We start from the raw sequence: 71,626 nt of genomic DNA, 5'->3' as shown, positions 1-71,626 counted from the left end.
GAAAGAAAATTAGAAAGATAATGTTGACTTTTATTAATTGGGTTAACGGACGTTACGGGATTTTAACGTCAGGGACTAATATGACTATTTTTTGCCACATCTGGGGACCGCGAGCCTAATAAAATTCATCCAGGGACGATTCTGAAGTCGGTGCGAACATCCAGGGACCAATGTGACTATTTACCCCTTTTTGATGTCATACTTTGTTTTCATACTTAGGGAGCCTTTCATTCAAACGATTCAACAAATGACTGAGTAGTGACTTGTTGGCAGGCGTTCTCTAGAAATTTTACTGGTTTAGAGCTTGAAGATGGTGGAGGACGTGGCACCTCAGGTTTGTCATTCGTTATCTTTTTCTTATCAAAATATATATGCCTAGGTCATCCTTTTCTCTTAGAATTTTATTATCTTTAGTCATCTGTAAGGCAGCGAAATCCCTCCAAATTTTTATTTTATGAAGTGCTAAAGGAGTGTGCAAGTATCCAGCCCATATTTGTACTAAGACTGAATATGCAAAATGAAATGTTAAATTAATTTCGTCCTCTCTCCTCGTAAGATTCTAAGCAAAGGATCAGCCTTCCTCATCTCTGCTTGTTTAAAATCTTGTCCAAAACAATGGCAGCTATTTCTTCTGAGAGCCACTGAATATGCTTAATCCAAGTTTTGAAAATGGCTTGCAGGGTCTCACTGGGAAAAAAGGCTTCTGATGAATGAGATTATGACTGGTTCTGTTGATACAAGATCTGTAGTGTCAAAAATGACACTAGCTCTTTTAGAAGATAGTGGATGGTACAAAGCCAATTATAGCATGGCAGACCATCTTGATTGGGGTCGCAACCAAGGTTCGGAATTTGTTACGTCCCCTTGCAATCTCTGGAAGGGAGCCTATCACTGCAACACAACACAGTTTTCTGGCTGCACGTATAACAGGGAGGCAGAGGGATACTGCCCAATCCTAACATATAGTGGAGAACTCCCTCAGTGGGCGCGGTATTTCCCACAAACTAATAAAGGTAAGTAAAATCATGTCTTCTTTTTTAATATATAAGTCAATGCTATCCATTTATGATTAGTTCATGCCTTTTGTGTGTTAATTATCTTGGGCCATTCTTTGATATAAATTCTAGATTGTCAAGAAATTGTTAAAACTTCCAGGCTATAGCATTCCAGTTGATGTGTAGCTGCTGCTCTTATTATCCTATTACACATCGTAGTTTTTTTTCGTCACTACTTGTTGTGGCTGTTGTAAACTTTTTGGATACTGAATGATGATTTAGCTGAATTTTCAGTATTCACTGGTTATTGCAGGGGGACAATCCTCATTGGCTGATTATTGCACTTATTTTGTTGCATACTCTGATGGATCGTGCACTGACACTAACAGTGCACGAGCACCTGATAGAATGCTAGGTGAAGTCAGAGGAAGTAAATCTAGGTCAGATTTGTGACTACAAACTTATGCCCCGGTTTGCTTCACGTTTTTCTTGACAACATGGAGGTTTAGATTTTCTAACTAATTTTCCCTTTTGGATGCAGGTGTATGGCCTCATCATTAGTACGCACAGGATTCGTACGAGGTTCTATGACCCAGGGAAATGGTTGTTATCAACACAGGTGTGTCAACAACTATTTGGAGGTATGTTTTGGAGTGTCAATAACATATATTGCATCAAACCATGCTCACTATAATATAAACCATTCATGTGTCCTTTACCCAACTACTGCTTTTCTTTCAGCCTGCTTTTGAATTGTATGTTCACTCCGTTTTCTTTTATCACAAAAATGAATAAAGCTACATATGTTCCTACAGGTTGCTGTGGATGGTATCTGGAAAGTGTGTCCTCAAGCTGGTGGACCCATCCAGTTCCCTGGCTTTAATGGTTAGTATCACTTCTTTTTTGTTAGTTTGCCTAGATGGTGTTAATTTCTCTAGAAGTTAACTGATGGGCCTCGTCATGGTCATGGGCCTCCCATTGGAGTGTATCTCGAGAGAGAGAAGAGGAGTAAGGGTAGCATAGGAAATGTAGTTGTGTGTATGGGGGGGGGGGGGGGATGCTGGAATCAGTGGAGCTGGACATAAAGATGAGGGAAGGGTTGGGGTTGAGGAGGATAGGCATTCACTTGAGTAGCGTGGGTGGCTTTTTACCTGGGCCCAGAAGCTTTCCCTTCGCTGATTACTATTCTTTCACTTCTCATTATACATCGCTGCAATTTTCCATATTAGAGCTTGTTCTCCTAAATTTCCTTATCAGTTCGATTGTAAACTCAGTTCTCATCATTGACAAAGACAATTGACTCTTAAATATGTTTTCTATAGGTGAATTAGTTTGTCCTGCATATCATGAACTCTGTAACAATGACCCAGTATCCGTGTCTGGTCAATGTCCGAGTTCATGTAATTTCAACGGAGATTGTATTGATGGAAGATGCCATTGCTTTCTTGGATTTCATGGTCATGATTGCAGTAGATGTGAGCTCTCATTTCTCACTTTTATGCTATTATTTCCTATTCATTGTGCTTCTGCTGTAAGTTGCCTTCTGCTTGGCAGAAATTTGCACCATGGCTACCAAAATGCTTGCTTTCTATGTTGCAGCAATTTGTAGTTTCACTTTTACTTTTCTAAAAATGCTTTCCTTTAACTTCTACCAGGTTCCTGCCCCAGTAATTGCAGTGGAAATGGCATGTGCCTTTCCAATGGGATTTGTGAATGTAATACTGGATACACTGGCATCGACTGTTCCACAGGTATGCATGAACTTTTACGCCTAAATATTTGTTGTGCGATTATTTCTTTGTATTACACATTTTTAGTTTTCAGTCTTGATATTACTTTCCCTTGCGTGCTCATGTTTTGGCTCAGCCTTTTTTTGGGCTTAAAGGCTTCTTTAATATTAAAGCTAAGAACTAGAGTTTTTAAAATAGAACTTATTTGGTGACAACAGCCTTCACAGCAAATCCAGCTTTCTTCCCCTTTCACAATCAGGAACCATCTTCAACCCTCACCAACCTTCATGTTCAGAGCCACAATGCACCACCCACCAAGCCATACACAACATTGTGTAATCCCTATCCTCTCTGTACAGTACTGAAAACCATCCATCTCGGTAGACCTCCTTTATTAACAATCTTGTTAGAGCACTGAAATTTGGAAAATATGAAGAGAAAAAAAGATGGGAAAAGCTCTTCAGATTAGCTTTTCTAAAAGCTACTCATTTTTAATATTTCCCCTAAAAGTAAGCTCCTTTAAGAGCTTTTACAATAAAGTGTTTAGCCCAGCTATTCCTTTTAAGGATAGGAGAAGCCTATAAAAAGCTGGGGCCAAAGACTATTAAGTCACCCACAAGGGTTGTCCATGCAGTGGTGAGTGAACTGCACTTTCATTGGAGGACAAAGGTTTATGCCCTAGAGACACAACAGTTGTAGTTGTGGGAAGGGCTTGACTGTATCCATCCATGATCTATGCCTTAAGGGATTAGCCTCATGTTATGCCCAAAGGTGCACTGGCAAATCCTGGAAAGGAAAGAAAAAAATTGAGTCAATCTTGTTAAATTATGTTTAAGCAATACTGTAATTAATTATTTAGTTGTTGCAGAAACATAATTTGGTTATTGATTGTCCCTCGTACTACATGCAGCTGTGTGTGATGAGCAATGCAGCCTTCATGGAGGGGTTTGTGATAATGGAGTTTGTGAATTCCGTTGTTCTGACTATGCGGGATACACATGCCAGAACAGCTCCATGCTTCTGTCTAGTCTTTCTGTTTGCAAAAATGTGCTGGAAAAGGATGTTTCTGGACAGCTTTGTGCACCCAGCGAACCTAGCATTCTACAGCAGCTGGAAGAAGTTGTTGTCGTTCCCAACTACCATCGATTATTCCCAGGTGGTGCTCGGAAATTATTTAATATATTTGGCAGTACCTACTGTGATGAGGCTGCTAAACGGCTTGCCTGCTGGGTAAGTTGTCTTATCATACTGAAGTTATTCTGTAGGTTCCCTTGTTTTGTAATGTTATTTAGTCATGCTCAAGCTGAAACTTGGGGTTGAATTGTAATGCTTTTCTAACACTTTCTAGAGCATAGTTGGTAAGGTTACCTATTTGTCTAATGAGTTTGGCGCTTGATTTTCAGATCTCAATCCAAAAGTGTGACAAGGATGGAGACAACAGGCTTAGAGTGTGCCATTCTGCATGCCAATCTTATAATTTAGCATGTGGAGCTTCACTTGACTGCTCTGACCAAACCCTTTTCAGTAATGAGGGGGAGGGAGAGGGTCAATGCACCGGCTCTGGTGAGATGAAATTGTCATGGTTCAATCGGCTGCGTCTTAGTTTTTCTTTGAGAAATAGTTCCTTGAAAGGAATATCAGTAAGATATAGGTAACTTTAACTTCTCCCCTTGTTTTGGGGATTTTGGCTTGTAAATTTTTATTCCTTAGTTTTAGACTTTTAGGGTATTGCTTACTCATCCAAAATTGTTCAGAAAATGTTGGATGAGGTTAGAGATTTGGCTTTCGAAGAGGAGAGCCATTTGTAGATAGAATTAGGAGTCTAGGAAAGGAGATAGTAGAGAGTAAAAAGAAAAAAAAGGGGGTAAAGAGAAAGAGAAGAGTTATGATTGTTGTCAGAGCTTTGGCCGAAGGCCTTGAAAGGAAAGAGAAAAAGTTCTGTTTCATTCCTTTCTCCATATATCACCTGATCTCTTAATTTCCATGTTTTTTGCCATTTATTTTACTTTCCTGTTTCCATCTATTTATGTGCTTTTTTAATTGACACCACACCAGTAAGGTTGCCCCTTTGATTTCTTCCCCTGAACATATTCAAGTTGCTGCATAGAGCAACTCAAGAAGTAAGAGAGAGCAAATTGATCCACTTCATCAAAATGAAGTAATTTTTTTTGTTAAGCCTGAAGTGGATTATGGAGTCTATCAAAGTAAGTTTTCAGAATTGTCGGATTGGAGTTAAAAGTTAGTGGAGAATAGCTTAAAGTAATACAGATGATGCCAAGTATGGAGAATTGTTAAAAATGATCTGGATGGAGAGATTTCTGCACAAACCTATTTCAGTTGCATAGTTATTTCTCCCTCACTTGCAAAACTTTTCGTACAGCTAAGAGTTCCTAATAGTAAATTAATTTTAGTTTTCCTCCCCTCCTATTTAACCTCATAGAATAATTAAGATTTTAACTCGTGTACTCCCCTTTCCGAGTCAAACACTGTTGAAGAAATAATAATGAAGGGGTAGTGTGAATATGTGGCGATTGGATGAGTGTAGAGATCTTGAGAAGCATCTCCTTCTCGAAAGCTGATGTTGGTAATGATGTACCAAGGTTTCCTTTTCTCATATATATAAAGATAAAGACATTGTTAAGATGCACACTTACAAATCTGTTTCTTGCTATGCAAACTTATAAATATGGAGATGTTGACCATTTCATGAATTGATTATAGCAGCCTTTTTTTGGGCTACTACCTTTTAATTGGGTTATTGACCTCACGAGCTGTTTCTAGAACCATAAGATTTGAGAAAAGTCAAATAAAAACACTTCAATTTCTATTAAAAAAAATAGTTATGATATATTAAGTTTTGCGTTACCTAATACGAAAAAAACATTCCATCCAAGCAAAATATCATGGAGTCCTTTTGTCAAGTAAAGAACCTACATAATACAAATAAAAGATCATGGCATTTCAAATTTCCATATTATTTCCTACAATTTATAATTCTATTTATTTATAATGATTGATTTTGATCCTAAATGTGGGATTTATTGTACACTAGTTTTGTATAGAAAAGGTAATCATAATATCTTTTGTATAATTTGAAAGATAATGTTAACTTTTTTATGTTAAGATAATGTCGAGTTTTTCACTTAATTTTAAATTTTAAGTGAATTTTTCTTAATACTAGAAATTCATTGGTAATTTTAACTTTTGTAAAGATATTGATACCCATGCAATGCATAGATATCGGAAAGTAAAAATAATAAGCAAATTAAAAGTATTAATTTAAAATGAATAATGATTTTAGAACAACTAATATTCTACATTTAAAGTTTTCTTCTTTATTTTGTGTTACTCTGTGAGTGAGATTCAAGAGTTCTTCTCGTCTCTGATGGTGGTGTGTGGTATGGTCCGGTGGTGCTAGCATAGTGGAGCTGCGTAGTCATGACGGAGGATGTACTTGCAGAAGACGCTCTGACGCTCAAGTTGATGAGAGAGTCGGGGAGAATCTTGAGTCTTAGAAGAACTCAAAATTTAGTAAAATATGTGATGTGTTAAGTAAATGAACAACTACATGTTTTTTACACGTGTATTTATAGGCTTGGAGCTCGTCGTCATCGTCTCTGCAAGTTTATAGGAAGCCCTCTGTGAAGAGTCTTCCGAGTTTAAAGTTAACCCTAAACAGCCTCGCTTGTTCATAATTTATCAGTAGTAGTACTAGGATGAGTGACATTGTGATAACTTCATTAGTAAAATTAGCTCTAGAATAGGAACGCAAGCTAGGCTATATTTTCAAGTTGAAAGATAGGCTATATTTGGATAATCAATGGCGGTAATGTTGACGAATATTAACACTGACTTTGAAGTAAAAAGTGAACAAAAATCTTCTTATAAATTATCATGAAAATGTCATCATGTTAACTCAACTTGCATCCAAACACAAACTAGAAAATGCTAGATATTTCACTTTGGTCAATATTAATTTTTGTTTCAAATAAATTAATAAAAAAACACCGTATTTCTCCCTCTATTATATAAAACATCATCCAATAATATGTTCTATTTCCACATTAAGATACTATCTCCTTTTTTAAGAAAAAAAGGTATGAACAATAGTCCCATGTTCCAACAATGGTTGTCCCTATATTTAAGAGCATAATTAAGTTTTATAAAAAAAAAGAGCATAATTAAGTGATTATGTTAAAGAGCTAATACTGAAGCTATGAAAGTTAATTCTAGTTATGAAATATTCTTTATTAAGTGACTATATTGAAGAACTAATACAAATTCCTTTCGATTCAATGGTAGACTTTGAACCATTTCAAAGAGTTGGTTTACTATTTTATTTTGTACTATATGATTTATATATTCACATGTGAAATGAAATTATTAATTCGGATAAGTAAGTCTTAAATATAATTTTCATATGAATAAAAAAATCAAGTTACTTCTCCAAACCTATACACCTTGAACCATGTCTTAGGCTCTTCCCTAAAATGGTCATATACTCATATCATACAAGAAAGAATAGTTTCTTACCTAGGTTCCTAAAATTTGCTGTACCATTAAGTTCTTTTTGTGAAGATGACATTAAAAGTTAAAAGAACTATCATTCATTTAGATTCTTTGTTTTGTACTATACAGTTTCAATGTAGAAGTAGTCAATTAAATCTTTACAATCTCTGTATCCTTACAGAGTCACTACATTACAAAGAAGAAGGTGGACCTAATCAAAACTTAAATCAAGAAGGTATAACAAACTTTTCAAAAAAAGAAAAGGGTAGCATTCAAAAGAACCTCAAAGATCCGCGTAGGTCAATTGACATAAGGTTGTTCTAGCTTAATTAGAGATTTAAGTTTGAGTACTCGTGAATGCGCCTGGGTTAAATAGTACTCGTAGGAAGAGCTTTGCCGCCAATAGTGGTTCTAACCGGCTCGAAGAGTATAACACAGTACTATTCTATTGCCCTGACTTGGCATCTTGACTTGCAAGCTTAACCATGTCCTCCTCTGTTTTCAAAGCAGAGCAATCACTCGCAGCACCCTTGTTCCTTCTCTTCCAGTAAATTTTCACATAGGACTTCAAAATCTGCAGAAGAATGAAAACATTCAACACAGAGTTGAAAACCCAAGCTCCGATCCCATTACACCCTCCTCTCCAATGATGCAGCAAAAGCACCCCAACATGGCAAGCCAAGTTACAACCGAGCAGAACAAAATGAACGTTCACGCTGATCGGAAAAGCCTTCCTTGGCAACCCGATTTCCACCCAGAACCGGTAGCCGTACACGACGGAGCAAACGGCGGAGGAAAACAGAATCGCCAGCACCTGAAGCGACTGTGAGAATTCAAGCCAGAGGAAGGCCATGAGGAGGAGAACAGAGTTGTTGAAGAGGCGCGAGAACGAGAGCTTCCGGTGGCGGAGGACGACGAAGAGTGTCCGGAACATGTGGAGGAAGCGGGAGAGGTAGAAGATGTAGGACCAGAAGAAGACACGGCCGGAGGGTCTCATCCCAAGCGGGAAACAAAGCAACCACTCGAGAGGGGTTGCTCTGTTTCGCCGCCAGAGCCAGCGTGTGTCGATAGCCTCTGCTTTTGCGGAGAAGAACATGCCGATGAAAGTGGTGACGGAGATGAGGGCCATGGCGAGGGCGTGGACCGCCGGGAGGGGGCCGAGCGGGATGGGGCGGCTGCGGCGGAAGAGTTTGAGGATGAGGTGGAGTGTGACCGCGGTGGCGATGTAGAATGAGATGGACGAGATGAGGAACCACCACGTGGAGCCCCACGATTCGGCAGGGCTCCAGCGGAATGAAACAATGGATGGATGATCTAGTAGCCAATATTTGAGATTCTCCATTACTGAATGTGTTTGTGTCATGGTGCAAATTTCTTGCATCCTCTAATATGAATATGAGATTTTGAGAGTGAAATTGAATTGAGATTTGGAGTTTGGAATTTTGGACCACCAAAGTTGAATCCCAATTAAGATTTGTTTGTAGTGTTGTAAGGCACAAAGACTTTGATTATATACTTGTTTGGCCTTGACTAACATTATTGCTTTTGTTCGAATTTTCTTGGCAGCTTCATCATCTAGAAGGATTTAAGATAAAAATTAATGCATGACGAGATGCCACAGAGAGGTTCTGATTTTTCATTGGTCACCGTCAGATTGATGAGGAGATGGAATGAAACTCAAAGCGTAAAATACATAATATTCAAACCTAAGTCTATCGTTGACTTATTCTTCTTAGACTCCATTTGTCTAAGATGTTAAAGCATTTCCAATGCAAAGTTCTTAGTTCTTAATTTTGAGTTAAATACTAAGAATTAAAAACTTTACCACTGGAGGTCCTGACATGGAGCTCTTAGAGCATCTCCAATGCATGGTTGCTAATTGGGTTGCTTAAATGCTATTCTGGTGGGCCCAGACTGCCACATAGGATTTAAGCAACTCATAAGCAACCCATGCAAAATTCACTCCAGCACATGGTTGCTTATTTTACTTTTAGTTGGACCCCACTATATCTCATATATTTATATTTTATATTTCCACCTAAACATGATTTAAATTTAAATCTTAATTAGTATTTATAACAAATCATTTCAAGTTTAATAGTATATAAATATATTTGAATCTTAATTAATATTTATAACAACCAATTTCAAGTTTAAATTTAAATCTTAATTAACATATTCATATTTTTTTAATTTGGGCCAAACGGTCACAAGAATGACCAAAATGACCCAAACCCTACCCAAAACGACCCAACAAAAAAAACCCATTTCAAGTCAAAACCACACCCCTTTTCACTCATCCTATCACAACCCTACTCAAAATAAACAAAACACAATTACTCTCTTCTGAAACGTTGATTCACTTTTCCTCTGAAACGCTCCTCTTATACTCAGCCTATCAAAACACATTCACTCTCACCCTCCCTCTTCCCCTCCTCTGAAAACCGGCCCCTCCCTCTTCCCCTCCTCTGAAAACCGGCCCCTCCCTCTTCCCCTCCTCTGAAAACCGCCGTCGTCCTCTTCCTCTCCTCTAAAAACCGCCGCCACCCTCTTCCTCTGCTCTGAAAAACGCCGCCCTCTTCCTCTCCTCTCAAACCCAGATCGAAGTCGTGCGCCACAGACCCAGATCGTTTTCTCATCTTCGATCAGTGCATGCATGATATGGGTTTCGCACATATCGAAGTCAGAAGGCACATATCGAAGCCGATTTGAGCGAGGTTCCGCCATGGTTTCCTTCACGGATCGGAGGTTCGTCCATGGTTTCCTTCACCGATTGGAGGTTCCTTCACGGATCGGAGCTTCAGAAGCACAGATCGAAGCTGATTGAAGCCACCATGTATTTTACTGTGTATTTTTTCTATTGGATTCATGTCAAGCTTCATTTTTGTAATATATTTTGTCTTTTTTTTGGATATTTTTTCTTCTGTTTGTGTTTAATAAATTTCTCCCTTCCTCTTGTGCTGGATTCTGTTGATGACTTGTGTTTCCCTCTTCTTTTAACTGATTCTGTTGATGAATGGAGAGAGAAAAAACAAATTTTTTAAACAAGCAGGAAGTTAACTTTGAAGAATAAGCAACAACAGCTCAGCCAACTCCAATGCTTCCAAAAAATAAGCAACGTTGCTTATTTTCTCCAACCAGGTTAAGCAACCTGCGTTGGAGATGCTCTTAGTTCTTAAAAATGAGAACTCAGTTCTTAGAGCATCTTCAATGCTAGTTCTTATTTCTTAGTTCTTAGCACTATTCATGTGGGCCCGTATTGCCACATGTGTTTAAGTAACTCTCAAGCAATTTTGCTCAAACCATGAGTTCTTAGTACTTACCATTATTCATTTGGTCTCACCAACCACATTATTTATACTTTTTATTTTCATAAAGTAATAAAACAAAACTCATAAAATAATAAAGTAATTTGGATGAGAGAGAAATAATTAATATTTTAAGCTAAGAACTCAAAAAGCAAAACTCCTTATATAAGAACTGAATTCTTATTTTTAAGAACTAAGGAGTCAATGTCAGCACCTCCAATGGTATAGTTCTTAATTCTTAGCTCTTAACTCCAAAATAAAAACTAAGAACCTTGCATTAAAGATGCTCTTATATAAGAAGTTTTACTTTTTGAGTTCTTAGCTTAAAATATTAATTATTTCTCTCTCATCCAAATTACTTTATTGCTTTATGAGTTTTATTTTATTACTTTATGAAAATAAAAAATATAAATAATGTGGTTGGTGGGACCAAATGAATAGTGATAAGAACTAAGAACTCATGGTTGGAGCAAAATTGCTTGAGAGTTGCTTAAGCGCATGTGGCAATACGGGCCCACATAAATAGTGCTAAGAACTAAGAAATAAGAGCAACTCCAACCCACAATTCCTTAACTGGTTTCTTAACACACTATTCAGCACTATTCTTGTGGGTCCGTACTGCCACATCAGACTTAAGGAACTCCTAAGGAACTGAACCAGATTTTGCTCCAACCCATGGTTTCTTAAATTACTATTTGAAGGGTCCCACCCATGTTCCACCACACAACATAAATTAATAATATTTACTTTCACCCAATTTAGATTTAAAATTTAATATTAAATAAATACTTCAACTTAAAAATAATTTAATTAAAAAAAAGCCCAATTTACTTCAATTTACTCAAATTGTGAAAAAAAGGCCCAATTCAACTTCACCCAATTTACTCAAAATAACCGGTTAATTCAAAAAAAAAAAACCCAAACGGGCAGAAAATCGAGTCCAGCCGGTCAAAAGCGGTCTGGACCGGTCCATAACGGTGGGATGACCGGCTCAGCCGGTCACCCACTATATATACTTCCTTATCCCTCCCTCACTCAAACCCTAGCCGTTTCCCCTTTCTTCTTCCTCTTCTCTTCTTCCTCTCCTCTTCTCTTCTTCCAGCCCCGCCACCAAACCCAAGTCACCGCCACCAAACCCACCTCACCGCCACCAAACACCCACAACCTCAAACAAAACCCACCTCTCCGCCACCAAACACCCACAACCACAACCAAAACCACCTCACCGCCACTGACCCACCACCAAACCCACCTCACCGCCTCCTCACCGCCACCAAACACCCACCACCGCAACCAAAACTTACCCCAGCCGCCACCAAAGCTTCAATCTGGACCCAAATCGCCCCTCAAGCACTGGATCGGAGACATGCAAGCCTTCCTCAAGCGCCACCCTTCGCCACCGCCACCAGATTGGAGAAAAACAACCAGATCAAGATTTCCTTACACCCTTCAGTTTCTGTAATTTTTTTTTTCATTTTTCTTTGTAAAAATTTAATCTTCTGAAGCTTTGTAATTATTTTCTATTTTTATTGTTTGAATAAAATTGTAGGTAGTTCATGCAATCTGTTTCTACTATTTCTTCCCTCTGAAATCTGTTGGAAGTGAATGTGAGAGAAAGTATGATATTTTAATTAAGGAACTGATAAAGCAGAGTTGCTTGCAGAAGCAACTCTGCCCACTTTTCCTTAGCTAAGGAACCGTAAGGAACCCTACTCCAATGAGTAAGAAACTGGCCCTTGGTTTCTTAGCACCTCCAACCTGGTTAAGAAACCAGCGTTGGAGTTGCTCTAAGAATTAGCATTGGAGATGCTCTTATGATCTATGAGTTAATCTTGAAAGTTTGCAGCTGTGAAATAATGGTCTACCCTAAACAAGTCAAGGATGGGTGCACAACCAAAACAAGGAAAAAAGAGGTAAGATGATAGGAAAACTTTTTTTTCAAATCTTATTCGATCACACTCACACCCGAAGAAATATTAGAATAGAAAATATATTTTTTATTGTATTTGGAAGGCTAGGAACAGTTTGCTCTTTCGTAAGGATTCAACGCAGCTGAACTCTGTGCTTCAGCGACACTGCGTCGTTGTGTCCTTCTTTTGTGGTGTTGTAGTCACCTGTTTCTCCTCCTGAGCCAGCGTCCCATGAGCATTGGTGGCATCCTTGCAGAGGAGTTTTCAAACTCAACTTTGATGCGTCAGTTTCAAAAGTGAGCTTGGAAGGCTTCGGGTGTGCTGTCTGTGACTTCCATGGTGGATTGGTGATGTTTAGGCTGCTACTATTGAGGCCCTTTCCTCGGTGATTGATTACACACTTATATTTAGATGGTCCTTGTTATTGGTTTCAGAATTTGGGTTTTGCAGAGTTCTCTTTGAGACTGATTGTTTTCAACCTTTTTTAGGCTTGGAAACAACATTCTAATTGTGGTTCTTATTTTCCTATGATTGTTTATGACTACCGTTATTTAGTTTATAATTTTGATGTTTTTTGTTTTTCTTTTAATTTGTTCATAAATATAGTAACTGTGTACCATATTATTTGGCTAAGTTTTCCTTTTCTGTGTGTAATTTTATTTGACTTGAGCAAGCTCTTGATGAGGCTCTCTCGTTGCTTGAGACTGATGTATTGGCCTTTGCGTCTGTTTTTTTTCTTAATCAATATCTATTTAAAAAAATGTTGGAAAAGGAAAAAAAATGTTGAAAAGGAAGAAGTACACACCTCTCAAGGAAGCTAATACTATAAAGCTAATGTAATAATGTCAACAATAAAAGCATGTCATTAAAAAAAAAACAATAAAAGCATGTTGTCTCCATAGATTTCAAATAATGTGGAATCTTTTCAAATTTTTGATAGATACTAGTACGATAACCCGTGCGCCGCACTAAATTTTATGTTGAAATTTTGTAATAAATAAATTGGTTTTCATATATATGTAGTTTTTAAATTATAAATAAGTCGATCGTGTATAAGTTAACCGTGTAAGAATATATGAAGAAAAAAATGGAATAAATAAATGAATTGTGTTGTATACATCAAACATTACAAAAAAATTTCTTAAACACTACATTTACCGCACTGGTTTGTTGTTTGCCCGACTCATCCAGTATACAAAGTTTAAGATCTTTTTTTAGCGTACTCTAGATAGAGATACATATAACTGACCATGAGTGAAGACGGATCTCGGAAAGAAGAGCTCAACCTGAAATAGTGTTTGTCTTCGAATTCAAATATAGTGATTTTGTCAATTGTTTATTGTCCAACTACATTTGTTTTTAATCAAAACCCACTTCTAATTTTTTTTTTCGAAATTTTAGTGATGACGTTATATTAAAGTGCACATTGCAACTATATTGTTCAGATTTTGTTTTCTTTATCTCTTTTGTTAATATTTGTTTCATTTCTATTTAAGAAGTATATGATACTCAACAAAATACATAATGTATGTAGATAGTATTTATGTCACTATTCATTCATAGAAGAGAACACAATACAAATTCGCCCCATTATTCTTTCAGTTATACATAAAACCTTATGACCTTATTATTAAAACATATATTAAAGATTAAACCTTTTAAAAGAATAAAAAAGTTCACCTAGGCTTGGGTTTGATCCCCTCTAAGGTGAAAAATAATATCTTTGTGGTCACGAACATCACTACAATATCCCGAGTCAGATTAGTCACACGGAGCCCCTTTCCCCCGTAGAAACCGGTGGCCATGTGAGAGTGAAAACAATTCTAACAAACTAACAACAAAACAATTCTAACAAACTAACAACTTTCTGTTTTGCTGATTAACCACTCTAATCTCATTCAGTATACTTTTCACATATTAATACAACACTCTTGGCTGATTAACTAACAACAATCCTAACAGCCATAACTACATAATATGGAACTTGGGCTTTCTCACAATAAGCCCACAGACCAGATACACAAGGTCCAATCAGAAGCCCAAATCAATACACTAACACCCTCCCTTAAACTGAACTTGCTGACAGCAATTCAGTTTACTAAAACTATACTATACTTATTCAAATCTACATGTACTTCAGCATATCTGATTAATACTGCACATGCCCAATTCTCTTCTTAGTCTCACAAAAGTATCCACCTTGAGTGGCTTAGTCATGATATCTGATCTTTGCTCATCTGTACTGCAGTGAACCAACTCAATCGTCTCAGCTTGGACTAAATCTCTCAAGAAATGGTAGCGCACATCAATGTGCTTACTCCTACCATGCATAACAGGATTCTTTGACAATTTTATGGCTGAGCTGCTATCTCAAAAAATCCTTGAACCCTTGCTTTGAGGTAAACCAAGTCTTTCAAGGATCCTCCTTAACCAAATGCACTGACATGCACATAAGGAAGCTGCAATAAACTCAGCTTCAGTGGTAGAAAGGCTTACCACTGATTGTTTCTTCGAGGCCCAGGCAATTGAACCAGTTCCAAGGAGGAAAACATAGCCTGAGGTGCTCCTTCTGTCATCAATATCCCCTGCATAGTCACTATCAGTAAATGCAACAAGTTCCTCTAATCCTTCCTTGCTGTAAAATATGCCCCAGTCAGTGGTACCACACAGATATCTGAAGATTCTTTTCACTGCTTGAAGATAATGCTCAGTAGGCTTCTCCATAAATCTACTCACTAGACAAACAACATACATGAGGTCAGGTCTAGTGGCAGTAATATACATCAAGCTTCCTACCATCTGCTTGTACTGAGTGGCATCAACCTCAAGTCCTCCTCCTCTCTTAGTTAGTTTGCTCCCAGGTACCATTGGATTGCTAACAGGATTACTGTTCTGCATGCCAAACCTGTCCAGAATCTCCTTAGCATACTTCCCTTGACTGATAAAAATACCAGCTGAGTTCTGCACAACCTCCACACCAAGGAAGTAACTCATTTTACCAAGATCACTCATGTCAAATTCTCCTTTCATAGATTGTTTGAAAGCCTCAAACATTGTCACACTATTTCCAGTGAATATGAGATCATCAACATAAAGGCTAACGATCAGAATCATCCCATCCTTATCACATTTGACAAAGAGTGTGTGCTCAGATGGACATTTGACAAAGTTTTCCCTCTGAAAGTAAGACTCTATCTTGCTGTACCAAGCTCTAGGAGCCTGTCTTAGCCCATAAAGAGCCTTCTTGAGCTTATAAACCTTAGATTCCTCACCCTTCTTATGATATCCCAATGGTTGATCAACATAGACTGTCTCACTCAATTCACCATGAAGAAAAGCACTCTTAACATCAAGTTGATACACTTCCCATCTTCTTATAGCAGCAAGAGCTAAAATTTCTCTAATGGTATCCCACCTAGCCACAGGAGCAAAGACCTCAGTAAAATCAATCCCCTGCTGCTGAACATACCCCTTTGCCACAAGTCTAGCCTTGTGTTTCTCAATCTCCCCTTTTTCATTATACTTAGTCTTGAAGACCCACTTAACTCCAATGCTTCTAGCTTCAGCAGGTAAGGTAACAAGTTGCCAAGTATTGTTTTTCTCAATTGACTCCATTTCCTTATCCATAGCCCTTCTCCATTTTATATCTCTTACTGCTTCTTGAAAAGACATAGGATCTTGTGAGGGAGTAAACACAGAGAAATTAAAGTCCTCAGTATCTAGCTCATCACCTGTAACAAACTCCTTCATCCAGTTAGGTTGACTTAATGTTTCTTTTTCCCCTCTCATCCCTTGTCACTGAACTTTCTGACCTCTCAGTGACATTTGGTGCTCCATCTAACTCTCTATCATCAGATGCTGGAGAAGTTAAGGAGTCTGCTTGATTCTGTTGATCTTGGTGAATGACATTATCATGAGTGGAGTCTGCTTGATTCTGCTGATCCTGGTGAGTGACATTATCATGAGTGGTTCCCCTATCCTCGTCTCCAAGGTCAACCACATCTACCTCTCTCTCCTTTCCCTTATTCCAGTTCCATTTTTCTGACTCATCGAATACTACATCTCTGCTTGTAATAATCTTCTTAGTAAGAGGATCAAGGAGTCTATATGCTTTTGACTCCTCACTTACTCCAAGCAGGACACACTTGGTGCTTCTATTATCAAGCTTCTTCCTTTGATTCTCAGGAATATGGACATATCCAGTGCATCCAAACATCCTGAAGAAATGAACTGAAGGCTTTACCCCTTTCCATCCTTCCTCTGGAGTCATATCCTTTAAGGCTACTGTAGGACTTCTATTTTGTACATACACAGCCCAATTTACTGCCTCAGGCCAGAACTCTTTTGGCACTTCTTTTTCAGCTAACATACATCTAACCATGTTCATAAGAGTTCTGTTTTTCCTCTCTGCTACTCCATTCTGTTGTGGGGTGTAAGAGGCAGTTAATTGTCTTTTAATCCCATTCTGACCACAGAACTGATCAAAGTCAGTTGAGGTAAACTCCCCTCCCCTATCAGTTCTTAGACATTCAATCATTTCACCTGACTCCTTTTCTACAATAGCTTTGAATCTCTTAAATGTGTCTAATGCAGAAGATTTCTCAGACAGAAAATAAACCCATGTTTTTCTGCAAAAGTCATCAATAAAAGTGATGAAGTACCTCTTTTTGCTATTGGACTCTGGTTGAATGGGACCACATATATCAGAATGAATCAGTTGAAGTCTCCTTTGGGCCCTCCAAGTGCTCTTCTGTGGGAATGGATCCCTGTGTTGCTTTCCCTTGAGGCAATCTCCACACACATTCCCTGAAGGCTCCAGCATAGGCAGTCCCTTAACCATGGACTTCTGAGCCAAAATTCTAAGACCATTCAACCCTAAATGACCATATCTTCTATGCCATAGATCGGTTATGTCATCACTAGTTGCTTTGTAACAGGAGGGAGAAAGAACATTTACCAAAATTGCAAACATTTTGTTGGAAGACATCTTGGACTGCATGATGAGACCTTTCTCAGGATGATAAACTCTGCACCAATTTCTTTGAAACACCACTTTCAACTCTTTCTCTTGTAACTGTCCAACACTCAGCAAATTGTTCTTCAACTCTGGTATGAAGTATACTCCAGTAACAATCTGATTCAACCCACCAATCTGCAACTTTATATCCCCTTTTCCTTTTACAAGCATCTTGGAGTCATCTCCTAGTTTCACAGTTGTAGAGAACCCCTCATCTAATTCAGAGAACCATTCCCTAACACCATACATGTGATTGCTACAGCCAGAATCTAAGAACCATACCTTCTTTTCTGCAGATTCTCCCTTCAATTCTGAGTGTGCCATGAGTAATAGTTCCTCCTTATTTTCTGCAGATTCTCCCTTTAGTTCTGAGTGTGCCATGAGTAATAATTCCTCTTCATCATCATTCATCTCTGCATAATTTGCACTTTCTTCCCACTTTGGACATTCGTATTGGAAGTGACCCAACTTGTGACACTTATAGCATTCCACAGTTTCTTTGTTGAAAGAACCTCTTTCTCTGCCTCAACCACTTCTCCCAGTCCTTCCTCCTCTGCCTCGTCCTCCGAATCTGCCGGCATTGGACCCAGAACCAGAGTTTGAAACCTTCAGAGCTTGTTCATCTTCTTTGTACCCCTTCATTCTTTGTTCGTGAACCAAGAGGCTGCTCTGCAGTTGATCAACCGTGAGGGTACTCACATTGTTTGATTCCTCAATGGAACAAACAACATAGTTGAATCTTTCGGTCATAGACCTCAAGATTTTCTCCACTATCATTGTTTCTGTAACTGCCTCACCATTAATCTTCATCTTGTTAGCAATTACCATGGTTCTTGCGAAGTAGTCGTTGACTGCTTCTCCTTCCTTCATTCCAAGAACCTCGAATTCGCGCCTTAGAGTCTGAAGTTGAGCCCTTTTCACCTTGTTGGACCCAAGACACTTCAATTTCATGGATTCCCAAATATCCTTTGCTGTATCTCTGCATAAAATCGTGTCCATGATGCTCCTCTCAATGGCTTGGAATAGGTAATTCTTGGCCTTGAGATCCTTCAACTTGGATTCTTCGTGTGCCTTGACTTGTTCTGGGGTTGGATTTTGAGGAAGAGGGGTGACTCCACTTTCAATCAGATTCCAGTACTCCTTTGATCTGAGCAGGTTTTCCATAAGCATGGCCCAATGGTCGTAATACCCATCAAATTTGGGTATTGATGGTTGAAGAAAACTCGAATTTTCTCGATCTGCCATGGTCGATTCTCTCCCTTCTGACTGCAACTCCCCTTTGCTTCCTCTGGTTGCAATCACCTCTCGCTTTGTCTGCTATGAAGCAACGATCGCTCGCCTCCTCTGATGATCGTCGTCTTCTTCCCGTTCTTGATGAAACTGCTGTTTCTGGTTCAGGCCCCTTACGGAGCTCTGATACCAATTGTGAGAGTGAAAACAATTCTAACAAACTAACAACTTTCTGTTTTGCTGATTCACCACTCTAATCTCATTCAGTATACTTTTCACATATTAATACAACACTCTTGGCTGATTAACTAACAACAATCCTAACAGCCATAACTACATAATATGGAACTTGGGCTTTCTCACAATAAGCCCACAGACCAGATACACAAGGTCCAATCAGAAGCCCAAATCAATACACTAACAGGCCAAAGGACAAAAAAAAAAGAATAAAAAAGAATATATTAATTAAAACTGCTAAAATAGAATTTAAGAACTAAAAGAGATAAGTCAACTTATTGTATTAGATAATTTCAAGAAGCTCTTCTTATGAAAGAACATTTTTCCTTGTATAGCTTATGTACAAAAATCAACAAAGCTAATGGAAGAGGAAAGCAATGCGCCAAAAGTAAAAAAGAATTTTTTTTTATCTTTCTTGCAAATGCACTATAGGGAATGAAGCATAGTTTAATAAAAAAAACATAAATTGTTAGTTAATTAAACCTCATCTATCAATAATTCAACCTGGCTCAATTCGAACTGATATTGAAGTCAAACAAATCTCTATCAATAATTCAACTTGACTTTAATCGTTCTCCAATTTTATAGACTTTTTTAAGCACAAATATTGAATTGATAGACAAACAAAGCTTGGGAACACACTTTCCCAAGTTCCAACAACAATGCTAAGTACATAAACCTCAATTACAATGTATGAAAAAAAGAAACAACCCCAATGTGGTACATCATCACGTGGCAGACCCACCACCAATACAAAATAAATCACGTCCCAGTGCTATCTCAGATCAAGACACAAATGAAAAAATAAAGAGAAGGATAGAAAGGTGGAGGCTATCTGTGAGAGATAAGACCAAGAGGGAAGAGTACATGTCCCTTTATTACAGATCACTCAAAACTCTATTCAGAACCAACAAAAGCAGATACACTCCAGAATTTCTTTAGTCAATGCATAATCTTAAGAAGACACCACCCATCCAGACTATAAAGTAGAAGATAACACAAAGAAGCAAACTCATAATTATCAATGAGTATTAAAACAGGGACCAAATTTGATTTTCCTTGTTGCACCTAGACTCTCAAATTTGACTGCCCTCCCATTTTCCTTTTTCCAGACTTTCAGTAACTCTCAAATTTGATTTGTCAAAGGTCAGTTAAAAAAACCATTTTCCTTTGCCAAAAGCCCAAAACTAATGTAATAATGTTAACAATAAAAGCATGTTCTTTAAAAAAAAAAAACAATAAAAGCATGAGTTCCCATTTGCATGTTGCGTGTATGCTTATTTATTGAAATCTCCTAAAATAAACAATTATAATTAGAAGTAACTCTAACAAATCAAGGTTAGTTAAGGTATTTGATTTCAGAAGAAAAGGTTTAGGTAGGGTATTTTTTTTCCAAAGGTGTATGAAATTAAATCCCAAAAGATTTGTTAAATGACACTTACAAAATGTGAGAATAACTCTCTATGAGTGTTGTTACTACAATGCACATACACATAAGAAAATGAAAGAACAAGAATGCACACTCGAGCTGACATATCCAGCATAAAAAACATGATGCAAAACCCAAAAACAGTAGCATCCTAAAACCCAAATACCACAGAAACTAAAATGACTTCTGAGCCAAAAGATCAAATCATTTTGAACGAGGTTGTCGTATAAAGCACCTCAAATGGCTCTGCCCCTAAAGTAAACTGTGCGCCCACCAAGGAAGTCCATTACGGACAGAACAACACTTATGGGGTCAAATGAACATCTCCGGAATATGGGTAAGAGAGACTTTTGCAGATTTCATACACACCTCAGCTGCAATTAAGTAGTTACGTAGGGTATTTAATGAAACTTTTTCTCAAATTAAAATTCACTTTGGTCCGGCCCAAAACACGGCATCTGCACAATAAGGTTTTTGATTTTGTTTTTTAGTTATAGTTCTTGTCATAGACAAAAAATAAAGTTTATAGTTCTTGTCCACTAATTGCTCTTGGTTTTGGGCCTTCGTTCATTGGATGTAAAAAATAATAAAGCAATCAACAAAGATTTCTAACACTTTTTTGGTTACAAAATTCTAAAACTTGAATATGTTATATTACATAATTCAGAATTTAAAATAAAAAAATATAAATACTATTTTGTGCAATAGTTACTGAGGTAATTTTATATTTAATTTATAATAACCGCTTACAATTACATATTTAGTTTACTTTGTATATTAAATTGAATCGTATTATTTAAAAGCAAAATCAATCATTGAACCAATTAAAGTCTAATTTTAAGACAACCAATTGTGATTGTTAAATGACATTATATATTTCACCCCAAATCCTAAGGTATGGGTGTACGATTTCTTTGACGTTGTAGGGTAATCAGGATCGTAACTATACTCATACTAGTATTATGTTGTGAGGTCATTCCTCATTGTTATAGCATGAAAGGAGATATAAATATATTTATTATACACAACTCATTGGATAAAGAGTAAATTACACTACTGAATGACACCACATTATTCACCTATAACTCTAAGTTATTATATGAGTTATTTTACTTATATATTATATGAGATTAATTTCTATGCACCGACTGTGTAAATAAATTTTACACCATCATTCAATCACAGCCCTTCCATTTTCTATTTTAATATTATTAAATTCAAAATTAATTGTAAACTACAAAAATGAATGGATGTGATTAAATGATGGTGTAAAACTTATTTACACCGTCGGTGCATAGAAATTAATCTTGCTTCCAACATTTTTTTATCAAATGTGAGACTTTCTTATTTATTTATTTTTCATATTTATATTTGAAGTTTTAATCAAGTTCTCCGCAAATGTGAGTTGATCGTCGATATTACCATGCTCCTCAACACCTATGAGACCAGTTATTACAACATCATGCTATCATTCACTCTTATAACCACATTGGAATTGGAATAGTGAAGGAAACCACATCAAAGTAAATGACACCACATCATGCTAGCCATCGTTGTTTGTTTGGTGAAATTGTTTGCAATTTCAATTGCTTAATAAACAATGCTTCCGTGGGAAAGCTTACGGAAGATTCGGTTGCTGAGACATAGTTTTCAGATTAGGGTGTGATAGTTCAACGTTTACCAGAATAAGAAAAAACAAAAAGAAATTGAATGCCTTGACCATGAACCATGAACAACATTCAAATTTTCAATGCGTGTTGCTTAGATTAATTCCAAAAAACACGTAACACAACGCGATGCTATGAAGAAACGCAGCAGCGAATACGAAGAAACACCACCACGGATACTCTTTGCTAGTCCTATGTCTCAGTCACTTTAGCACAAAGCACTCCCTCTACTCTACCCTTCAGAACTTGTCATCTTAATTCCGATGGATATTCCTAATCTGTAATCTATCTAATGGTAGAAATTTTGAGTGTTTCCTATTTCAAATTGCAATTATTAGACAACATTTTCTTTCCCATTGAAATACAATTTTTTTAATCCGTTCAAGTATTAAGTCGTATTAAGTCAGCACTTCATCTTTTAAGCTAATGATTGATAGTTCATTTTCCAACTCTTTGGATTGAAAAAAACTCATTAACTAACCTCATACCATTTAGTACGTAGATAATGAGCAACCCGTTGTGGAAAATTTAAATAAATTTTTTTATGCAAGTTAAATTGTGAAAAAAGAGTTGTTTAAATGACTCTAAGCAAAGTTTGAGTTAAATCACCATAATTCTAGGTTGACAAATGACAAATGAGATCAGTGGACTTGAAATTTCGTATTTTATCACTTATCTTAAGTATTATTGATCCACGTAGGATTATGATAATTAAACCCAAACTTTACATAAGGTTACTATGGAAAATCAAAGCTATACCATAAAAAAAGCTATAAATATCTGAAGATTTACTTAATTTGAGGAAAAATGACTAAATTAAACTTGAAATTGACGACTTTTACTTTGGGATATGACTAATATTGAAATATGCTTCCTCATTCTCATATCGAATACTCAATCTCATAATTAAGGGATGAACTGATCAATCATCACGTTATACCTCATAATTAGTTATGTGTAATTAAAATGTGAGTAATAATATGTCATTTTGTTTTTTATTTAAATAACTCAATTTGTTTGGATGAGAGTTTTTAAAAAATGTTTAGTTGATTAATATGTTTTGATTTGATTTGTTTGTTCTTTCTGAAAACCCATGTCCTTTTTTGTGTGGACAATAGCCATGTTCTTTTGACTTCACACAAACAACATTAGAGTTAGTGCAACAAATAATCAGATCATTGAATAAAATAAAATATCAAAATTTTAACATCCATTATTCACATATAAAGAATAATACCTTATGACAAAGCACGTTATTTACAACCAATAATGTTATTTAAAGCTTTTTGTTTTTGAAAAGCAATAATGTTATTTATATATTCAGAAAAGTTCGTTCATATTCATTTCTTTTTACAGGAATGTTCGCACTTCCATGGCATAATAGTATAATGCTAGCTACTACAAAGGTACGCACCCTGTAAAGTGAAGTGTATGACCCCCCTCTTTTCTTCTAAACGCGGTTTAGCTCTGAATTAATGTAACAATAAATATAATGATGCAAAGCGCAAACTATGGGAGGCAAAGCTTCCAATTTGAATTCTTTAAATTGATGCATTCAAGAAATTTAAGTCGTTTGGTCAAGATCGCTCAACTTAATTAAATTTTAAGTTTATCTCCCCTATTATAGGAACGTGATAAAATATGAGTTGATTGATTTTTTTTTTTTGGTAAATCAGTTGATTGATTTTGATTGAATGGTTCAAATGTCTTAACTAATAAATGTATAATTGTTCCGATGATAAGAAATTCAAATCTAATAATTTTCTGTCTATATATCTAAAAGCAAATAAATTATGAGATTTAAACAAAGACAAAAAAAAACTCCTAAAATAGTTTGAGTGCATGTACATTAAATCCCTCCTAAAATCTTTGTTGAACATTATTTCACTCTTAAAAAATAAAGAAGAATCTGAGTATAACTAAAATGATATATTATCCCATTTCCTCTTATAATAAAAGAACTATATATTATCTACTAAAATTGGGAAATTAAGATACTATGTACTTTGAACAAATCATACAAAAAATGCACAATAATATCTCATAGTATTGTGTTAAAAACACTACTAAATAGCATTATTCATAGGTTTAAAAAATAACATTATTCATATGTAATCCTAAATATGTAAAATAAATATCTGATTTGCTAATTATTTATGTAATTTCTCATCTATTTTATTGATTTTCAATTTTATGCCATCAATCCTGATTTCTAAAGATTCAAATATCACATTACATATCTTTTCTTTCCTCTTCCTCTCTCTTACATTATTGTGTTTGTATCAACATTTTCCATATGTGATTTTCTCCTATAATACATATGGTGATGAAGGGGAGACATGGAGGAAGATGAGAACTTTGGTGAGGGACCCAATTTCCAAACCCTGAAAACGCTATCAAACCATCCTTGCACGACAACTCCAATGTGAACCGCACCAAATTCCCTCCTTATATTCTTGACTTTGCATATCTCCCCGACACACTCTGCATCCCCATCCAGCTACTCATTTTTTGTTCTCTCTTTCTCCCCAAATCTTCTTTTTTTTATTACTTTTCATCACCCCAAAACCGTGTTTCAAACCTCAATCTCCAATCATAACATAATAGATCTCTCTTCTCTTGTCAATTCAAACAGAGGAAGAGGAAGAAGGAAGAAGAACCGTAAAAAAAACAGAGGAAGAAACAGGGGAAGCCGCCACAAACTATGCAATCTGAACCAGGACCAAAACCGCCATTAGTGTTGTTCTTGCTCATCCTGTCACTCTTTTTGCTCCTGAATTCTTGTAATGCAGCAAAAGCTACCAAAAACATCACCTATCAATTCAGAGAAGCCCCTGAATTCTACAACTCACCAGACTGCGCCACTATTGCCGACACCAATGAGGAAGAAGAAAGCAACACCGACAGTGATAGGTACATATGCTCCGATGAAGCAGTGCACGTTGCAATGACCCTCGACACCACCTACCTCCGGGGATCCATGGCGGCGATCCTGTCGGTTCTCCAACACTCTTCCTGCCCTCAAAACACCTTCTTCCACTTCGTCTGCTCCTCCGGCGCGTCCCTCCTACGCGCCGCCATCTCCTCCTCATTCCCTTACCTCAAATTCCATGTCTACACCTTCGACGACACGGTCGTCTCAGGCCTAATCTCCACCTCCATCCGCTCCGCACTCGATTGCCCTCTCAACTACGCGCGAAGCTACTTGGCCAACCTCCTACCGCTTTGTGTCCGGCGCGTGGTGTACCTAGACTCCGACCTCATTCTCGTCGATGACATTGCGAAATTAGCTGCAACACCATTGAAGGAAAACATTGTTTTAGCAGCACCTGAATACTGCAATGCCAATTTCACCTCCTACTTCACCCCAACGTTCTGGTCCAACCCTTCTCTGTCTCTGACTTTTGCAAACAGAGTACCCTGTTATTTCAATACAGGGGTGATGGTGATTGATTTAGAGCGTTGGCGAAGTGGGGATTACACAACGAAGATTGAGGAGTGGATGGAGCTTCAGAAGAGAGTGAGAATCTACGAGCTGGGTTCTCTGCCGCCGTTTTTGCTTGTGTTTGCAGGGAACATTGCAACCGTGGATCATAGGTGGAACCAGCATGGTCTTGGAGGTGATAACTTTCGTGGTCTGTGCAGAGATCTTCACCCTGGTCCGGTGAGTTTGTTGCATTGGAGTGGGAAAGGGAAGCCATGGGTGAGGTTGGATGCTAATAGGCCTTGTCCTTTGGATGCACTTTGGGCACCCTATGATCTGTTAAAGACTCCATTTTCTCTGGATTCTTGAGAAACACTAACTTGAAATTGGTATTTGGGATTGGGATCCATATAGACATATACAAATGCATATAGTATATAGTTATATACTGCAATTTTAGCTTCTCCCTGGTGCTTTCTAATTGGAACAGAAGAGAAGAGGGAAGATTGAACAGACAAGAACAAGAGTGGAGGAAGGAGGGAGAAGGGATGATCTTTCTGTGGATTCATTGATACATTTGAAGGGAAGGGTGGGTGAGATTTATGAATTTTGCAATGACAGTGAATTTAACTGTTATTATTGATCGTTTTGAATAAATGTGCATATCAATTGAACAGAGCTCCGAATTGTGGATGCGTGAATTCATGAACTATTCTTTGGTATGAGAAAGTAATAAAGTTCTGTATAGAGTTATAGACCATTTCTTTTGATCCTCTTTTTACTTTTCTGTTCTTTCTTTTGTTCCTTTTCTTTTTCTTTAGTTTCCAGCCTAGTAACTAATTTGATGTTAATTACCACATAAAATTGAGTAAATTAGTCTTGATTTCTTCGTGTGATTATGCTTTCATGGACATTGAGGCTACCAGTTTAGACTGAATCCTTTGTGAGATGCGACAGTGATAAAATCTTACATAATTAAGGTCATAAGAAAAAGGTTTTAACAATTAACAGAGAGAGCGACATTTGCCCATGCAAGTCAATGTTTGGATTTGATCCCACATGGGTGTGTTACTATGTTCACAATAGTCAAAGTTTGGTCTCTACTCAACTTCAATGACATGAAGCAAGGACTAATGTCCCTTTGTTCAACAGGTTTCCGCAGGCATGTGCCGCATGTTCTCTTGCCCTTTCAGGATTAAAGAGACCACATAGTTCAAGACTTGAAGGTGGTTCTTGATGTTCAACCTCCAACCAAAATTTGTCTTCATAATCACATACGAGATGGAAGGCCACCTTCCTACAATGGGCAAACTCAATGAGTTTGAGAAGGAATGGTTGTGAGTTTCATACCTATAGAGAATGGTAGATGGAGCTGGCTCTTCAAACCTCTCATCCATTGAAAAGCTTTAGGATACTTGTTAACGGCCAACCTTCACAAGACACGTCTTCCTAATTCAGATGAGGTGTTAATATTTGAGATAAAATCCAGGCCCAACATCCCATTGCCTTTTTACTAGAGGCTACCAAATCTTGACATTTCAAGCATCATAATGCCTCAAGCACTCAGAAGTCGAACTGATAGGTAATTGTTATAAAATAATATGCTAAGTACTTTGGCCTAATATTGACGAACTACTACGCATATGAGAATAAAAATTTCTAATTAAAGATAATATTTACTGTTATTGAATAATATCTATTGTACGTCAGGATTATATACATAGGTGTGGCAATTTCCACTTGGATATCAGTATCCCCGCATGTATTTCTCTATTTAGGCTTCGATCTTAGGGAATTTTTGTGGGAGGTGTTGAACAGGGATGAAAGAAAAACTCACCTTGCCGTGAGGATGAGGGATGAGGATGAGGACAAACGAGAAAAGTGAGAATAGGGAGCAGGGAAGCACTCCTCGCCCCCGCTCCGCCTCATTGCCACCTCTACATATTAGTTGTCCTCAGGCTTGTTACAACCTCGCATATATACACGTTAAGAGGACATTTAGGTACACGTTCAACTCTAATTCATATTTCTCTTCAACTTTGCTCACTAAATATCAATACCAGAGTGATTTTTAGGTACCTAATACCCATCTAATCATCATATATGAGAAGAAAAAGACCCTTCCCCAAGTAGCAATCTAATGGAACAACCTCACCACATTGTCAATGTCCTATACTCACGTTCGGTATTCTCTTAACCCGAAACAAAATAAAAATAGTCGCACAATTTTAAAGTTTGGAAATGTTGCTTACACACATCTTCATCTTTAGATAGATATAAAAATAAAGAAAAGTGAAATTAGTGATATGGTAATTGATGTGATAAAATAGAAAAGAGAGATATAAAGAAATATATGTGAAAATGAAAAAATATATGTGAAAATGATATGTAAGAGAGTATATTCATTTGCTGTCAACATATAGGTTTACACATGAAAGGACAAGTATATACTGTGGCTTACAAAATAGGTTAACACTCCTGTCAACTAGGATCTGGCTTAAGGGGAAGGTAAGAACCTAAGCAGTAGGGGACATCATCCGCTGAAATTCGTGAAAATCAAGGAATCCATTGCCATCAAGATCGAAGGCACGAATCATGGCAGCACAGTCATCCTGAGATTTAACATCTCCTAACTGTCTCAACATCCTCTGCAATCCTTTGGGCGTAATGCAACCACACCCTTTCTCAACCTCAAACATCTCAAACGCACTTTTCAGAACATCTTCCAACTCACCACTATCCTCTTGCTTCATGAGCCTCGCAAAGTCCCCAAAATCAAGCAATTCATCACCATCAGAATCAAACTGTACAATCACACTCTTGGCCACTTTGTGATTCATGGATTCCCCAACAGAAGCAAAGTAATCCATTAGTTCCTTGCTTGAAATTTTGCCATCTTTGTCAACATCCAAGTAATCAAAAACTTCTTTGAGCTCGTCATGTTTTTTTGCGTTGTGCACAATGTCAATAGGTGGTGGTGATTTGGGAGTGGGACGAGGTAAGCATGGAAACCTTAACTTGAACATGTTCTTGTTCGAGAATACCATGGTATATGTTCTTTGTAATTGCACTGTGCAACACACTTCACAATTACTACATGTGAATTGAAGGTGCTGTTGATGTTGTGTGTTTAATTGATTATATAGAAGAAGAGGTTGGAGATATTACCAACTCCCAAGTAAATGCAACTTGCAATTGGGGCAAGACTTACTACTTGCAATTGCAAGGAAATTGCCTCCTAGACCTACCTACTGTCCTCTGTAAGACTTTACTTAGCTTCTTTCATTAAGTTACTTACTTAATTTCAACTAAGGAGAAAAATCCTACTCTTTTTCTTTGCATTTTCCGGACAGGGCACAAGAAATGATACTATAAGAAAAAAAAATTAATATTAGTATTTGGACTAGAGGAGAGAAGAGGGGATGGAAGGGTTTTAATGGAAGAGATTGGAGGGAACATAAAATGGAGAGTGTACCTCAATCTTTCCAATTCCTTAATTTTACACTCTAGGCTCAAAACTTATGGGATTGTGTACCTTCCCAACCTAGTCCTTCTTTTGTTGACCAATAAGTCACCATCTCATTAGCTTCCTCAAGTCTCCGAGCAATTTATTAGAGTTTTTAATTTAAATTTGGCTTAAAGGGTCAAATGGCCCCTGAAATTACAAAGGGAATCAGTTTCAGGATCTAATTTTTTTTTTACATCAAATTGGGTCCTTAGAAGAATTTTTTAATTCAATTAAGGTCAAATGTTGTCAGCCTTCAATTTTGTCATAGTTAGCAATTCCACGTAACATTTTTTATTTTTTTAATTAGAAAAATTATAAAAAATTATTTTTTAATTCCAACTCATTTATTTAAGCAGAAAAAAAACTAATAAACTTAATAAAATCCCTAATTTAAATAAAATACTTAATATAATTAATCCCTAAATTAGGGATTTTATTAAGTTTTTTAATTTTTTTTCTGCTTAAATAAATGAGTTGGAATTAAAAAATAATTTTTTTATAATTTTTCTAATTAAAAATGTCAAGTGGAATTGCTGACTATGATAAAATTGAAGGCTGACAACATTTGACCTTAATTGAATTAAAAAAATTCTTCTAGGGACCCAATTTGATGTACAAAAAAATGTAGGTCCTGAAACTGATTCCCTTTGTAATTTAAGGGGCCATTTGACCCTTTAAGCCTTTAAATTTTATAGCATTCTTCACAATTTCTCATAATGTCATTTCATATATTATTTTAACTTACTTTACTAAATTTTTATTCCAACCTTACTAAATTTTTATTCCAACCTTGTAGTTCTAAAAAGCTTCTCTATCAAACCCCACGTTTTAATAGGGGTGAACATGGGCCGGGTAGATCCAATGAACCCGTCCAACCCAATCCGATCCAATTGAAAAAATGCGGGTTGGATCGGGTAATCGGGTTAATCGGATGAATTTTACTACAACCCAACCAAGTTCGGATCGAATTTCGGATTCAGTTCAAATCCATCAAACCCAACTCAGAATCCATACATATAATAATAATTTTTTTTATAATTTTACTCATCCTTTAAGTGCTAGTGTTGGAGTGATGACTTTTTGAAACTTTGAGACTTAAGTATTTGTAGTTATTTGTCATATTTGAAGTTAGAGTATTTGTTTGTAGTTATTTGTTACATGTCTATATATATTATTTGGCATGTTGGAGACATCTAAGTTCTAAGTGTCATGACATGACATTTAGTGTTGCTTTTCACTTTTTAGGTACTATTTATGTTAGATTGTTTCATGTCATTTGGTAATGAAGTTTTATATTTTCATGATATTTGGTTATATGTCATTAATGTGATTTCATGCTATTTGGTATAACTTTTTGTGTCATTTTCATGCTATTTAGTATTATAACATATTTAGTATTTTTTATAACTTTTTCTTAATTTATAATAATATTTGGAAGATTTTTTAATATTTCAGATATATTATTATTTTAATATAGTGACCCAATCAATCCATCCAACCCAATCCGAACTTCATCGGGTTGGTTTGGATCGGGTTCGAAGAAGAAATTCGTGAAATCCAACCCAACCCAACTCATACAATTTTGATCGGTTCGGATTTTATTTTGACCAAAATCCATTCAACCCAACCCATGTGCACCCGTACGTTTTAACTCAAAAACTCTAACTAGATTATAATATTAATATTTGATCTCTCTTTTTAACTACTTTGAGTTGCTCAGTCTTTGCAACAACTATGGAATGCCAAGGTGCAGCATTAATCATTCAACTTCAACCGTGAGAGCAACTCAAAACATGAAAAGTGTTTGAGAACGACTCTAAAATACTTACCGATGCGGATGCTCTAATAAAGTAGGCCTCCCACATGGTCTTGGTTCATGACTAAGAAGTGAAAGAGATATGGAAGATAACAATAATGGCAGGACCTGCAAGACGCAAGATAAAAAAAAAACTTCCCAAATTAAATTACTTTAAAAGGGACTTATCCAATTTGCAAAAGCTTAAGAGGCCGGGCAATGGAGAAGATGTTATCGCCACTTTGCCAACGGGCCTGCTACCTCTAATGCAATTGAAAAATAGATGATGAATTGCAGCGGCTGTCATTATCATTCATCAGCTATTTATTTATTCAAAGACATCGCCATTGCCTACTTTTTATATTTTGTCAATTAGTAGTTTGCTTCTCTTCACATTGTTAGGATTAATTTATATTTTGGTATTTCACTTCTTAGGAAAAAGCAAGAGATCTCCGAGCCCCATGGGGAGAGGTTGAAATTGAATGGGAGTTGTTGTTTGGTTTTGTAAGGCATGACAATCAAACTCGAAATTATGGGTACCTCCAACCCCGACTTTGATGACGAAAGTCTGTTTTAATCGAGATTTGAAAAAAGCCGAACTTCAACCCTCAACAGGGAAGAGGTAGGCACAATGATGAGTTTAAGAGTCAAAATACCTACCCCGGCCCCAAACTTGCCTAATAAGTAAAAAAGTTAAATATAAGACTTTTTATGTTGCAACGGGACCATATCTAGTAAAAGATGTGTTTTTTATGTGAGAGTGAGATGAGCCATTTCTATCTCATCCATCAAAATATTTTTTCTACATTATTTATTTAAAAATATAATCAAGTGAATAATTTAAAAATAATAACATGACGAGGATGAGGTTGAAAAGTATTATATTTTCATCACCGTCTTCATAAAACCCACCCCAGAACTCGTCCTGACTTTAACCGGGACGAGAATGAGATGAGCAAAATTTGCGCCGCCCGCCCGGCTGCCATGCGTAGGTTTAATTGGGGTCCGAGTAAATGAGGGTTTGCCTTTTTTTTTTAAATTCCATCAGTCTTTTTTTCTTAGAAAAAAGCAATTTGCATTTGGACTTTGGTCAATCTAAGGTGCTTCTGCTTATAAAAAAAAAGTCTGTTGGATGGGTCTATACGGATGGTATATGCGGAATTTACTTGCAGATTCCTTTCATGAAATTCTATAATCAGTACCTCAACGGCTCAACTCATCTAATCAAATTTTCAATACCCTAAGCTGAACCACCACCTTTCATGTGGGTGGCCACATTCATTCCCTACATAAAAAATTGCAGATTCCCCTTCATCATCATTGTCATTCTTTCATGTTCACATCACTGTTATGTCATCCATCTATAAAACAAACTGAACAACCAAGTTGCGAGAAAGACATTTGCTTTCTTCTGCAATAAAAATCACATATTATCAACCCTTGTTCGAACTGGTCAGCAAAACTCTACGTTATCACCTTCCATTTTTCCCACCTTCTAATTCCTCAACGCGTTATTACTTAATTAAAAATCTTAATCCATGGTATATTCCATTAATTATGCTACGACATTTTCACATCTAGCAACTATTACTCAATATCCTAGACAATTTTTGTTCCATTTCATTATCAGAAAAACAATCACAGCATGGATCTTGCTATGTTTCTTCTCATTGTTCTCACTCAAAGCTTTCTTCTATGCTCAAATGCAACTGCAAATCAGAATTACTCTGGGAATTCAATACTGAGGTGTAAAAATGACACCACAGATTTCCTCTACACCTGCAATGGCGTCCAAAAGTCCTGCATCGCCTTCCTCATTTTCAAATCCAAACCTCCTTACACCACCACCGCCACAATTTCCAACCTCACTTCATCAAACGCAGAAGAACTCGCCGGAATCAACACCGCCACAAATTTTCCCACTGGTAAAGAAGTAATTGTTCCTGTGAACTGTTCTTGTCAAACAAAAGACTACTATGAAGCTGAAACCAAATATGTTTTACCACAAAAACCAACGTATTTCACAGTTGCTAACAACACCTATCAGGGGTTGTCCACTTGTGATTCTCTCATGCATGCAAATCCTTATGGGGTGCTTGATCTGCTTCCTGGCATGGAACTCAAAGTGCCACTCAAGTGTGCTTGTCCAACAAGGAATCAAATCATGAATGGCGTCAAGTATTTACTCACTTACCCAGTGAATTGGGGTGATAATATTTCTTATCTTGCACAACGGTTCAATCTTTCTGCAGATAGTCTAGTTGATGCCAATGGTTTTTCCTCTGAAACTGAAATTCTGTATCCATTCACAACTGTTCTGATTCCTTTGCCAACTGATCCCACCAATTCATTGACCATAGTTCATGAAGATCAACCACCCACTTCACCTTCTCTTGTTTCCATTGGAAAAAGCACAAATAGATTGAAACTTGTCGTTGCAGTAGCCACCACAGGGAGCTTCATGCTTGTTCTCTGTTTCATTCTAGTTACTCTTTTTCTACTCAGAAAGAGAAGAAGAGCAAGGTTCTTTAAGCGAGGCGCAAAAGGTAAAACCGTGCCAGATTCTTCAGAAGATCTTCGTGACGAGATTGCATGTATTGAGCTTCTCTCCAAAGTGTACAAGTTCGAGGAAATCAAGGAAGCGACAGAGAATTTCAGTTCAAAAAACAGAGTAAAAGGCTCTGTTTTTCGTGGCATGTTTGGTTCTGAGTCTAAAAAAGGCAATCTCACCTTGGCTATCAAGAGAATGAATTCAGATGCTTACAAGGAAGTGAATTTGCTGGGGAAAATCAATCATTTCAACGTGATAAACCTCAAAGGTTACTGTGAAAACGATGGCTTCTTCTATCTTGTTTTTGAGTACATGGAAAATGGCTCTTTAAGAGAATGGCTTGGGAAATCCATGTCCACAGAGCACAAAAGCTGGGTAAAGAGGGTTCAGATTGCTCTGGATATTGCAAATGGACTTGATTATCTTCTCAATTTCACAGAGCCTTGCTATGTGCACAAGGATATTAGCACTGACAACATTCTGCTAAACAAAGATCTGAGGGCAAAAATAGCAAATTTTAATCTTGCTAAAGAATCAGAGAAGGATGTAACATCTGGTTCTCACACTTCACATGTTGTGGGAACCAGGGGTTATATGGCACCAGAGTATTTGGGGGCAGGGCTAGTCACTTCCAAAATGGATGTGTATGCTTTTGGAGTGGTGCTGTTGGAATTGGTCACAGGTAAAGCTTCTATTATTGAGCAAGATGGGAAAGAAGTGATGCTTTCAGCAATGATGGTTAATCTGATTGATAAAGATGATGATGATGCAGAAGAGAAACTTGGTTTGTTCATTGATCCTCGCCTCATTGGGAATAGTGGGAAAGTGTGTGGTGTTCAGCTAGTTAGAGTGAGCCTAGCATGCTTGATGGAAGAACCTGCAAGGAGACCAAACATGGCAGAGGTTGTCTCTAGCTTGTTGAAAATATATGCAGAAATGGACAGAGGAATATCACCAGGAACCTATGGCAGTCCAAGCATGGAGAGGTGAAATAGTGTTATTACATCTATCCTCCCCTCTGGTTCGAGGCGTGAACATCCATATCCTAAGGAGTTAATTCCTTCGGTGAATTATTTTCATACTCGGACATGATACCTCATTTAAGGTGAATCTAGTATATGTAACACTCAAACCATTTTAAAAGCTGAAATTTTCATTCTTCTTTGGTTTGAAAAAATATTTCATCATCTATGTTTTTCATTTTATGTTGTTTGATAGCATCTACAATAAAATACTTTATGTCGTGAAGTTAGTTGATGTAGAACAATCCAAGCAAGGTACTTTGTTGATGATATAGAGTACTATTTTAGGAAAGGGTGATCTTCCAACTCAAATATTAGATAATTATTAAATTTTTTTATTGAAGAAAACTCAATCACATATGTTTAAAATGAAATTTAAAGACTTAATAAAGTAACATCTGGTGGTTCTGTCCTCCACTTTGAGGGCCAGTTCGAGGTGTGAACATCCATACCCCCAGGGGATTAACTCTCTCAGCGAAGCTTTTTATCATACTCGAACATACTTATTTAAGGGAAATCAACAATGTAACACTTAAACAATTTTAGAAAGGTGAAACTATCCTACTTCTATATAGTTTGAGAAAATATTTTATGGTTTCAGTTTTTTATTTTGTGTAGTTTAATAGCATTCACAATGCAGGTTCCTTACCCTATTGCTTGGCCACAAGATCGTTACTTAAACTTTTTCCCATTAAGCAACGATTGCTTAGAGTGTTTTGTGAAATGGTGTCATTGCATCTATGCTTCACCTTGAGTTTGAGGCGTGAACATTTATATCCTTGGGGAGTTAACTCTCAGCGAATTTTTTTTTCCATACTCAAACTCGATACCTTATTTAAGGAGAATTAAGTATATAACACTTGAACCATTCTAGAAAGCCATTTTTCTTTGAGAAAATGTTTCATGGTTTAGTTTTTTCGTTGTGTTATTTAATTAATGAGGTTGTTTAAATGACCTATGATAAAGTTTGGGTTAAATAACCCATTATCCAATCACATTGGAGATAGGTGAGTTGAAATTTCCATATTTTATTTATTAATTTATTTCCAACTCATTTATCTCCAATGTGATTGGATGATGGGTTATTTAATTAACCCAAACTTTATCATGAGTCATTTAGACAACTCCTTAATTAATAGCATCCACAACACCGGTTCTTTACTGTTGCATAGCCGCAATGAAAGTTACTTAAATTTTCCCCCATTAAGTAACGATATTGCTTAGGGTGTTTGTGATAAAAAAAACAAGAAATAACAATTGGAGTAAAATTGGCACGGGTTACTTATGAATTACATAAATTATATATAGCATTTTGGACTCATAAGTATAGTGCTAAACAATCTAAATAAGAAATCACCATTGTAAATGTTCAAACAGGATAAACTAGATATCATAAAACAAATATTCTAATTAATGTATATAATTAATAATTATCATCAAATTAATTAATAAATATTAAATAAAACGAATAATCCTATATGTTTGTAATATCAACAGGGCTCTGCAAAAAAAGAATGAGAACCAATATGATTCAAGATGGAAAATTCTGTGTCTCCCGAATATGTTCAAGGGTTCTTTTTAGACCATATTTGCTCACTGCTTGTTGACCTTGTCTAAATCCATCTCCGTGAATAGGGGACGTGTTTGATTCATATTGGTACTTCAAGAACTCCCCAAGCTTCCTTTTATTATAAGGTGACATAACGTTGCTGCTGGATAGAGAAGAGAGCTCAGCCTCCAACCACATATAAGCCATAACCTCACACATACCTTCTTCGACCACTGGATCTAGAGTGGTCGAGTAACCTTCATTTAACAAGCATATAGAATATAAAATCAGTATGTTATTAGACAACCCAAAAAATTTTGATTTAAAATTAGGTGCAAATATAGGATCCATTAAGATTTGAACATAGCACACTGGTCTACAAGCCAACCCTAGGAGAGAAGATAAAAGAAAAAATAAGAAGAAAAAAAAGTAAAATGAGGTCGTTGCCAATTGATTAGTTACCATTTATAATAGAAACAGTGCAATTCATCAAGCAATCAATTATACAAAAAATTTAAGTTATTGGGTAAGAGTACAAAAAATTTAAGTTATTGGGTAAGAGTCATATGAATAGTTTTATTATATTTTTTTTGTCGAAATATTATATTTTTAACACACCCGTCACGCAAGAACTCAATTGGGCTTGAAGCATGGATATATAATGCACAAACTCATATACTATGGGGTGAAATTCCACTTTTTATTAGAATAATTAGGGGCGACAATGATCGAACTCTAAAACCACTTAGTGGTTGAGACTCAGATAATATCATGTCAAGCAACTGATTATTCAATAACTTAAACTATTGGATAGATGCAATATGAATATTTTTATAATATATTTCTAACAATTTATATTTTGGCGCGGTGATTTTCCCAACAAGATTATTTTCAATTTACTAAATTTGAAACTGAGACTTTGTTTAGGATAAGGAGTTGTCTAAATGACCCACTAAACATAAAACATCTACTCCTTGAACTAATCATTTGTTACAAGCAAATAATTTTTCGACAAACAATAGGTGAATAAATATCCTTTAACAGGAGAGTACCTTTTAGTATTAGCCATGCATGCATCATCTCATGAGCTATGATCATTCCAGTATACAACCTATAAACAAAATTGCATTAACGCATAGAATATAATGGTTCCGATTTTTCATCTATCTAATAATGAGAACTAAGATTTTTTTTCCTCCTTTTGCTGAGGAGAAAAGTAAAATTCTGCTTGAAAAAGTGATCAATTGAACTTTTCTGAATCTCAGGAAATGAGAACAAACAGTCAAACACCCAAACATATTATTTCTAGAGCAATGCTAGATGGTATGAAACTTTCTTTTTCGAAACCGACGAATTAATAAACAACCAATCATGAGGAAGATTATGGAGAGAGAAAAAAAAATCAGAATGCGGTTAAAGATTGTGATATTGTGATATTACACTGCAAACCTGAGTTTCGAGGGTTTGGATCCTCTTATGTGTAAAAAAATTTGAGAGTGTCAAGTTTCATCATCTCACCATTAATTTTATTTTATTTTATTTTTCATTTATTATTTACACAAAAGTTAATGGTGAGATGGTAAAACTTGACACTCTCAAGTTTTTTACACTTGAGAGGATCCCGGCTCGAGTTTCGACTGTTTCGTTCTCCATTATATTCTTAACAAGAATGTTATTTCTAAATAAATCCCGTTTCCCTTCAAATTTTTGTTTGCTACTTGCAAATTTTCTTCTTTTTTCTCATTTTTATAATTATTCTATGGGGTTATAAAAGCTTGGACAGTTGGACCATGTCTCCAACTGATACAAATCGTAAAAGCAAATAGCACGATCAAATACCTTGGTAAACCAAATAAAACCAATATTTTCTTCACTTTCCTATCCGGATAACTTCTCTGCAAATTAATTTTAGTACATAAGAAATATATTGTAAATAACATATAATAAATGTGGAGTTGGATAAATGACCAATGAGAATTACTTAACACAGAAGTTATATACTTGTATTATATACTAATTTTTTAAGTTTGGAGTATAGTTGAGAAAAATAATAACTAATGTAAACTTGAACTTATAAAATTGACATATAAATAGTGGCAAATAAAATTAAGAAAAAAAAGAAAGTAGTTACTTGGGATTCTTAAGAAATCATAGATGTGGCTGGGTACACTATTAAATCAAGTGCTAATATTGATAATATCTATCAAAATAAATGTATATTCATAAGTTTTTTTTTTTATAGGTAAATGTTAGTTGTTAGAAATGTTAGTAAATTAGTCCCTCCTGGCCTCCGGGTTCGAACCCGGGAGCCTTCATCCTTCATCCCACCCAACCCTTATGTCCCTAACTCTTACCACTTGAGCTATCCTTCAGGTACTCTATTCGTAAGTTGATTTGAAAAATTTATTGAAATAATTTCAAAATAACTTATAAGCGGATTTAAGCATGTTTTTTTCATATAAATAAAATGACCCTTACCCAATAGCTTAAGCTTTTGGGATAAGTGGTTCCTTGACATGGTATCAGAGTCTCTATGACTTAGCGGTCTAGAGTTCGATCCTTGCTCCCCTCACATTGTAATTAAAAAGTGGAATTTAAGTACATGGTAGGCGGACATGTGCACTATCAACCTTCAAGCCCAAATGAATCTTGCGTGAGGTGAGAGAGCATGTTAGAATATAATATAAAACCATTAAAATGACTCTTACTCAACAACTTAAGCTTTTGGGAAATGCACTTTATAATAAACCCAAATTAACTCTAACCCTAATCCAACAAAGAATAAATTGAAAAAGTATCACCAATATACGAAAACAATTCATAATAGGGCCGAATAACTGTCTCACCCATAAGCTGCGTCCTAAAGGCACAGTCTGTACCTGATCAAGATTTAGAAGCAAATATTATTTACTGTAATTAAACTTGACATTAAAAATAAACATGTTTATTACAACCAAGGATGACTAAAATGCATTTTCCTTACATATTCTTCAGATGTTTCACGCATCACTTGTGTTTCAACCATCCTCAGAGGAATTTGCTGGTCCAAATTCATATTATGACCTTGGTAAAATCTCTGAATGTCAATGTAAAGGTGTTGGGCTTGGTTGGTATCCATGATAGCTGTGTCTAGACACTCTAAGCAAAGGTTCCTGTTCTCCTCAAGATTAAATGCTGTTTCTCGTGGCTGCATATATATGAAGACAGAAATTTTATAGTTCTCCTGTGGCTGTTTCATATCTTCTCTTTTCAGTTTTCTGAATTTAACAAATTACTTTAAATAGTAATATATAAAACATGTTTTTCAAAAAAAAAACAAAAGAAAAAAGTACTATTTGAACAAGATGACCTACATAGTTATAATATGTGACTTAAAAACCAAAACAAAAAACATCGATGCAAAAAATGTTTTAAAATTTTAATTTTAAAAACTGAAAATAAAAATTTATGAACAAATGGTAAAAAAAAACAGTTCATATAGAACAAATTGTGCTCTTGTATTATTTTTTAAAACTAAAAAAATGTTACTATTTAATAATATTCTTAACTTACCATCAAACGCTGACAAGAGCAACAAAGGGGAGTGCCATCATATCCATGAGAAGTGCACAAATTTTGCCTCCAGAATCCATGTCCTTGAAAAGGAACCCCACCAAAAGTGTATGGTTGTTGAATCTGTCAAAGATAAGTATATTACACAATCATGATTGCAGTTGTTACAGATGAAACATAAGAGGTACGGTCTCCACGATTGGTGTAAGACCTGGATTTACAGAACAAGTTAATTTCCGACTCACGCGTAGAATCAGTGTAAGCGTGACAGGAGTTTGTTGTTTGAGAAAGATCAATGAAGAAGAAAGTTCGGGAATTGCTTGAGGAATGTTACGTAGTCGCTGTAGGAATTAGTGCGAGTCGTCTGCACACCTGCCTTATGGCAAGCGTGTCCAGAATAGGCTAATTTCGCTTTTAGAGCAATGTTTTAAGTGAGATTTCAAATCCTTGGAAAATTAAAAGGTTCTCTTTATTTTTCCTTCGACCAGCGTTTCATTTCGGAACCCTGGACTGTACGCACGATAGTATTCACTTTTCGGAAGTCCGACGACGCTAATTTCTTTGCTTCGAAACCCTAAATTCAATCACTGGATGAAGACTTTTTCTATTCGGGACTTCTGACGAAGTTTCCGTCCGCGTTGCCAGATTTGTTTCGACGTTTCCAATCTTTCTTCAGAACAAAGTTTTGTTGTCTGACCATCACAACAAAAAGTAGTTTTTCGGGACAGATTAACTTACACCGCTTTTGAGATTTTAGATATCGTTTTTCCCAAATGTCAGAGGTTTATTTTGAGTTCTGGAATTCTGACGCCAGAATTTCTCTTAGAATTCATCGGTGAACGTGCTGCAAAAATCGGAATCGCGAAATTTTCATTTTCCCGTGATTTCACCTGCCTATAAATAGTTGAAAAATCAAAATATCCTCCATTTCCTTCCATTTGGGGCCGCGGGTTTGAAGGGGAGAGAGGGAGAAGAATTTTTCGCCGAAACTCGACCGATCTTCGCCTAGTTCGTTCCTACTTCAAGGTATCGAGGTAACTAGCTTGATTCTTACCTCTGATCACTGTTTCTACTGCGTTTCTTTAGTCGTTTCTGTGCTCAAAGTTTCGAGCTTTTCGTAAAACTGTCCATTTTTCTTGATTTTTCGCTTGGGGTTTGTTCTCTACGTGCCCAAGAGCCTAAAACCTCCGTCAGTATTTGCCGATTGTGATCGAGTTGTCAAGGATCTGAAAAACTGATTCAAAACCCTTTTTGTTGCAAATTTCAAAACTTAACTGTTGAAAAGTCGTAATCTGACTTCATGCCTTTAGGATTTGTTGTCACGGATGTCGTTAGGATCATTGCTGTCAAATTTTTTTTCCGAACTGATAACTTTGAGGTTTTGAGCTTTTATTTTGGACCAAAATGCCCCTGAACAGCCGTATTTCGACCCGATTGTCCGAAAATTGTTCCGACAGTTTCTTTGCCTTATTTTTACCCTAAAACTACCTTGTAAACATATTTGATCGAAGATTCCTTTTTGGCCGAGAGCTATATCAAGGGGGGGGGGGGGGAGTTTTTCGTTTTCGAAAACTTGTCTTTTCGTATCCGATTGTTGTATTCTGAAGCTTTAATGCTTTGTCTATCGTTAATTAGCTGTATTGTGATCGAGCTAATCCATTTTGTTTGGATTCTGCTTTGTTTTTCTCCGAGGTTCAGTTGAAGGAACTTTGGGAGTTTCAGAGCATTTGTGTGAAGGAGATTTAGATCACGAGGCTGGAGCAGCTCGAGGTTAGGGTAACTTACTATTAGTTATGACTGCATGATAGGCGTCGATAAATTCGACTTATGCTTTACTTTGATGTTGATTATGTTGATGAACTGAGGTTATGATGTTTTCTATAACTTGCGTTGTTGAGATATTGTTGAATTGTGCGTTTTGACGCGACTTCGGAGTGGGGATTCATTGATCTGGTGATCTTTGATATTTCGGGTTGGATGAACAACCCTAGGCAAGTTCAAACTTAGGGTTTGAGACTTAGCCATTTGTTCGTATTCTTAGACTTTCCCCGGGAAATTTCTTTTGGGTGGTTGGTCTTTGGAAACTTAGAATGATTAGACTTTCGAAAAATAGAGACTTTGGAAAACTTAGACTTTGAGGAATAAACTCATAACTTGAATAATTCAATTCGAAGCATTTTTATTAACGAATAAGCATAGGAGAACAAAAGGGGGAAAATAATTGCGAAAGACGGGGAAAAGTCGACTTTTGTTGTGGGTTTTGGAATTGGGGAAAGCCACTGAGGTGAGCTACGGTGATGATTGAAAGTCACCGAGTACTCTAGTACTCTTATTATTCGAGTTGTGTTGTATTGACCGACACTAACTCTGGGTGTTGACTTTGGGTTTTGTTATTCGAGTTGTGTTGTATTGACCGACACTAACTCTGGGTTTTGACATTGGGGTTTATTGTTCGAGTTATGTTGTATTGACCGACACTAACTCTGGGTTTTGACATTGGGGTTTATTGTTCGAGTTGTGTTGTATTGACCGACACTAACTCTAGGTTTTGGTTGTGGGAGTTGTGTTGTATTGACCGACACTAACTCCGAGTTGTGTTGTATTGACCGACACTAACTCTTGGGTTTGTTTTGATATTGGGTTTGAGCTAAACACTTGTGTTGTGAGGACGATTCGATGTTTGGCTAACCATATTGCATCATTTGGTGAATAACGGGAATGGTTCACCATTGCATCATTTGGTGAATAATGGGAATGGTTCACCAATGCATTATTGATGAATAACGGGAATGGTTCATCATGCGGTGAATAACGGGAATGGTTCATCATGCGGTGAATAACGGGAATGGTTCACCAAGAGTGAAGAACGGGAATGCTTCACTTGTGGCGAACGGGAACACGTCACAATTATCCGGATCATATTGATTGCATTTCACGCATACATTCATCCTGACTGAAATTGTGTGCTGTTTGAATTACTGAATTATTGTTAGAGCCGATAACATGCTAAGAATATATTTATATATATATATAATGACATATATATATATATATCCCTAATCACATGTTGTGTGTATATCTACTCTATTCCGTGAGTTGACCCTGGCGCCTTGGCTTTGGTTTCATGTTTGTGTTTGGGCGGTCGACCTGCTGCCAGACGTCGACGGTGGATTGGGTTTCGACGGTCTCTCCCTCGGGGGGATCAGGTTTGAGCTGGTTGACTGACATGCCCCCACCGCTTGAGTGATCGATCTTGTGGGTCATCGAGCGACGTACCGGGGAAGGGTCATGGAGGACCGGACTGACGAGCGTGGACGTTTGACGAAGGGAGTTCTACGACGCATGGAGCTGATTTTCAACTTGCCGACTTCAGTTCGCTGTGGACTCAGTACTGGGAGGGTAGGTTTAGGCAGGCGTCATATTTTGTGTAGAGCTCTGATTCGTTTTGCTTTTGGGACAGGGTAGGTTCCCGACGCATGACTTTTTGTGTGGTTCTCTTACGGAGGGATCACAGTGAGTCAGTCGGACCATAGAGGTCTTTGCTCAGGCCATTTTGAGGCCGACTTTCTCCTAGTGGGTTGTACTTATAAACTTTCTTACTCACACTTCTGGGTCTGTATATATTTTCCTACGGGCACACTACTTTGGAGTCACTGCGAGTGCGCGTGACATGGGAGTGCAGCTGAGGCTGTACATGTGTATATATTTGTATGTTGGTTAGTTAGTGTTGGGTTATGTCTTTATTTTCTATTGCTTTATTTAAAAGGAATCTAACGAAAAAAAAATTACCTGTTTTCCGCGTGAAGTTTATTTTTGGTTACTAAAGTGACACCTGGAAATCGGGGTGTTACATTGTGGTATCAGAGCTTAGTCGAGTCTTTTGGGAGTCTCTGGGGAATATGTCTTCTGTGCTAGGTTGTGTGACTCTGCAAGGAGTGAAAATTGATTGTCTGCAGAGCGATTTTCGCTCTAATTGCTTGCGTTACTACTTAATCAGATTGAGTGGTTTGTCTAGTGCTACCTTATGGTTAGTACTAATTGGACATATGATGGGATATAGGATGGTGGACCTTAACCGGATGGCGGAGGCAATAGCTACACTGATCGAGGCAATGATGAACCAGGCTGCGGAAGACGCTTATATGCGCGCTGAAGAGGCTGCACGTGAGCATCATCAACGACTGATGGCGACGGCAATGTATCAACAAAGAGGAATGAACCGAACAGGAGCTGGGGGACCAATGAGGTCCGGTTCCCAAGGCTACAACGGAAGGGAGAGCTACCATCAGTGGGGACCATATCAGCGTTCCGAGGGAAGAAATCTTATCTCAAGAGTGTACAAACCAACAACTACTGATACTGGAGGGAAGCCAGTTGGTGACAAAGGTGTGACATGTTTTCGTTGCGGAAAGTTTGGGCATTTTGCTAACAAGTGCTCAGTGATTGGACGGAGATGCTTCAAGTGTAACCGAGAGGGGCATCTAGCTGTGAACTGCAAGACACTTCAGGAGGGAACGTCTGACAGTAAGATGAAAGGGAATGATGCTACCGGAGGGACATGAAACAAGATTTCGGGGAAAACAGTGACGTGTTACAGGTGCAGGAAAGTGGAGCACTACAGTAACAAGTGTCCAGACGAGGGATCTCTATGCTTCAACTGTGGGGAAAGCGGGCACTATGCCAGTAGATGCAAGATCAAGGAAAGTCTATGCTTTAATTGCAACCAACCGGGACATTTCTCCAGAGATTGCAAGGCACCCAAGGGCGAATCATCAGGGAATGCTGGGAAAGGAAAACAACTTGTGTAAGACCCAAGTTTTTAAGCTTAGAATAAGTGGAAGAGATTTCCATTTACGATTAGGCTTGATGTATCGTGAAGGAAAAACCTGAACAAGAGTTTATCGAATGAAATAAATTTATGAAGGAGAAAGTTCAGGAAAATTCTAAGGATTGTATCAAAATCGATAGAAGGTATAGCACGATCGATATACGCTTAAACCTAGGGCAGAAACCCTAGTAAATAGCTAGTTTTCACTTAAAGGCACGATGGAAACTAATTCCAAAAATCTTCAGAGAAATGTTAGAACTTCTCTTAATCCATCTATAACAAGCGTTTCAAGGCGAAACCCTAGGATCTTTGAACGTCCGATTCCAATCCTCGGAGGTTTGCCGAAACTAAAACCCTGATGGTTCAAGAAACCTAAAATGAACGGTTGATGAAGACTTTTTCTATTCGGAGCTTCAAATGAAGATTCCACACGCGTACGCCCATTTCTCTTGATATTTTCAATCTTTCTTCAGAAGGAAGTTTTCTCTTCCGACATCCACTGCAAAAAGTAACTTATCGGGTAAAATAGATTTACACCGACTTTGCATTATTCACTTAAAATCCAAGGAACCTCTTTTTAGTTTTGGAATTCTGTCGCCAAAACCTATCTTAGGATTCACGGAGGAATGTGCAGGAAAAATTGGAATCGCGAAATTTTCATTTTGAGTTAAATCCTCCGATATCTAAAACAAATCTGTACCGGTTTACAAAATATCTTCACAAAATATCTTTGATAAATATCTTTGATAAATATCTATTCATCCTTATCCGATCTTTGATAAATATCTATTCATCCTTATCCGATCTTTGATAAATATCTATTCATCCTTATCTGATATTCTCAAAATATCTATCCATCCTTATCCCTCCACCAAGTCATCCTTATCTAATCTTACAAAATATCTTCCATTTCATTCCCTATATATATGTGTAGTTTGAAGAATGAAAAGGAAACAAAATCTCACCCAAAAACCCACCCAAACCCGCGGCCACAAGAGAAGAAGGAGGAGAAGAGTTTTTCGCCGATTCTTGCTTGATCGTTCCACAGTTCGTTGCTACACGTAGACCTCAAGGTACTGATGCTAATCCTTTCTTCTGATCGTAAATTCTGTCGCTTTTCTCTATGTTTTTCTGAGCTCTAAGTTTTGAGTTTTTTTCAAAACTATCCAAATAACTTCATCTTTCTATCTAAACTTATTCCCTGCGTGCCCTTGAGCATGTTTAACGGATTACATTTCGCCGATTCTCGCCGAATTGCCGCCGAGTTTAAATTCTGCTCATAATACCCATTTTTGGCTAAAGTTCCAACCTTTGGGCTTAAAACCCTCGACTGAGCTTAGCGTTAGTAAGATTAGTCGTCATAATCGTCGTTGGTATCAACCCCATCTAATTTGTTTTTCGAAATTCTGATTTTGAGTTTCTGAGCTAAAAATATTGACCAAAATACCCCTGCGACAGTTTTCGATCCGATAATTTTTCCGAGTTTAGATTAACCTTAGTTACGGCTGATAATAGCCTAGGAACCAAGTTTGATCGAAGAAAAATCGACACACACAATTACCATGTGTGGCCGAGAGCTACCCTAGGAGGAAGAAAATTCTTTTTTCGAAAACTTGTCCTTTCGCGCTAGATTATCGTACCTCGGAGTATATGCTACTTCGTGTAACTTTAGTGATTATTGATTGCTGAGTTTCTGATAGATTTTGATTGAATTCTGTGGTTTTTACTCTAAAGGTTATTTTGAGGAATTTCCTGAAGAACAAGGAGCTGATTGTGTAGGAGCATTCGAAGAGAACCCTGGAGAATCTACAGGTGAGGGCTACTCTCTGAATTACTAGATAATGTTTTAGGTGTCGACGAATTCGACTTGATTTATGTGTTATGCACTTAATTGCTAAATGTCTGAAATGATTTCTGAGGCTTCGGCCGAGCTTGTTGATTTCATGATGCCTTGATATTGTGTGCTAAATGATTCACATATTATGTGCTAAATGGTTAATCTAGGATGTGTTGGAATATGCTGTTTATGCTTATTGGATTGCGCTGATTTAACTATGTTATTCCACTTATATCTGTGATACTGAAGAGTGAGGATAACGGGCAAGTCATGCCGAATTTTTATGAGATTTTTGGAGAGAGTTTGACGGGACGAACGGAGTTCGGGCCTTGTTATTGTTTTAGTGGATCGAGACTTTCTCTGGGAATTAATTGGGATTATGGGATCTTTTCAACTCATAAGATTAGAAACAAAACTAAATGTAACCCATTTCACAAGGAAAATTCATAAGACATTAAACAACCTCTGAACCCTTTAAATAATGATAACAATCTCAGATGAAAGCTTAGGGTTTGAATACTAGCTTTGGAAAATGAGAAGTGTCGCCGAATCCAAGATTTAGGAAAACTAATAAGTTTCTGAGTATTTTATGCTCTTTGCTCGATGAGCAGTTTATTTATTGGACTATCTAAATGATAAGCCAAGGAACTATAAGTTTCCAAGTACATTGTTACTCTTCGCTCGCTGAGCAGTTTTTGACCATCGGAATTAGATAAGTCAGATGACTCGAGAAGTTATCATGAGTGATTGCACTCTTTTTATGATTAATTGTATTTTGTCGCAGAATCGACATTTGCCTTAGGGTATTCTTTTTAGAGACAATAAGTTAGCTAGAACACGTGGCGACGTGTCGAGTGAGGTCGGAGACGTTGTTTGGCTAATCACTTTGCATTCATGCACTCATTTTGAGGTATTAACACGGGACGAACTCCGGACCTCGGTGGATTCCAAAATGGTCATAAGACCCGAATTTCCATATTTAGAACACTACGGTGGTTCTTAGTAGCAGACGGAATGGCAGACCTACGGGTTCACTGCTGATTTGACTACTTTTGTGTGGTGTAAGAGACATGCGAGCAGGGAGGTACCCACCGTAGCCGGTGTTAGGGCCGTCTCGTTGATGTCCATCCTTCTTCCGGAATGCATCTTGTCAACAAGCATTGCATTTCATGCAACACGCATACTGACTTAGTTGCTGAGTGTGATTGATACTTGTTAAACCTATTTGATGCATGCTAATTGTTATTATCGTCCTTTATATTCATTGTGAACTGTACAACCCTAGGATGCTATCTATAACTTATACGCCTAAATGGCTACTCCTTATCTTTACCTATTGGATTTATTATTTACATAATTCTTTGGAGTTGACCCTCGCGTCTTCTGTGTGTGCTTTGGCGGACTACGCCCTTTGTTAGATGTCCATGGCAGACTGGTTCATGATGGTTCACCCTTCGGGGGGGACTAGGTTGGAGATGCTTGATCAGGAGGACTACGGTTCATGGGTGGCTGACCCCGCTGGCCACCGAGCGACTTACTCGAGACAGGATTAGTGTAGGAGTAGAGACTTAGCTCTGACCGTCATTGTTTCTTTTGGGAACAGGGTAGTTTCCCGCCGATAGCTTTTTGTGTGGTTTCTTTACGGAAATCACAGAGAGTAAGTTGGACTAGGGGGTCTTGTTTTAGGTCATCTGGGCTGACTTATTCTCATTTTGAGGGTTTGTGTTGCGGACACTTAACCTTTTCTTTTGGATTGTACCTTTTGCCTACGGGCGTTACTCTCTTTTGCTTTCCGTCACTAGAGGTTTACTCGTGACGTGGTTTACTACTTACAGCGGGGGATGTATTTATATTATGTACATTAGGCATGTTATCCTTTGTTGTAGAGTTTCTATTTCTTCCAGTCCTTGATGGTATTATCAAAAAAAAAATATTCACGTTTTTCCGCTTATGTATTTCTTTTTGGTTACTAAAGTGACGCTACCGAAATCGGGGTGTTACAACTTGCTACAGAGGAAAGGATTCATACAAGGAGGGGGCAAGAGCTGAGGAGTTGAACGAGGAAGAACGTGGGAACGATGGTAATATTTTAACTGTTCTCTTATTCTAGAATAACTTACTCCTTTATCTTCGAAACGAGTGTGACGCGCCTAACTTGTATTTACTACTTAGACTATGATCTTATGATTATTATTCCCAGTAGGACTTTATTCGAGGTTGCTCGTGATTTAACTATAGAAGTTACACGGGGCCTAGGATAGCACGCTGAGCTAGGGAGTTGTTTTACCGACGCGTTGATAAGGAAGCTAGGATCTCAGGGAAATTCCTTATGGGTACGATACGTAGGATTTTAGGGCGTTTAGTTTTGAAGCGGAATCGTTGGAGGATCTTTCGGCAAAAGGGATTCATTCGATCAAGTGTTTCACCGTGGGGAGCGCCAATGCTTTTAGTTAAGAAGAAAGACGGAAGGTCGAGATTGTGTGTGGATTATCGACAACTGAACAAGGCGACGATCAAGAACCGATACCCGTTGCCGAGGATAGATGATTTGATGGATCAATTACGAGGGGCTGCCGTATTTTCCAAGATAGACTTGAAGTCAGGCTATCATCAGATCAGGGTGAAGACTGAGGATATACCGAAGACTGCTTACAGAACATGCTACGGACACTATGAGTACCTAGTGATGCCGTTTGGAGTGACAAATGCACCTGCTGTTTTCAGGGATTACATGAACCGCATCTTTCTTGAGTTCTTAGATCGGTTTGTGGTGGTGTTTATTGATGACATATTGATCTACTCGAAGGACGCGAAGGAACATGAAGGACATTTGCGCCAAGTTTTACAAGTGTTGAGAGAGAAAAAGCTGTATGCGAACCCTTCCAAGTGTGAATTCTGGCTGGAGGAAGTCAATTTCTTAGGCCATGTTATCTCAAAGGAAGGCATAGCTGTGGACCCAGCGAAAGTGGAGATTGTTTTGGCTTGGGAGCAACCGAAGACGGTGACAGAGATCAGAAGTTTTGTGGGTTTAGCTGGATATTATAGACGCTTCATTGAGGGATTTGCCAAGATTGTTGGACCTTTGACTCAACTGACGAGGAAGGATCAACCTTTTACATGGACGGAGGGTGTGTGGTTCCGTAGCGGAATCGTTAGGGACTTGATATCAGGATATTTGTGGTTACTGGATGTTAGGAACTCATTGACTGTTCCAGTGGGTTTTTCTAAATTTCCACCTTCGATGTATTAGGCCTGATCAACCTAATATTGAGGGGGTGATATTCGGAATCACAGTTGGTCATGGACTTTGATAGAAGGATGTGTAAGATGAATTTGAATTGACCGAGGATTAGTCGGGTTTGAGAGGAAAGTTCGTTTTAAGTAATTGATTTTCCTTGGGAAGGAGTTGTAGCTTTAAGAAATGAATATTCATTTAAGAAGTGTTGGAGAGTTAAAGGATATTGGTGGTCCCAACCTAGTGAAGGTTTAGATTTTAAGCCAATTGATTTTATCCCAAACGCGTGGGACATGAAGTCTTGTCAGGTTCTGATCGAGAGACTAAGTGTTGGATTGATTGGAGGATGATCAAGTTACAGAAAGGAAAGTGTTAGCATCAAGATGAATACTTGAGGTTGTTATATTTGAACAAGTTCCGTAGAGTCTAAGATTCAATGGGACTTTGTTATGGATTTTGATGATGCATATTAGGGTTAACAAGTGAATTTTACTAAAGTTGAATGAGAATCCTAGGGCTAAGGTTGACCTAGTGAGCTGAGATTCATGCACACATAAGAGATTTAGTGGTGTTAGCGGTTACGATAACAGTTAAATCTCAGAAGGTTGAAGGATCGGATGATAAAATGGCTAGTTAAGTCCCTTGAGGTATAGTTATGATTTAATCTCCTAGAGGATAAGTCTCGATTTGTACGAAGTGGTTGGGATTTCAGTAAGTGTAAATAGGTTTGAGTGAGGGAAGTTTTGAGGAAGAAGACGATAATAATGGATTGTTAGATATTAAGAGGAGGATTATCTTATAAGTTGTTGATAAATTGATGTTGAAGGGGATAAGATTAGTGAAGGACAAGAAATAAGGACATAAGTCGAGTTTTAATTCGAATAGTGACTAAGTAGAAGTTTGATTTCTTGGTATGTGTAAAGATAGTTACGAAGTTGGAGGTGTTTTAATGGACTAGCGGTTTCCAAGGGGATGATTCGTCTAGGAGTTATCGAACGGACAAGTGGAGTTTTGGACTGTAGATGAAGATCACGAGGACAAGTTGAGTATTTACTTTGAAATGACAGAGAGGCACCGAGTTTAAGAAGAATTTCGGACGACCGAAAGTAAAGAAGCAAGTGGCTAAGACTGTGCGACTGCATGGAGTGCCAACCGGTATCATTTCAAGCAGAGATCCGACGCAAGTGATCGAGTCAGACGACATGAAGTTGAATGATGGTTTGTCTTTTGAGACGCCGACAGTTAACAGTGGGGATAGAAGAGTGAAACAGTTAAGGGGAAAACATATTGCTTAAGTAAAGGTTATGAGGAACAATGACACGGGCAATACTACAAGGGAATTGGAAGACAAGATCAAGGAACTGTATCCCGGACTTTTCGCAGAACTCTGAGTTTCGAGGACGAAACTTTCTTTTTGGAGGGGAGTATTGTAAGACCTGGATTTACAGAACAAGTTAATTTCCGACTCACGCGTAGAATCAGTGTAAGCGTTACAGGAGTTTGTTGTTTGAGAAAGATCAATGAAGAAGAAAGTTCGGGAATTGCTTGAGGAATGTTGCGTAGTCGCTGTAGGAATTAGTGCGAGTCGTCTGCACACCTGCCTTATGGCAAGCGTGTCCAGAATAGGCTAATTTCGCTTTTAGAGCAACGTTTTAAGTGAGATTTCAAATCCTTGGAAAATTTAAAGGTTCTCTTTATTTTTCCTTCGACCAGCGTTTCATTTCGGAACCCTGGACTGTACGCACGATAGTATTCACTTTTCGGAAGTCCGACGACGCTAATTTCTTTGCTTCGAAACCCTAAATTCAATCACTGGATGAAGACTTTTTCTATTCGGGACTTCTAACGAAGTTTCCGTCCGCGTTGCCAGATTTATTTCGACGTTTCCAATCTTTCTTCAGAACAAAGTTTTGTTGTCTGACCTCACAGCAAAAAGTAGTTTTTCGGGACAGATTAACTTACACCGCTTTTGGGATTTTAGATATCGTTTTTCCCAAATGTCAGAGGTTTGTTTTGAGTTCTGGAATTCTGACGCCAGAATCTCTCTTAGAATTCATCGGTGAACGTGCTACAAAAATCGGAATCGCGAAATTTTCATTTTCCCGCGATTTCACCTGCCTATTAATAGTTGAAAAATCAAAATATCCTCCATTTCCTTCCATTTGGGGCCGCGGGTTTGAAGGGGAGAATGGGAGAAGAATTTTTCGCCGAAACTCGACCGATCTTCGCGCAGTTCGTTCCTACTTCAAGGTATCGAGGTAACTAGCTTGATTCTTACCTCTGATCACTGTTTCTACTGCGTTTCTTTAGTCGTTTCTATGCTCAAAGTTTCGAGCTTTTCGTAAAACTGTCCATTTTTCTTGATTTTTCGCTTGGGGTTTGTTCTCTACGTGCCCAAGAGCCTAAAACCTCCGTCAGTATTCACCGATTGTGATCGAGTTGTCAAGGATCTGAAAAACTGATTCAAAACCCTTTTTGTCGCACATTTCGAAACTTTACTCTCGAAAAGTCGTAATCTGACTTCGTGCCTTTAGGAATTGTTGTCACGGATGTCGTTAGGATCATTGCTGTCAATTTTTTTTCCGAACTGATAACTTTGAGGTTTTGAGCTTTTATTTTGGACCAAAATGCCCCTGAACAGCCGTATTTCGACCCGATTGTCCGAAAATTGTTCCGACAGTTTCTTTGCCTTAGTTTTACCCTAAAACTACCTTGTAAACAAATTTGATCGAAGAAAAAGAGCCGGAGCTCTTTTTCCTTTTTGGCCGAGAGCTATATCAAGGGGGGGGGAGTTTTTCGTTTTCGAAAACTTGTCTTTTCGTATCCGATTGTTGTATTCTGAAGCTTTAATGCTTTGTCTATCGTTAATTAGCTGTATTGTGATCGAGCTAATCGATTTTGTTTCGATTCTGCTTTGTTTTTCTCCGAGGTTCAGTTGAAGGAACTTTGGGAGTTTCAGAGCATTTGTGTGAAGGAGATTTAGATCACGAGGCTGGAGCAGCTCGAGGTTAGGGTAACTTACTATTAGTTATGACTGCATGATAGGCGTCGATAAATTCGACTTATGCTTTACTTTGATGTTGATTATGTTGATGAACTGAGGTTATGATGTTTTCTATAACTTGCGTTGTTGAGATATTGTTGAATTGTGCGTTTTGACGCGACTTCGGAGTGGGGATTCATTGATCTGGTGATCTTTGATATTTCGGGTTGGATGAACAACCCTAGGCAAGTTCAAACTTGGGGTTTGAGACTTAGCCATTTGTTCGTATTCTTAGACTTTCCCCGGGAAATTTCTTTTGGGTGGTTGGTCTTTGGAAACTTAGAATGATTAGACTTTCGAAAAATAGAGACTTTGGGAAACTTAGACTTTGAGGAATAAACTCATAACTTGACTAATTCAATTCGAAGCATTTTTATTAACGAATAAGCATAGGAGAACAAAAGGGGGAAAATAATTGCGAAAGACGGGGAAAAGTCGACTTTTGTTGTGGGTTTTGGAATTGGGGAAAGCCACTGAGGTGAGCTACGGTGATGATTGAAAGTCACCGAGTACTCTAGTACTCTTATTATTCGAGTTGTGTTGTATTGACCGACACTAACTCTGGGTGTTGACTTTGGGTTTTGTTATTCGAGTTGTGTTGTATTGACCGACACTAACTCTGGGTTTTGACATTGGGGTTTATTGTTCGAGTTGTGTTGTATTGACCGACACTAACTTTGGGTTTATGCTAAGAATATATATATATATATATATATATATATATATATATATATATATATATAATGACATATATATATCCCCAATCACATGTTGTGTGTATATCTACTCTATTCCGTGAGTTGACCCTAGCGCCTTGGCTTTGGTTTCATGTTTGTGTTTGGGCGGTCGGCCTGCTGCCAGACGTCGACGGTGGATTGGGTTTCGACGGTCTCTCCCTCGGGGGGATCAGGTTTGAGCTGTTTGACTGACATGCCCCCACCGCTTGAGTGATCGATCTTGTGGGTCATCGAGCGACGTACCGGGGAAGGGTCATGGAGGACCGGACTGACGAGCGTGGACGTTTGACGAAGGGAGTTCTACGACGCATGGAACTGAGCTTCAACTTGCCGACTTCAGTTCGTTGTGGACTCGGTACTGGGAGGGTAGGTTTAGGCAGGCGTCATATTTTGTGTAGAGCTCTGATTCGTTTTGCTTTTGGGACAGGGTAGGTTCCCGACGCATGACTTTTTGTGTGGTTCTCTTACAGAGGGATCACAGTGAGTCAGTCGGACCATAGGGGTCTTTGCTCAGGCCATTTTGAGGCCGACTTTCTCCTAGTGGGTTGTACTTATAAACTTTCTTACTCACACTTCTGGGTCTGTATATATTTTCCTACGGGCACACTACTTTGGAGTCACTGCGAGTGCGCGTGACATGGGAGTGCAGCTGAGGCTGTACATGTGTATATATTTGTATGTTGGTTAGTTAGTGTTGGGTTATGTCTTTATTTTCTATCGTTTTATTTAAAAGGAATCTAACGAAAAAAAATTACCTGTTTTCCGCGTGAAGTTTATTTTTGGTTACTAAAGTGACACCTGGAAATCGGGGTGTTACAATTGGCTTAATTAAGTTTTGGTCCTAACCTTTACACCACTCTTGGTTTTAGTCCTTTGTCAGAGCAAATGTGGGCGATCATCCCTAACCTTTGGGTAAATGGTTGATTTTAGCCCCTCCGTCCGGGTTGGTCAACGTCGGAGCTTCGGCAGTCCCACGTTTGACTGCCACATCATTTAATGAGCCTACGTGGATTTTTTCATTTAAATTAAAAAAAACAAATTAACCTCACTAATTAATCTGTTCCTCACCGAACTAATCCCTGAACTCAGCCACATTTTTTAGCTTTAAAGTTGGACCAAAAAGCCCTTATTCGCGGTTTAAGTCCTGTAATTGTTCCGAGTGTTTTCCTACCCTAGATATCACCTGAGAATACCTAGGAATTAAATTAGAACGAAGAAAAAGTTCGGGAAGCCCTGTTTTGGATAGGTGGCCGAGACTTTTGAGCTTGATACTGGGTACAAACATAAATTCTGGGTAAGTTTGGCCTTAAGGTTATTGTGGCTCTTTAAGTCGTCAAAACTGTAATCGAGTCAAAACTCACTCATTCAAGGAAACTCTTCCATTCGTGCCTAGATGTTGTGCTATGAAGCTTATAAAGCTTTTTCCGGTTTCGATTAGTGTTATTAGATTGTATTGTTTCGTAGTGACTAATCAATGATATTTTGCTTAAAGTTCGGAACGAGTTGGGCTGAGGAAAGAGGTTTTGGAGCAAGCTGTGATGTTTCACGACGGAGGAGGATGCCCCAGAGAACTTGGTGAGTTCAGGAACTTGACTTTGGATCGAACTGTGACGTCGAGCTTGGAAGGGGAAATCAAAGGTAAGGGTAACTCGGTATAGAAGTTTCATATGAGTCTTGAATGCTTTAATTGAATTGCTTGTGTTTGAGATGAACGTGTTTAGTTCGATTGTCGTTTGACTGAAATATTGACATGATTTGCTATGTTGTATGTTTGCTGGATTTTTGAGGAACATTGTTGGTTTGATTGATTGCTCTATTGTGTATATAACATGAACTGCTCAATAACTTGCGTGATGAGAATTCTGTAAGAACCTCCTTGTTATTAATGTTGATTTGATAAGTTTGCAAACATATTTGATTTGATTTCTGCTTGTTGAAATTTGGAATAACATGTGTTATCCTGACTTGATTATTGGAGTTGAAATTGTTGATCGAATACTAGTAAGGTCACAAAATGTTGTTGACTATCTTCGCATATAAGGCTTGAGCTTGAAGTGGCAATGAGATGGTTTTTATCCCATGTGATCGTCCCATTTTTCAGAATGTTTTCAATTATTTGAAAAGGCAATGAGGTGGTGTTTGTCCCACGTGATTGTACCGTCTTGATGAGACGCTGAAGTTCCAGTGAGATGGTGTCTTCCCATGATATTTACCCATTCCGAAGAATGTTTTGAATTGCTCAAAGTGGCGATGAGGTGGTGTTGTCCCACGTTATCATCTCGTCTTACGAGGTGTTATTGATCGATCGATCTTGGTAGCAACATATAGTCACATTATAGGTCACTAACATTTGTGTTGTTTCTTTTTTCATGATTGTCTGCATTTTAGCTAAGTGTGTTTTTGCCAACATCTCGGACACGATGTTGTAACATCTTGATTATGACATGTGTCCCCGCGAATCTGATATGAGTTGGCTAAGTTATCTGTGAAGCTGTGCTTTGATTACGTGGTATTCAAGCTAGGGTTGTTGAAGAAGCTTCTGTGTGCTATCTGGAATATATTATAGTGGAATCAAATTTGCTGAAGATGATTTGATTTGTTTAAATTGTGAAAGTAGTTATCTTTTGTTCAAATCTTATTTGATAAGATTTGTTACTGGTTTAAAGGATTTGTTCCAGGTCTGTTTTGTGGACTCTATTTTCGTGCAAGCCCATTGAAGATCAAGACCTGAAGAAAGGCTATTTAAAGAGGCTTAACCCTAGTTGCTAAGTGTGCGTTTGGTGGTGCTTTTAGGATTTGTGGTTGTGAGTCCTTACTGTGTTATTTGTACACCACTCTACTGCCTCCATTGATAATCATATGTCATAGAGTTGGTTTGTTTAGTTGAGTTGTAATCTCTTCATCTTTATCATGTTGTTTATTTTTTCAATCACTGTGGCAGTGATTGTGTGTGAGAAAGTGAGAGGGAATTCTCATACTTAGGGGGAGACCTAAGTAATAAACCACGGGTAGGAATAGGTAGAAAAGGCAGTGAAATGGGGCAGTTCGGTTAAGACCTTTTTTGTACTTGATTCTCTATAATAGTGGATTATCTTTCTCGGGTGAAAACCCTTCAGATGTAGGTGATGTTGCACCGAACTGGGTTACCAATTCTCTGTGTTCTTTATTGTTTTTTTACTGGGTTGCTGTTGCTGCTGTGATTAATTTACTGATCTGCAAATTCTGTTTGTGATATGTTGTACACGATGCCCTAGACATTTGGTACGACATATGTCAAGTGCGTGAAGCAGAATTTCAATTTGATTTTGTTGATATATGATTTAATTCTATGTTGTCAATTTTAATAATATTTGATTTAATTCTATGTTACTGATTTTGTTGATATCTGATTTGATTCCATGTTGTCGATTTTGTTGATATCTGATCTAATTCTATGTTGCCGATTTTGTTGATATGTATTTAATTCTCTGTTGCTAATTTTGTTGATATCTGATTTGATTTCATGTTGTCGATTTTGTTGATATCTGATTTATTTCTTTGTTGCTGATTTTGTTGATATCTGATTTGATTCTATGTTGTTGATTTTGTTGATATCTGATTTGATTATATGTGTTGATTTAGTTGATATCTATTGGATTATATTGTTAGCTTATTTATCGGAATACTTTGGATTACTTACACTATGTTTGGTAGGGTAGAGAGAGATAGAGTAGAGATAGTAGAGAAGAGATAAGTTGAGTAGAGATAAATATGTGAGAAATAAAGTATATTTATTGGATTGTTTGGTTTGGTAGAGATAAGGAAGAGAGAGATGAGAAATAATGAGGTGGAAGAGAGAGAAAAAAGTTAACTTTTGATTAAAAAATTATATTTAAATGCAAAAAGTTAGGTGTCAGATCCAATTAGTGCCATAAACGAGAAAAAAAAAGACCAAGCCTCAATCTCTTCGCAAATTGCGAAGAGATGAAAAAGGGGGAAACCCACCCCCAATCTCTCTCTCACCTACTATTAATGCAAACCAAACAAGGTAAGTTCACCAATCTCTCTCCCATCTCTCTCTTGCATCTCTCTCTCTCTCTTCTAACAAACAAAGTGTTAAAGTGACGATGAGGTGGTGTTGTCCCACGTGATTGCCCCGTCTTAAAAGACATTCTTGATCGATCCATCTTGGTAGTAGCGTACAGTTGCACTACAAGGCACTTATATTGAATTTGATTGATATTTGGTTCGATTCATGTTGTTGGATATGTGTTCTCATCTATCTTGAATTAAATTGGTAGCTTACTTACCATGTCATGTATTAAATTCGAATAACATGTTTTTCTCTTTTACGTGAAGTGATTGTATGAAGTTAGCCCTTTCTATTTGCTACTTGTTGTTTGTGTGCTTAACGCTATTAGGCGATGGAGAACCTTCAATGAAGTTTACCTATGTACGAGTCGGAGATGAGAACTTGAAGAACATTGGAAGATTCGAAGAGTAGAGTCGGGTGTAAGACTAGAGCCTTGAGATAGGGAGCTTACCATTTTTTGTTAAGCTTGCATAATGATTTCATGAATTTATATTTGAGGTTTCGGGTAGGTTCTGATACATTTCTTTCCTGCGGTTTCCCCGATGTGGAAATCGTAGAGAGTATACCGGATTTATGATGTCATTGCATAATAGGTTCCTTGTTGAATCTAGTTCTATTGTTAGGTTTTGTATGTTGTCTTCTTTCGTTCTTACCCTCGGGTACTTGTCTTGTTCAAGACTTGATGTAAATTTATTTACAGTTGAGAGTAGGCATGACTTGTTTTGGAAATACTTTGAAAAGAAAAAAAATATATACTCGTTCTTATGAATTCTTTTTTAAAATCATTGCATATTTACTTTAGCAGGTTACTAATTGTGACCTCTGAAAGTCGGGGTGTTACAACGGTGGTCTCGTGGTGGAGAGATAGAGGTTCTATATGCCATTGTAGACAAGATCTGGGTTAGAGTTTTGGGGTTCTATGGAGATTGGGGGTGGTGGCTTGGTGTGGGTGGGGTTGGGGGTGGTGTGACACAGTGTTGTGGTGGTTCGATTTGCAAAATTGACCGTCGCTAAATCCCGTGATTTTTGTAGTGTTGGTGTTTCGATTTGGGGTTTGCGGCGGTGAAGAGGAAGAAGATAAAGGTGACATGGTTTCGTGGAGGAGCTTTGGTTCCATATGCAGAGGCTTCAGAAGAGATTTGTTTCCTTTGGCAATTATACATGAAGATACAAGGCGTCCACTGGATCCAGAACAAAGACTAACCTCCAAATCCAGGCTCGTAGGGTCCTTGAATCATTGGACTTATGCTGAGTGTTGAGGATAATACCTGTGACTGTGGTTTTAGGAAATTTTAATTTGAAAATATTGCCAGAGAATGTTGTTTTTTTAATTTTGCATTTTTGTACCTATGTTCTCAGTTCTTACCTACAATTCTAGCTGTTTTTGCAATCTGGTTACTATTTTTGTTTGTAAGATGTTCTTCTACAGCAAGTGTTGATGAAGGAAAAAAAGCATTAGAATTCTCCCGTGGAGGAGGAAAAATTGGTATGAATCTCTTTTGGCTTGGTGAAAGGAAACGTGTGAAGATGTGTTGCAAATTTGCAAATCTGAATTTTTTTTATGATGATGATGTGTTGAAGATGATGTTGATAATGATGAAGAAGATGAGATGTTAACTAATTTAATTATTAATTTCAGTTTTTTAAATAATTAATAATCTAACTAAAAAATATAAAATCCACCGTGTTCATTAATTGACCCAGTCATGCCACATGGGTAAAACGGAGCTCCGGCGTTGACCAACCCGGTCAGAGGGACTAAAACTAACAATTTCTCTAAAAGTTAGGAACGATCGCCCACATTTGCTCTGGTGAGAGACTAAAACTAAAAGTGATTGTAAAGGCTAAGGACAAAAACTTAATTAAGCCTCCAAGATTTTAGTTATATTCAGTTGAGGTGAAATACTTACATAGTTCTTGCAAACATCACACATTGGATAGTAGTGGCCATAGCATGATTTATGGAAAAAGGAACTCCCACATGGTATGAACTACACAAGCAAGGTTACATACATTTGTATGTATAAGTAAACCCACCACATATCATTTGGAGAAATGATCAAGCATGAACATGAGCTATTTGGTTGATAAATATAAAATCCTGCACCTCATAATTGGAGATTGGTTCATGGCAAGCATGGCAGCAAAAGCATTTAGGATGCCAGAACGCATTCAAGCTACTCTTATATCGTCGACCATGCTCAATCTTAGTATTGCAGCCAGCACAAATCCTATTAATTGAACAACATTTTCGTAAGAACCACATGCTTTTATAAGGTTAACTGGATTGGTATGTATGTCAAGACGTGTTTGGATGAGTGTTGTCATAATTGATTTATTAAATTTTTTTATAGACAAATGTTAGTTGTTGGTAATGTTAGTAAATTAGTAATTCCTCAAGTTCGAACCTTGAATCAATCACCCTTCATTGCACCCAATATTTATGTTCTCTAACTCTTACTACTTGAACTAACTCTCGGGGACACAAAGACCCTTATAAAATTGATATTGGTAAAATTGAATTTATTTAATTGGTGGGGTTGTCTTTTTCTTATCTAAGAGAAATGTTATGAGAATTGTTTTGATGAATAAACTATTTATGCTTTTATAACAAAATTTAGGTGAATTAAAAGTGATTTATGCTCAAATACGTTTATGAAAAAAGTGATTTTTGTAAGGCAATTATGTTGTGAAATCTAGTTAATCTCATGATTGATTATGTTAATGTTTTTTATTGGTCATTTTTTTTCCGGGTTGAGGGTTTTATCCGTTGCACGATACCTGCACCTAATGTCTTATACCACTTAAGCTATGGTTTGAAAACTAATTATGAAACTAGTGCCTCTAGCTTTTGGCATAAATAAATTCGAGGTTGAAATTACTTCTCTAATGACTCACCAAGGTCTATATTTCATACAAAATTTATTTTATTATATCAGATAGATTATCAAGTTTCTCAACGAAGAACAAACACACAAAGTTTATCTAGCTGTGACACCAAGTAGACGTTATAATATCAATTGACATCAACTTGAAATTAACTAGTCATTTGAGGGATAATTTTGGACAATTGACACTATATGCTGAGAAAGGTGATGATAAAACCCTGAAAAAATACTATACATGCCAATTGAAGCAGTCAAATAACAAAATGGTTGAACTTATAATGCCAAATTCATAAAACATGGTCATTCGTTCTTTAACTCATACCTGGCCCCTGTTGGTAAATGCTCTGGAGCTGGTTGTTCATTTTGTGATCCTGAATTGCAGTATATAATACACATGGACTTATTATGAAAAACATAATTAAATTCAGACAAGATTAATGGTATGCTTGAAAGGATATAGATCCAAAATCTGGTTCATTAGGCCCGTTGATATTCAACCTGGTTCATTAGGCCCGCAATTATAACCCGAAAATAAACAAGTCGGGTCGGGTTTGATCCGTAAATAAATGAGCCTATCATTTTGTTTGCCCATATAGGTTGGCGCGCGCGGTTGGCCCATGAGCCAACAAATTAATAAATTAGAAAATGAAAAATATTGGAAAAGTTAAATATAGAGTTGAAATACAGTAGATATTAGTTAACCTCTATTATATTATCTAAATAAAATAATAGAATTTGGAAACATATTTTTCATCCTTTATCAAGCTTTTTGAAAAATTAATAAAAATGTATTGGTCTTCGAACCTGCAAACCAAACTTGTTTAACCCACATATTAAAGAGATCAACCTACATAAAGTCACATCAAATTAACCAGACTTTGCTTGTTTTAATTCCTAAGATTAAAAAGTCTGTGCATGCAAATCAATTTAGACCTATTAGCTTGTGTTGTGTGATTTTTAAAATCATCACTAAAACAATTGCAAATCGTTTGAAAATGATTTTGCCTGATTTAATTTGTCACTCTCAAAGAACCTTTATAACTGGGTGTTTAATTACAGACAACACTTTGTTTGCGTTCGAATACTTCCACTATATGAAGAAGAAAATTAATAGCCGAAATGACATGATGGCTTTAAAATTAGACATGTCAAAGGCTTACAACAGTATTGAGTGACCTTTCTTAAGGTCGGTTTTAGTGAAAATGGGCTTCCCACTCTGTTGGGTTAATTTGATTATGAGCTGTGTCTCATCAGTTAATTTTTCAATTATGTTAAATGGGAACCCCCAACCTCATTTTACACCAGAGATGGGATTAAGACAGGGGATCCTTTATCTCCTTATTTGTTCATCCTTTGTGGTGAGGTTTTTTCTGCTCTTATTGAGTGGCAGGTGTTTTCTTCCAGTATGCATGGTATTAAAATTGCTCGTTCTGCACCTACCATTTCCCATCTTTTGTTTGCAGACGATAATATTGTGTTTTCCCGTGCTGATGTTCGTGAATCAGAATGCGTGAGAACCATTTTGCGGACCTATGAACTAGCATCGGGTCAAGTGATAAATTTAGATAAATCAATGCTTTCAGTTAGCCAAGATGTGCCATATAATTGTTTTCATGAGCTTACACAGCTGTTGAGAGTAAAGGCAGTAGAAAATTTTGATAAATATCTGGGTTTACCCACGATCATTGGGAAGTCAAAAAAATAAATTTTTAATTTTGTTAAAGAAAGAGTTTGGAAAAAATTAAAAGGTTGGAAAGAAAAACCTCTTTCTCGTGCTGGAAGGGAAATACTTATTAAGTTAGTGGCTCAGGCTATTCCATCTTATGTTATGTCATGTTTCATTTTGCCTGATGGTATTTATGCAGATATTGACAGTATGATTGCTCGCTTCTTTTGGGGCGGTGATGTGTCTCGACGGGGACTACACTGGACAAAGTGGGAGAATCTTTGTAAAAATAAGTGTGATGGAGGTCTTGGTTTTAGGGACTTCCGAGCTTTTAATGAGGCACTAGTGGCAAAAAATTGGTGGAGATTATATATGTACCCGGATTCTTTGTTGGGTAAAGTTTTTAAAGCGGTTTACTACCCAGCTGGGTCTCTAATGGAAGCAAAATAAGGATGTAGACTGAGCTATGCGTGGTCTAGTATTTTAAAGGCAGGAGCTAGAATTGAGGGAGGCTTGAGATGGCGAGTGGGAGATGGTGCCCGGATTAAATTTTTGCAAGACTGATGGCTCCCAGATGGGTCCTCACTAGTTTATAGACAGGATGCCATTGAAAGTCTAGGATTGGAAAAGGTGGCAGATTTAGTGGTTAATGGAAGCTGGAATACAGAGTTATTGGATGAGGTTTTTAGCCCTCTAACAGTCCAGAAAATTATGGCAATTCCCCTTTCAATCCAAAGTAACTTGGACGTTCTTTATTGGCATGGAACCTCTAATAGTATTTATGAATGTAAATCTGGTTACAATTATATCAGGAGCTTGGTAACTCGAGAGGAGGCTTCTAGTTCCTCACGTCCGCTGCTGTCCGCTAGTCATTGGCGCTGGTTCTGGTCTAGCCCAACTCTTCCACGGTGCAAGGATGTAGCGTGGCGAGCGGTGCAAAATTTTCTCCCGGTGAGAGGTGAGTTGGCAAGGCGCGGAATGCACCTGGACCCTTGTTGTGCTTTATGTGAATCAGAGATAGAAACGTGTGAACATCTGTTCTTGAAATGTCCAGCGGTTGAAAGAGTGTGGTTTGCTTCAGACATGGCAATGAGGAAGGAAAATTTCAGCTCCATGCATGCGTTGATGGCTGCGGTTCTTGAAGAGGATGATGATGACTTCACAGCAGCGGTCCAGCGGCTGATTTACGTCACTTGGGAAGCCCGCAACTCCTTGGTTTTCAATGGTCGACGCTTGGAGGTGGTGGACGTGCTTCGTCGAGCTGCCACGCTCATGCCATGGAATGATGGAGTTCAAGTTTCAGGTCCAGCCACGGGTTCAAGCTGTGCATCTTGGAAGAGGCCAGAGATAGGAGTTATTAAACTTAATTTTGATGCTTCAATTAAGAATGGTCAGCTTTGGTATAGTGGCAAGAGACTCAAATGGGGAGGTTTTAGGGGATGCTGCTTTATACCCCGTAAATGCTCCTTCTCCTTTGCTTGGTGAAGCTTCTAGTTTCCGGTGGGCGCTACATTTAGCGGTGGATTTTGGCTTCCGTTCAGTGTGCTTTGAAACGGATTGCTTACAGCTTTTTGAGTGGTGGAAGAAGGGGCGAACTGGCTTATCTTATCTGGATACTATTGTTAGGGATTGTCGTTTACTAGCTACGACTTTTAGTTCTTTTAATTTTGCTTTTGTTAGACGCACTGATAATTTAGTTGCAGACTTTCTGGCTAAGCATGCCTCTGAGTCTCTGACTTCCCCAACTATGTTTGGGTGGAGGAGGTTCCGCATGCTGTGGATCACTTGGTGATCAATGATGTAATGGCGTATTCGCCTGTTTTGATTTAATTTAATTGCAGGTCAATTTCAAAAAAAAAATAAAATAAATCAAACTAGGTTTTAGTCCATGCGTACCAACTTGCAACACCATTGACTAAATCATGCAAGGTACCCTAAATAAACCATGGCCTAAAGATTCGAAGGCAGAGTGACATGCCACACATGAGATCCATTCAAGAGTAAAGAGTTCACTCACCATATGAAGATGATGGCAACTTTGTAGGATTTTTACTTTTACCCTTAGATTGTTTAGAACTTTTGCTAGGAATACAACCCATAAGGAATTTAAATATCTGCACATTAAACATCCACGTTAATTAAGAATACATGGTCATATCAAAGTTCCAAATATTTGCCTGTCAAAAAAAAGTTCAAAATATTTCAAAGCAAGAGTCATTATTTGTTGTTACCGTTAACTCCAAACCATCAAATCAAGGAAAAGAAAAGTTAATTAACAACGATTATAATTTGAATGTAAATAATTTTACCTATTTTTTTTGGTACATCGGAAAATTAAACAGGCAAGAAATAAAAACTACAAAGCTAACAAATCTCTAGCCAGAATCGGCTGAAGCTCTTGAGGAGGGCTCTCAAGACAAGTCAGGGGGCAAAGGAGGCTAGCTCCAAGTCCTGCGAGACAATCAACTGCTGCATTCGCCTCTCTAGGGACGTAAGCAAGAGTAACAGTCCAATTCCGATCCAGGAGAAGACGAATATCCAGGAGCTCAGACGCCAAGGCATGAAACTGATACCGATCATTCTCCAAAGCTTCCACAATATCCAAACAATCAACTTCGCAAGTAGCTCTCCTAACATTGGCATTCCACAACAGTGTTAGACCATGCTTTAGAGCTGCAATCTCCGCCCGAAGAGCATCTCCTCCTAGGCTACCTGCATAGAAACCAGATATCCAAGCACCATGGGCATCCCGAACAATGCCACCCATTCCCATTCGATCATCATCATGCTTAAACGCCCCATCTGAGTTCATTTTGTACTCACCGGAAACAGGGGGAGCCCAACGGACTGGAGCATCGTCGACCATGGACAACGACAGACCTCTCGTGAGTAATAGATCATAATCCCTGTGCTCTGTAATAATCCAATTCACAGTGCTTACCATTGTCCAATCGTTATCGCCTAGGACTTCATTATGCCTCCATCTCCATATACCCCATATTGCTGTAAAAAACAGAGAAGCATGAGGACCTTGAGCTTGCGATTTTACCCAGGCTTGGGCATTACTCTCAAAGAAGCCTGGCCACCCGAGAGCATTAAGCCGAACCCAGACATCACGCGCAATTCTACAGTCCCTGAGGCAATGCAAGATGTCCTCGGATTGATGTTGACAACGCGGGCAAGCAGGGGAATTTGCAAGCTTGCATCTGAACCGAAAGCTATTGACTTGGATCGCACCCTGCATGATAAACCAGACAAAGACCCAAATTTTTTCCGGAACCTGAATTTTCCAAATCCATTTCCAGGAATCGGGTGTAGAGGGGGGGAGCTGGGAATAAGACTCAAGAAGCCAGGAGTATGCAGCAGCAGCAGTAAACACACCTTGTCTCCCCTTCTTCCACGTCCAATGATCATGGAGTCTATCATCCACCAGAGGAGTGATGTCGTGCAGCTTCTGCAGAATCAAAGAAGGGACAACAGTATACAAACTAGTCGTGACCCAATCCCCTCCAATCACCAAATCTCTAAGAGACACATGGATGTCATGAATATCCACATAAGGGATGTGATTTGCCAAGTTTCCATGACCACTCCAATCATGGTACCAAAAAGAGGACTCACCGTTCCCCAACTTGAAACCAAACCCGTCCTTTAATTCATCTCTAGCACGCAACACCCCTTTCCAAAGGGAAGAAGAACTAGGCTTGGCCGAGACTTCCAACAAAGAATGGTCTTTTATATACTTATGGGTAAGCACTTGGACCCATAGTTTGTCAGATTGTTGTAACAAGTTCCACACCAGTTTGCCAAGCAGAGAGGTATTTGCAAGCGCTGCATCTCTAATCCCAAGTCCTCCGGCATGCCTGGGCTGAGTAACAATCTCCCACTTCACTCGATGCCACCCACGGTTAGCAGCGGAGTTAGACCAAATAAAGTTTCGAGCCGCTCTATCAATCGAATGGATTGTCTTCCTGGGGAGCCAGACCGCTTGCATATAGTAAGTGGGAATTGCTGTGATAACAGACCTAGCAAGACAAATTTTTCCTGCTGTGTTGAGAAGGCGACTCTTCCAGCCTGCTAATCTCCTCTCAATTTTGTCCATAAGAAAATCAAAATCACCATGAGATACTCTGCCACTGATCATTGGAAAACCTAAGTACTTGCCCAGGTTCCGAACAATTCTGATGGGACATACAACTGCAATATCTCGACGGGTACTTTGGGGAACCCCTCTAGAGCACAAAGCCTTTGATTTCGCAGCACTAACTTTCAAACCTGATGCCGAGCCAAAGTCCTCCAAAATTTCAGCAACCATCTCAACTTGTGATCTAGAGGCCTTGCAAAAAAGAAGCACGTCATCTGCAAAGAAAATATGAGAAAGAGGAGGACCACCTCTAGAAAGAGATATTGGATGCCACAAACTCGCATCCACTGCATTCTGAATACGAACTGAAAGCTTCTCCATGCACATAACAAAAAGGTAGGGAGACAACGGATCCCCTTGGCGGAGACCCCGAACAGGGCTAAACCAAGGGAGCCTAGAACCATTCCAAAGGAGAGCAAGCCTGGATGAAGACACACAGCTCATGATAAGGCGAATAATGAGGTCTGGAAACCCAAATTCCCTCAGAGTTTCCTCCAAGAACCCCCAAGAAAGCTTGTCATAAGCTTTTTCCAAATCAATTTTGAAAGCCATAGAGCCGTTTCTTGCTTTAGAGTGATCAAGGAAGTGGATTGCCTCCTGAGCCAAGATAGCATTGTCAGTGGTCCCCCTCCCCGGAATAAAGCTAGACTGGAGGGGGCCAATAAACTGATCCAAGTAAGGGCGGATACGAAGGACCAGCACCTTCGTGATTATTTTATAAACAACGTTACACAAACTAATGGGGCGAAACTCCTTCATCTGACTATGAACATCAACTTTGGGGATCAAAACAATCAAAGTTTCAGCTAGAGAAGGATCGATAGTACCTGTACTAAACGCATCACTGACCACCCTCCAAACATCCTCCCCAACAATATCCCAATACTGTTTGAAGAACACAGGTTGAAAGCCATCAGGCCCTGGGGCTTTGAACGACTTCATGGACATAAGAGCTCTTTTTACCTCCTCAATGGTGACAGGCTCAAGAAGATCCAGCCGGCAATCCTCAGGAATAGACGGAAAGTTCAGCACCTGAAAGTGGTCAAGCAAAGTATCCCCCCCAGAGCAAAACAAATCCATGAAAAAATCCTGGGCCTCTCTCTGAAGCACACCCTCGTCTGAGCTCCAAGAGCCATCCATCAACTGAAGTCTATGAATTTTATTTCTCTTCCTACGGATAACTGTTTGTGTGTGGAAAAAAGCAGTGTTACGATCACCAAATCTAACCCACTGCTCTCGGGACTTCTGGTACCAAAGAAGCTCCTCATTCCGCAAGATATCTTGGTACTCCGCCTGAAGCTGAGCCTCAAGCTGGACTAGACTAGAAGTCACCCGAACATCAAGTTCTCTCTGGACTCCTCGAAGCCGGCCCTCCACATGTCTCCTCCGTTGGAAGATATTTCCAAAGGTGTGCTTATTAAAGGAGATCGAGTCATTTTGGACACGGTAGAGCTTATCACGCAGCATTCCCCCCGGGCTCCTCCAAGCATTGCTAACAATAGATCGGTAGCCATCATGATTAGCCCAAGCCGCAAGGTAACGGAATGGCCTCTCAACTGGACCCTCTCCAGGAACATTGCATCTAACTATAATAGGGTTGTGATCAGAATGCATCCTTGTTTGAACCTCTACATAAGCCTCAGGAAAAGCAAGTCTCCAGTCACTATCAGCAAAGGCTCGGTCCAATCTCTTAGACATACGAAGGATTCCCCTTTCCTTCCGATGCCAAGTGAACTGACCCCCCTTCGCCTCAAGGTCAATCAAATCACAACTATCCAGAGCAGAAGCAAAACGACGAGCTCTCCCAGGAAGGAAAGCACCTCCCCTCACCTCCGAAGGGTAAAGAATCTCATTAAAATCGCCTACTGCAAGCCAAGGTCTTGAAACACTACCTCGAAGATGAGATAAATGCTCCCAAAGGGCCTCTCTCTGCATAGCCACGGGACTAGCATACACTGCCGAGCAAGTCCAGACATAAGCACCAACAGCAATATCAAAGGTGAGCACTTGAGAGAAAAAGTCAACTAGAGAGATGATAGCCTTGGAATGTTGATGAATTAGCACCCAAATGCCACCACTTTGACCAACGGCTTCCACAATGCACCCAGGAATGAAACCTTGGCTCTTCTAGAACCTAGCTGTTCTATGAAACTGACAGTGAGTCTCCACTAGAATAATAACATCAGGTTTACTCAAGCTGATATAATTCTTCAGAGCTAATTTAGCATTAGCATTCATAGCTCCTCTAACATTCCACATGAATATAATAAAATCTTCAAAACCTATCATGGAAACCATTGAGAAGTGGACCAAGAAAACAACCTAATTAGGTCGCGTCGAGGAGCCTGGTGATAAACTCCTCTCTCTTTCCCTGCTGAAAGTATCCATATTCTCCATATTCTGAGCTTCAAGTCCATGAGATGGCTTGGTAGGGTTAGAAAAATCAGGAGGTTTTCCAAAGGATGACGCATCACTCTGACGTTCCTTCCTACCAAAGATGCCACCTAGAACAACTGGTCCCCTAGATTGGAAAGGTAAAATTTTTTTAACCTGTTGTCCAATACCAGAGGGGGACGTGAACAATGGGGGAAAATTGCTAGTTAATCCTTGAGTAGTATCGCTGCCAGCTTCCGGGGAATTATTTCCAACATTAATTATCTTCAATCCGAGCCCACCGGACTCGGTAACCAACGGGACATGTGTGTTCACCGACTCGGGATTCATAACGGAACCAGCACCTGCTCCCTCACTTGGAGTCTCCAAATTAGCCAATGATTGAGGTATAACTACCTCTGCCACAATTCCCATCATATCATCATTATTCCTTGGCCCCACATTCTCGACCATGGAAGTACTAACAACTTCATTCTTGGACGCAATCTTTGTATAATTTTTGTCAACCTTTTCAAAATTTTGTTCTTTATTGCATGAGATATTTAACTCACCCTGGCCCACACTTTTCTCTTGTGACATAAAGTCATCATCAATCACATGAATATTCTCTGCGTTATTAACCACGCCATGGCCCACATTCTCATCTTGATTCAAATTAGTTCGCAGCACATTAAAACGGGAGCCAGATTTTGTAACTCCTTCCTGATTTTTCGCTCCACGTCCCCTAGAATACACTCCGCCAGCATGGACGTTGCGTTTCTGTTTCCGGTAATCACGCTTTGCCACCATCCATTCCCCAAAGGGTTCCGCCGGCGCCGCTGTGGACATGTGAGGCTGGGCCACCGCAGACACCGCCTGGGACTGTGTGCTCGATTGCCCCGGCTCCATGTTCTTCCCCACCTCCTCAACGAGCAGAGGACATTTCTCTAGTTTGTGGCCATATCTCCCGCAATGAAAACATATCAAGTACAGGCCTTCATATTCCACCTGAAAGTCCAGGTCAATCATAGAGAATTTTGCCACAAGTGTTTTTTGTAAGTTGACCTCGATGCATAAGCGAGCAAACTTGCCTCGTTCCATACCCACCTGAGTCCTACCACCTTCACACTCCTTCAGAGTGCGATCATCGACCTTGATCATACGTCCCAGTTCCGCTCCGATTCGCCACAAGAACTTCTTCTTGTACAGTTCCCCTGGCAACCCTGTTACACGCACCCATACTGCAGCACGTCCCAAGACCCCCGCCGCCGGAATAAATCCTGGTTTCCATTGTTGGACAACCAAGCAATGTCCCAGGATCACCCATGGGCCGCCATCAAAAACATGCATGAAGTCCTCCTGGTTCACAAAGCGTACAACGAAGAAGTCTTGATCCAGATCAATAACCTCCATCTCCCCATACGGTTGCCACAGACTTGCAAGACGTGCCCTCATGAAATTGAGGCTCACCCTTTTCCCCACAAGCTTAACAATCACTGATTTCTTCCATGGCTTGCAGGCTTCCCTGTACTCCTTCTTCATGATCTTGACCACAGGGCAAAGGGGATCTCTCTCTTTCTCAACCTCTGACATTTCCTCTTCTGAATCCGACTCAGAGCCATCACCGTCAGAATCCATTCCAAAGCAATCTTCCACGGCCTCCTCCTCTAGACGGTCCACTCCATTAATTCCAGTGCAGATGTCTCTATACGAAAGCGGTTTCCTCATCAGGTTAAGACCCGTCACTGTAACCAAGGGTTCCTTGCCTACTGAACTCCCTCCAGTGTGCTTAGGCTTGTAGGTGCTCCGCCGGTGAAGGTCCTTCTCCTCCGTCGAAATCCCTCCGCCGTCGTTCGCCATTCTACTTTAGGTTTTAGGTTTCATTATGTGCGCGCTTAATTTAGTTCATTGAAAATTGTAAATAATTTTACCTATTATGTACCAAAAATAATTTTACCTATTAGTTTTGTTTTTTAATTTTGAGTTTTCAAACAAATTTTTTCATTGCAAAATTAAATAATTTTCTATGATATAAATTTTTAAACACAAGAACTCATCTATAAATAAAATTAGTTCTCATATAGTCATATTTATAATCCTTAACATCTTGGCCATGCAATGCAGCTATATATTTGCATTGAAGTTGTAAATAGTTTTTTTTTTAAATGAGACAAAAAATTGATGATTTAGAACAAAAAGAAAAGAGTTTGTTGAGGATAAACACAAATACTGAGGAACCTAGTTCATTGACATCGGGTGAAGTTCTCAAGCCATGTTCAATGCTTTAATGAAATAAAACAAAGTAAGAATCATCTATGTGTGTGCGCGTCGCGATCAGGAGATATTAGAAATATATTTCAAAGTCAGATTCAAAAAGAAAAGTGGATAAAATTATTGGTTAATTTATCAATAACTTTCATATTTTGGATTACTAATGCCTAAAAATACAAGATAAACAATGCATGTAAAGTCACCTCTTTTTTGCAAAAGTTCAAGAAGTCAAGCCAAAGAGTTTGTTGAGGATAAACACAAATACTGAGGGGCGCTTTAAAAGGACTAACTATTATAAAGGAAAGAATATCTACACGTGAATGAGAGAAACAAAGGATCTAAAACCACGCATGATTTTTCAATTAATTAATTCAATGAGAGAAATAAAATAGTATTATATACATGCCTAGCTCTTAAATGTGATATAAATCACGAAGTTATTATTTTGTACAATAAAGCTAGCTAGTTCAAAATATATTGATAGGAGTTTTGATTTATTCCTATATCTATTTTTGAATGAAAACTACAATTATATTAAGCAAAAATAGGCATAGAAGCCATTACATCAGCATGAACCAAATCAATAACCTCAACTGGAACCTCTTCCAATCAAACCATGTCAGAATAATTGGAAGCATTACGTGCTAGGAAATCAGCAACAGAATTGCCCCCCCCCCCCCCGGCGAACAAAAGACATGCAAGTCAACATAATCAAAAAAATGAGATAACATGAAACAATCACTAATAATACTAGCTAAATACGATATGCCATCCGACGGCTTCTTCCAACGCTGGAAGAGCTGTAAACAGTCTGTCTCAAATAGCACACAACGAAATCTCATCGGAACAGCAAGCTGCATGGACCACCTAAGAGCCATAGCCTCCCCCATGATTGGCGACGAAGCATGAAGGAGATGTTGTGTTGCAGAAGCAAGCACCTCACCATGCATATATATCCCTCACAACCAAACCAAAACCCACCAGCCCCGTGGATGCCACCACTGCATCGAAATTTAGCTTGTAAATTCTGTGCGTCGGCCTTACCCAAGAAGATGGCAGCGTCGGGCTTGGTTTGGGCACCACGGCTGCGTCCACGACG

At 38.2% G+C, this 71,626-nt stretch overlaps 7 protein-coding genes across 7 annotated transcripts in view; 4 read left to right on the top strand and 3 right to left on the bottom strand.

Moving 5' to 3' along the window:
• Positions 1-4,730, top strand: part of LOC130727714 (uncharacterized) — an 8,987-nt gene extending 4,257 nt beyond the window's left edge. Inside the window, exons 9-17 of the mRNA XM_057578939.1 lie at positions 274-334; positions 681-1,013; positions 1,309-1,435; positions 1,537-1,636; positions 1,811-1,880; positions 2,318-2,470; positions 2,651-2,746; positions 3,636-3,955; positions 4,129-4,730. Of these exons, the coding sequence (XP_057434922.1) occupies positions 274-334; positions 681-1,013; positions 1,309-1,435; positions 1,537-1,636; positions 1,811-1,880; positions 2,318-2,470; positions 2,651-2,746; positions 3,636-3,955; positions 4,129-4,380 (1,512 nt within the window). The 3' untranslated portion in view covers positions 4,381-4,730. The remainder of the gene's footprint in view (positions 1-273; positions 335-680; positions 1,014-1,308; positions 1,436-1,536; positions 1,637-1,810; positions 1,881-2,317; positions 2,471-2,650; positions 2,747-3,635; positions 3,956-4,128) is intronic.
• A 2,579-nt stretch (positions 4,731-7,309) lies between these two features.
• Positions 7,310-8,727, bottom strand: LOC130727713 (elongation of fatty acids protein 3-like). Its single transcript, XM_057578938.1, has one exon. It carries the CDS (start codon positions 8,613-8,615, stop codon positions 7,680-7,682), a length of 936 nt encoding a protein of 311 aa, XP_057434921.1. The 5' UTR covers positions 8,616-8,727; the 3' UTR covers positions 7,310-7,679.
• A 15,643-nt stretch (positions 8,728-24,370) lies between these two features.
• On the top strand, positions 24,371-26,216 carry LOC130727712 (probable galacturonosyltransferase-like 1). Its single transcript, XM_057578937.1, has one exon. The coding sequence runs from the start codon at positions 24,737-24,739 to the stop codon at positions 25,823-25,825; it is 1,089 nt and encodes a 362-aa protein (XP_057434920.1). The 5' UTR covers positions 24,371-24,736; the 3' UTR covers positions 25,826-26,216.
• Positions 26,217-27,830: 1,614 nt separating this feature from the next.
• Positions 27,831-28,613, bottom strand: LOC130727711 (probable calcium-binding protein CML41). The gene has a single exon (XM_057578936.1). The coding sequence runs from the start codon at positions 28,501-28,503 to the stop codon at positions 27,973-27,975; it is 531 nt and encodes a 176-aa protein (XP_057434919.1). The 5' UTR covers positions 28,504-28,613; the 3' UTR covers positions 27,831-27,972.
• A 3,636-nt stretch (positions 28,614-32,249) lies between these two features.
• Positions 32,250-34,562, top strand: LOC130727710 (lysM domain receptor-like kinase 4). The gene has a single exon (XM_057578935.1). It carries the CDS (start codon positions 32,405-32,407, stop codon positions 34,298-34,300), a length of 1,896 nt encoding a protein of 631 aa, XP_057434918.1. The 5' UTR covers positions 32,250-32,404; the 3' UTR covers positions 34,301-34,562.
• A 1,301-nt stretch (positions 34,563-35,863) lies between these two features.
• On the bottom strand, positions 35,864-60,469 carry LOC130711755 (protein DA1-like). The gene is made up of 7 exons (XM_057561483.1): positions 60,396-60,469; positions 39,442-39,556; positions 38,865-39,068; positions 38,683-38,760; positions 37,721-37,776; positions 36,934-36,992; positions 35,864-36,138 (listed from the first exon to the last, which is right to left on the bottom strand). The coding sequence occupies exons 1-7, from the start codon at positions 60,467-60,469 to the stop codon at positions 35,864-35,866; spliced, it is 861 nt and encodes a 286-aa protein (XP_057417466.1).
• Positions 60,470-61,478: 1,009 nt separating this feature from the next.
• LOC130711751 (uncharacterized) lies at positions 61,479-63,224 on the top strand. Its single transcript, XM_057561472.1, has 3 exons — positions 61,479-61,743; positions 61,939-62,133; positions 62,314-63,224. The coding sequence occupies exons 1-3, from the start codon at positions 61,479-61,481 to the stop codon at positions 63,222-63,224; spliced, it is 1,371 nt and encodes a 456-aa protein (XP_057417455.1).
• The last annotated feature ends 8,402 nt before the right edge of the window (positions 63,225-71,626 follow it).

The sequence above is a fragment of the Lotus japonicus genome, chromosome 1, assembly GCF_012489685.1.
Source record: "Lotus japonicus ecotype B-129 chromosome 1, LjGifu_v1.2".
Taxonomy (NCBI): Eukaryota; Viridiplantae; Streptophyta; class Magnoliopsida; order Fabales; family Fabaceae; genus Lotus; species Lotus japonicus.
This window is presented reverse-complemented; position numbering and strand designations above follow the sequence as displayed.

Excerpts from the sequence above, each read along its gene's own strand:
- LOC130727713 (XM_057578938.1), bottom strand. The coding sequence starts at position 8,615 with ATGCAAGAAATTTGCACCATGACACAAACACATTCAGTAATGGAGAAT.
- LOC130727712 (XM_057578937.1), top strand. The coding sequence starts at position 24,737 with ATGCAATCTGAACCAGGACCAAAACCGCCATTAGTGTTGTTCTTGCTC.
- LOC130727711 (XM_057578936.1), bottom strand. The coding sequence starts at position 28,503 with ATGGTATTCTCGAACAAGAACATGTTCAAGTTAAGGTTTCCATGCTTA.
- LOC130727710 (XM_057578935.1), top strand. The coding sequence starts at position 32,405 with ATGGATCTTGCTATGTTTCTTCTCATTGTTCTCACTCAAAGCTTTCTT.
- LOC130711755 (XM_057561483.1), bottom strand. The coding sequence starts at position 60,469 with ATGTGTATTATATACTGCAATTCAGGATCACAAAATGAACAACCAGCT. Across the intron at positions 37,777-38,682 it reads TGAATTGTTTTCGTATATTG|AGAAGTTATCCGGATAGGAA; the intron begins GTGATACTTTTT and ends ATTAATTTGCAG. Across the intron at positions 36,993-37,720 it reads GTTTTATTTGGTTTACCAAG|GTTGTATACTGGAATGATCA; the intron begins GTATTTGATCGT and ends TTTTGTTTATAG.
- LOC130711751 (XM_057561472.1), top strand. The coding sequence starts at position 61,479 with ATGCATGGTATTAAAATTGCTCGTTCTGCACCTACCATTTCCCATCTT. Across the intron at positions 61,744-61,938 it reads AAATTTTGATAAATATCTGG|ATATTGACAGTATGATTGCT; the intron begins GTTTACCCACGA and ends GTATTTATGCAG. Across the intron at positions 62,134-62,313 it reads GTACCCGGATTCTTTGTTGG|ATGGGTCCTCACTAGTTTAT; the intron begins GTAAAGTTTTTA and ends GATGGCTCCCAG.